The 72,089-nt window shown below is 42.8% G+C and overlaps 1 long non-coding RNA gene across 1 annotated transcript; it reads right to left on the bottom strand.

Moving 5' to 3' along the window:
* Positions 1–39,109: 39,109 nt before the first annotated feature.
* On the bottom strand, positions 39,110–47,882 carry LOC128825044 (uncharacterized). The gene is made up of 3 exons (XR_008442583.1): positions 47,797–47,882; positions 42,877–43,018; positions 39,110–39,386 (listed from the first exon to the last, which is right to left on the bottom strand). It is a non-coding gene; the product is annotated as an uncharacterized LOC128825044 (long non-coding RNA).
* Positions 47,883–72,089: the final 24,207 nt, after the last annotated feature.

The raw sequence follows: 72,089 nt of genomic DNA, 5'->3' as shown, positions 1-72,089 counted from the left end.
TCTGCCACTCTCCATACCATACCCATTGTTCAGAATACAGTTGTTAAGGTTCACAATTTTCTCCATTGTCCCTGATCTGGTAGGTCCCTGCTGCAGCCCATGTTAGCAAACGAGTGGATTCTACATCTACCCAAAGGAATTCCAAGCTACAATAGTTGTATAATTATACAAATTCCCCAGATCATCACAGCATCTATCTTAATCTCTGTAGGGTTCTGTCTTGTTTTACAGTGTAAGTACTATAGCTACAAAATATTTAAATCTTACTTCTCTGCTATTGCTAAAATGAATATTTGTAAGAGAAACAAATAGCACGGGTGTGTTGCGCAATCAATATTCAACAAGCAGTTAGGTTTCTCTCCATCTAAATGACTAATGAAAATACACAAACTGCTTAATGTTCCCATATAAAGCATATAACACGTAAACTCAGTTGTGTTTTGAAAAGCTAGCTGCACGTCTGGGAATGGTCATGATGACAGCACAACTCTAAGTGACAAAAGCACTGGATCCTTATTGATTACCAGGATCACAAACAGGAAGAGTAAATAAGCCTTGAACTGAACCAGTATCCAAACTGTCTTTGTGCTTGTAAGGAGAGGGCCAAGCAGTTCCCTGCTTGAAAAGAAGCCACCACAAAAGGCAATGCAGAATTGGATTAATAATGCATAAATATGAGCTAGTGGCATTGTGGGAGCACGTCATATAAAATATACACAACTTTGCACGAGGGAGGCAGAAAGTACCAGGTAGATCAGAACCATATAGAATGTTACTGCAAATAGATAAACCGTTTTAGACAAATATTGATCCACTGTTTTAATGAAGCTCTAGGAAAACAACAGTAATGACAAGACTAACCCTTGGGTAATGCTTTAAGCTGTCACCAGTAACTTCTCATGCACACAACGGAATTCTAAAACAAACTTTCACATTACATCTTGACCAAAGGAAACTGTTAGGAAGATCCACAGAGGGAAATGATTTGTTTCCTTTGCCAGTGAAGAAGACAGCAAAGTCTGGAGCACATGACTTATGAGGAGAGGCTGAGGGAACTGGGATTGTTTAGTCTCCAGAAGAGAAGAATAAGGGGGGATTTGATAGCTGCTTTCAACTACCTGAAGAGGGGTTCCAAAGAGGATGGAGCTCGGCTGTTCTCAGTGGTGGCAGATGACAGAACAAGGAGCAATGGTCTCAAGTTGCAGTGGGGGAGGTCTAGGCTGGATATTAGGAAACACTATTTCACCAGGAGGGTGGTGAAGCACTGGAACGTGTTACCTAGGGAGGTGGTGGAATCTCCTTCCTTGGTGGTTTTTAAGGTCCGTCTTGACAAAGCCCTGGCTGGGATGATTTAGTTGGGAATTAGTCCTGCTTTGAGCAGGGGGTTGGACTAGATGACCTCCTGAGGTCCCTTCCAACCCTGATATTCTATGATTCTACCAGAGTAGTCAGTGACTGAACTTCATAAGAGGCAGTCAAAGGAGTGCTATATCTCATTTTTAAGAATTCGGTGTAATTGTGTTGGCTTTTGGCTCTTTAAGGTTGAGGTGTGTCTCCCACATTCCTGGATTACTCTTGTGATCCACAACAAATGCTGCACTGAGAGGGGTTTTGGGTGCACTGCTGTCTGTGTGTTCATCAGATACCAGTGGTGTCACACAATCAAGTTGCATCATCATCAAATTGATCATTACGAGAAGTAACGTCTAAAAACAGTTATTGTCGTTAATCATGTTTATTACAGCAGTGCTTAACGGGCAATCAGGAATGGGGGCCCCATTGTGCTAGGCACTGTACAAACAGAGTAGTAGACAGTCCCTGCCCCAAAGAACGTACAGTCTAAATAGACAAGAAGGGGGAAGCGGTAGAACACACAAGCAGAGTGAACAATGGGATGGCAGCAAATATCCTGTTAGTGCCATGATTATGTTTTGTTTTACTGGGGAGATTTACTTTAGAGGGGATAAGCTAAATGGAAAGAAAATGGAAGAGGAGGGGGACTGGGTATAGTAATTTACCAGACAATGTAATGTGGTGATCATGCACACCTGAGCAATGTAAAGCAAAAAGACTTGTTCCAAATATTTAGCAGGAGGAGTGAAATGGACAAGATCCATTCTATTAATCAGTGAGAGGGGTGTATAGTTTCAAGCATCTTCCTTGATAGCAGGTCTTGCCTGCTTCCCCCTATAATGACTTGCACTGGGGTACAGAGGTACAGATGGGACCAGCTCTAGTAAGTTGGCTGCATCATCCACTCCCATGGTGCAACTTGCTCCCCACACTATGCTTCACCAATCCATAGGCTATTATGGGGGAGAGAGCAGGGCCATGCCCTTTGTGTGGTAGGGAGGGTGGGATGATAGGACTAGGGAGCTGACAAAGAGTAACAATAGAGTGTCAGGAGATGGGAGGCTGACTGGAGAGAGGGAAATGAAGAGGGAAAAAATGAAGGTTAAAAAAAAAAAGAGAAAGAAAAATGTAATCAGCAAAGGTGTCTCCCTGATCTGCCATAGCTGTCATTCAAAGAGCTGCATCAGACTCTCTATCTAGCTCTCCTGGCACTGCAGTACTAGCAAGTGGCCTTTGTGTACAGTACTTAGTTTTACAGCAAGAAATATTTAAACAACTTGGCAGGGTGCCATTTCAGATTTTGGTGTGTGTGTGGGCGGGGGGGAGGGAGGAAGGGAGTGGTTCAACTTTAACTGTGATTCCAAGGCTACTTGGGCACCTGAAAACTTTTTTGCAGATAAAAGCTTAGATCAGAGGTTCTCACACTATGGTCTGTGGACCACCAGTGGTCCACAAGCTCCATTCAGGTGCTCTGCAGATAGTTCCCTCTAAGGTGCGCGCCTGGGCAGCCGCACATGAAAGAATGAAGGGCCGCCCACCTAATTAGTGGAGCCGCACAGACTTGGCTCTACTAATTAGGTGCCTGGACCCTGGAGAAGACGCACATGTAAGGTGAGGTGGTAGCCTTAGGGGGAATAGGGAATAGGTGGGAGGGGGCAATGGGGTGAGGTGGGGGAAATAAGAGATAGGTGGGGGGCAGTGGGGTGAGAATAGGGGGTGGGGGGAATTTGGGATATGCAGGGCTGTGGCAGCCAGAGAAAGAGGCGACTTTCCCCAGCTGCGGCTGCCAGGAAGAGATGGCCCTCCTTCCCAGCCTCAGCACTGTGGCTGCTGTGGCAAGGAAAAGAGAGAGAGAGACACCCCCTTTTCTCAGCCCCAGCTTGGTAGCTGCTGTGGAGGGGGAGAGACAGCTCTCCCCAAACTACTGCTAAAACTTAACGGAAATCACTTGTCCAGACAAGTTTCAGGGGGGTAGCCGTGTTAGTCTGTTTCAGCAAAAACAACGAGGAGTCTTGTGGCACCTTAAAGACTAACAAATTTATTAGAGCATAAGCTTTCGTGAGCTATGACCCACTTCATCAGATGTATGGAGTGGAAATTACAGTAGGCAGGCATAAATATACAGCACAAGAAAAGATGGGAGTTGCCTTACCAAGTGGGGAGTCAATGATTCAATTAGGGTGGATGTGTCCCATTCCCAACAGTTGACAAGAAGGTGTGAATGTCAACAGAGTAAAAATGACTTTTTGTAGTGCTAACGATGCCAATTCCATCAGGGTGGCTGGCCCATACTCAACAGTTGATGGAAGATTAGTTCTTGTAGTGACCCAGCCATTCCCAGTCTTTATTCAGGCCTAATTTGATGGTGTCAAGTTTGCAAATGAATTCCAGTGCTGCAGTTTCTCCTTGAAGTCTGTTTTTGAAGTTTTTTTGTTGAAGACTGGCCACTTTTATGTCTGAAACTGAGTGTCCAGGAAGGTTAAAATGCTCTCCTGCTGGTTTTTGAATGTTATAATTCTCGACGTCTGCTTTGTGTCCATTTATTCTTTTGCATAGAGACTGTCGGGTTTGACCAATATACATGCAGAGGGGCATTGCTGGCAAATGATAGCATATATCACATTAGTGGATGTGCAAGTGAAAAAGCCCTTTATAGTGTGGCTGATGTGGTTAGGTCCTGTGATGGTGACACTTGAGTAGATATGTGGACAGAGTTGGCTACGGGGTTTGTTGCATGGGGATGGTTCCTGGGTTGGTGTTTCTGTTGTGTGGTGTGTGGTTGTTGGTGAGTATTTGCCTCAGGTGGGGGCTGTCTGTAAGTGAGGACTGGCCTGTTTCCCAAGGTTTGTGAGAGTGAGGGATCATCTTCCAGGATAGGTTGTAGATTCTTGATGATGTGCTGGAGAGGCTTTAGGTGGGGGCTGTACGTGATGGCCAGTGGCGTTCTGTTACTTTCTTTGTTGGACCTGTTCTGTAGTAGGTGACTTCTGGGTACCCGTCTGGCTCTGTCAATCTGTTTCTTCACTTCCCCAGGTGGGTATTGTAGTTTTAAGAATGCTTGAAAGAGATCCTGACATTGTCTGTCCCTGTCTGAGGAATTGGAGCAAATGCGATTGTATCTTAGGGCTTGGCTGTAGACAATGGATCGTGTGGTGTAGTGTGGATGAAAGCTGGAGGCATGTCGGTAAGTATAGCAGTCAGTAGGTTTCCAGTATAGAGTGGTGTTTATGTGACCATCGCTTATTTGCACTGTAGTGTCTAGGAAGTGGATCTCTTGTGTGGACTGGTCCAGGCTGAGGTTGATGGTGGGGTGGAAATTGTTGAAGTCCTGGTGGAATTCTTCAAGGGCCTCCTTCCCGTGAGTCCAGATGATGAAAATGTCGTCAATGTAGCATAAGGAGAGGAGGGGCACTTGGGTACGAGAGATGAGGAAATGTTGTTCTAAGTCTGACATAAAAAATTTGGCATACTGTGGGGCCATGCGGGTACCCATAGCAGTGCCGCTGACTTGAAGGTATAAATCGTCCCCAAATCTGAAATGGTTGTGGCTGAGGACAAAGTCACAAAGTTCTGTCACCAGGTTTGCCATGACATCATTGGGGATACTGTTCCTGACAGCCTGTAGTCCATCTTTGTGTGGAATGTTGCTGTAGAGAGCTTCTATATCCAGAGTGGCCAGGACGGTGTTTTCTGGAAGATCACCAATGGATTGTAGTTTCCTGAGGAAGTCAATGGTAGTTATCATGAACAGATTGGATTATGAACAGAAGGACGCTAGATTATGTTAAAATAATAGATTTGGTGTTCTTTTTATTTACATTCTGCTTTTTGAGCATTTAAGGTGCACTGGGGTCACATTTTGAAGCTTTCTCCATAGCCACAAGAGCTAGAAACTTCATTTTTCTTTAAGAATGGAGGCTGAAATCATCAGATATCATATATGGGGCTTTAAGGAAAACAATAATTATCAAGAGAGTTCGCAACACTGCACTTCTGTTTAAAAGCTAGTTACATTCCAGAAGGCTCTTAAACACAACACTACAGTGATTGAATTGCAGTTGTCACAGGAGAATATTTTAAATCAAACACCAAGAAAATTCAAAGTTTTAAGGTTGGGGAAAAAATTGAGACTTGTGAGGCATTTCAGGGCCACTGCAGGCAGGAAAGGAAAATAAACAGGCACAGGAGCTCTGGGCAGCTCTTCCTCTTGAAAGAAAGTTGGAGGGTCAAATTTTCTAGTCCTTAATCAAGTAAAACTTCTATTGCCATCAGTGCCTCCACTCATAGATATTAACATGTGCTCAATAACTATACCTTTCAGACTTAAATATCTGAGCCATCTTATCCAGAGTTACGTATCTTATATGCATTGGCTCAGGGGCTACATTGTCTGGCATATTCTGAACAGTGCTGAGCACACAGATCCTGCCCAGTGAATAACACAAATCATGACAATAATGGTTGACTTTGTGGACTCTGTGGATGTAATTTCTGATCTCTGTTCTGGAATTGGCCTGGATACAGCTGAAACCCTAAGAATTTTATGTATAATCACATCTGATACTCATACAACACTTTCTCATTCCTTCCTTTTCTCTAAGTCAGAACAAAAAATGACAAAACAAAATGGTTTTCAGTTAAAATTGCACAGCAGGCATTGCTATACAACCCAGCCTGGGGCAGAACCTGCCACCCATTGGCAATAAAGTGCTTGCCTCTCATCTGACTCTCATTCACTTTCTTTCTTCAGCCTTCCTGAGCTCTGTGCTGCTTTTGATACTGTCAACCATGACATCATTCCCAATCATCTGGGCCCATGTGCTGGAGTCTCAGAGAACTGGCCTTCTTGGTTTTGCTCCCATCCATCAGAGGCCTCTTTTTTGCAGTATGAAGCAGAGAGAAAGGCTGGTCCAGTGGATAGGGAGCTAGCCCTCAGAAACCTGGGTTCTCAACCCCCATGGACTTTCTTTATGACCTCAGGTCAGTGCCATGGGGACAGAGTTTCAAAGGTTTTAGGCACCCAAAGATGTAGCGAGGCATCTAGTGGGGTTTACAAAGCACCTAATCTTGTAGATGCTTTTGAAAATCCCACTAGGTGCCTAAAGACCTTTGAAAATCTGGCTGTTAGTCTCTCTGTGCCTCAGTGCCCCATCTGTACAGTAGGGGTAACAGCACTGCTCTACCTCGCCAAGGGGCTGTGATGTGAGGTGCTCAGATACTACAGTGATGGGGCCATATAAGTACCAGAGGTAAAGTGGGAACTTCTCTATACCACTGCTATCCCTTCCCTGGGTTTTGGACCCTTCTTTTCACTTATGCCCCTCACATCTTCCTCTTTTCTGAATGTAACGTTGGCTCAGAAGGCTTGGCAGTATTTCTTCTGAGTCCCCTGTGTTCTCTTTTCAACCCTCCTCCCCCAAGGGATTCCTGTTTTACAGGTTCATGGAAGGCAGTGGCAGGCAACCTGCAGCCCATGGGCCGCATGCAGCCCATCAGGGTAATATCAGGGTAATCTGATTGCGAGACATTTTGTTGACATTGACCATCCACAGGCACAGCCCCCCTCAGCTCCCAGTGGCTGTGGTTCGCCGTTCCTGGCCAATGGGAGCTGCGGGAAGCAGCACAGGTTGCCCACCACTGATCTAAGGACTTCCAGATCCTTCATTTAATTACCAGCCTTTTCTTATCTTAATCACCCTTCCTCTGTTTGTAAACAAAACTGCCCCAGGGAGAAGCACCTCTCTGCAGAACTCACATTCCACACTAATGCTGAGCAATTAAGAGCTCTGCCTGGGAGCCCACCTCCTGTACGAAACTCAGGGGCAGGCGGCAGTGCCCCTCTACCCTACCTAACTGATGCCCTTGCAGCTTGGCTCTGATTGCACACTGGGGCTGGGTACAGCTTTAAGTAAAAAGGTGCCATTCCTGCATAGTCTAAGGAGCCAGTTGTTTACAAAGGCACCTGATCAGTTGTAGCCGCAGCTTTAGCTTCATTGCTATCGAAGCAGGTGACTCTTTCCTCCCATCTAAAACCCCACCAAGGGATAAATGTGAACAAGGAACTCTGAGGTGGCCTGAGAATGCTGCCAAGGCATCTGGAGGCAGACATGTGTAACTGGCAAAGATAATATTTCAGCTTGAGTTGTTTGCTCAGACTCTCCAATGAGCTCTCTTGTGTATGGTTTATTTGAAATGAATCATCTTAACTTGCTTTTATTTTATAAGTATTGCTCCCAGCTGGCTTCCTTTCATGGATAGTGGGTTATTTTTTTCCTTCCAGGACTGTCAAAATTGAAGTGTGAGTAGAAACCACACTGCAGGTGATTGATTGAAAAAGATGAAAGAGCAAGAAAATGGAGTCGATAAGGGGCAGGTAAGAGGTAGGGCCATGGGCTCTTTCCTTTCTCCATTAGTCTGTAGAGTGGAACTGCCTGTTCGGGGGGATGTCTGTGCCATCCTAATGCTAATGCTTACTAGCAACATTTGTGAAATTTTTTTTTGGATAAAAATGCAATGTTCTCTCAAGTGACTTTCCTCATAAGTGACTGATAAGTCTTCAAACTACTGCTTCGTGAAGTATTTTCTCATGGGGAATTTTTTAGTTTAATAGTATTGCTGCTAGCATGGCCAGAACTTGCAGGCTGTGTGGAAATAATAAGAGAGACTACAAAATGCATAAGGTTGAATTGTTCTTTTTGCTGTGTGGCTTCTCCCTCCCACTCTCCACATCAGCCTCCCCTGTTTCTTTCTCCTTCCCATTCTACTGAGGCCTTTCCATGTGCTTCCTTTGCCTATTACTGCCTGCACTGGGGCCATGATGACTTTGCAAACTCCATAGAGGCCCATGCAGAGTTACAAAATCTTTGGGGTTCATAATGTATGGGTGAGTGAAATTCTAAATATTGCCCTTTCCCACTTCCCCAAAAACTACCCAAGGACACCAGTTCTCTCCAGGATTAAAACAAATTTGGAGCATCTAGGCCAATCTGTCTCACAAAAGTGATACATTTTAAAAAATTAGGAAAATGTTAAAGCAGTAAGATCATTTCACATCTGAGCCATTGTATCACCCAAATGCCTCATGCGATTTGCCTGTACAGAAACATTCTACTCAAGCACGAAATCATTGCTGTGAAACCTCAGACAGATTGTCTAGATTTGTCAAAGTGAGCAGTTTAAAGCTGGCAAGTTGACTGAAGTGAGGCCAAAATCAGGATTCAAATAAGTCTTTTGAGTCTACCATGGGGAATGTAATGTTTCTCCATAATCTTTCAAGATAATATGTCAAGTAGTATTAACTTCCCAAGGCGTATCCATTTAGTAAGAAAAGGCAGCTGTGCAGAAAAAGCTTTTTTCTCTCTCCTGATTTCTTCTCAAAGTCTATAACAGTGTTTAAAATGTGTCCAACATCTCATTAAAAAAAACATGAAATGAAAAGGTTTACGTACAGATGTGGCCAAATGGGATTCTTTAACTATTCCAGTTTATAGTGGGGCCAGCATAGGTTAGCATTTGTGGCAGGGGACTGGGTATCAGGAGACCTGGGTTCTATTCCTAGCTGTGCCATTGACCTGCTGTATGGATTCAGGCAAATCCTCTTGGCTCCAGCTAATTAAGTAATAGCACTAATTTCTAACTAAAGCAACCTAAAGTTGGCTTCTTGCAGGAGGAAAGAGACATCTTTCTTTATTCCAGCTATTCCCTGAGTAAATAGTTTCTCTTTTCTCCCCCCGCCACCCCCCCCCCCGATAATGCTGACATGTGATAACACTAGAAGGTGTGAATGATTTCCCAAGTGCTTACAACAGTATTATTTGATCATACTTTAGGCACAGGATATCTTATCAGCTACTTGAAATTATTCTCCTGTGATAGCCATTGGGTAGCTGTTAGCAACTGAGAGCTTGGGCCTGTTCTACTACCATTTGTCACCTGCAATGTTCAGTACAGGGAACAAATAAGTCACAACAATCATTGCCCTGAGTAGGGGTGGACAGGGTCTTGTGGGGCCCTTGGACCAGAGCAAGTGGGGGCCCCTCCCCACCCCTTCCGCCTGCAGTCATCCCCTCCGGAGCTCCTGCCGGGGAAATGGGGTCAGGGGGCAGGGGCTTGACCTGCTCCCATCCACCTGGTGCTCCTGCAGGGGAGCAGCAGGTCTCAGAGCCTGGGTCTACAGACTCAGGCTCACGTGGCTCACACTGTGGTGCTAAAAATAGCTGAGCCAGTGTTCAGGGTTGGGTGAGGGATGGGCTTCAGAGCCCAAGCTCAGCTCAAGCCCAAATGTCTACACTGCTATATTTAGCCTGATCCCTGGTCTGTAGACCCAGGCTCTGAAACTCCCTGTCATGGGCTGCTATATGCTTCGTAGGCACACCCTCCGAGGCACCCAAAGAGTAAGACACTGGGACTAACTAATTACTTGGAAATTCTGGGCCATCATCCAAGTTTATTTTTACAAAGAGAAATATTATTTATGTAAAATCACCAGCTCTCACCCAGAGAACTTGCTACCAGCCCGCTGAGTGACGAGGCACAGCAGTATTCTCTCAACATCGCACGAGGATATGAAACTGAAGAATACTGAATAGGCTACACTTTTGTCACCCAAATGTTCCTTTCATAATGATGATGGCTTTGTCAGTAGAAGGGCTAGGATCCTGAGTGACAGAACTGCAGCCTGTTGCATGCTCTAAAATGGAATCAAAATTAGAGATGGGTTGAGAAGGTTGTATTCAGGTTATGTTTAGGGTAGAGTTTGGGGATCCCTCAAAAACAAATCAAGGCCAGAGTTCATAGAATCATAGAAGATTAGGGTTGGAAGAAATCTCAGGAGGTCATCTAGTCCAACCCCCTGCTCAAAGCAGGACCAACCCCAATTAAATCCAGTTCAACTTCTGTAATCCTGCAAGCTACTTGGGCGCTCTCAGCTCAGTAACAGGAATTTCTCATAAAACTTCATCTCGCTCAAGAGGGGCAAGCCCAGATGGCCAGGGCTAAGACTTTGAATACCTCAGGGTTGGAGTAGGTTACTAGCAAGGGTGGAGGAAGGGTTAAAGAGGAAGAGGGAGGCATCCACCTATGTCTAGCTAACAATACCATGCTGTGCATAGTCACCTGTGAGGAGTTGTACTCTAGGGGATTCATGTGCTTAAAGTCTATCATGTACATAAGTCTTTGCCAGATCGGAGTCTTATGCCCTGATTTAGAAAACACTTTGATGCACAAATAAAGCTGGAAGCATTAGTGTACTTCCATTGAAGTAAAGGAGATTACTCTCATGCTTAAAGTTAAGTGTTGGCAGATTGGAAGCTCACTGAGGTAGGGATCCTAACTTTGCTGTTTTCTGTGAAGAGCCTATCACACCTCTAGATGCTAACATTTAATAAATAATAGTAAAATATGTAATTATTTGTGTTATAACACAGCAATAGTTTTATACTTTGTGTTACATTTACTTTATTAAAACTCTATTTGTATTTGATTCACAACCTGATAGTATCCTTCAGTAATGTTTGTATTGAAGGATTTATTTTTTCTAAATTAAATGCCATAATAGAAGAAGAAGAAAAAATAAACTGTCTAGTAACTAGTAACAAATAAATAGAAAATTGTTTGTAGGAATTGGGTTGGACTCTTTATTTCCTGTTTATAGAACTTCTACTTTCATCAAACAATTTTCAGATGAATGTTTACGGTTCAGAAAAACTTAATATAATCTACTTGGACACTGGAAAACATAATCCCAACTATACACAAAATGATGGGGTCTAAATTAGCTGTTACAAGAAAGAGATCTTGGGGTCATTGTGGATTGTTCTCTGAAAACATCTTTTCAATGTGCAGCAGCAGTCAAAAAAGCTAACAACGCTACCTATTAGGAAAGGGATAGATAATAAAACAGAAAAGACATTAAGGCCATTATATAAATCCATGCTTTTCCCACACCACAAAGCATGAGTACTGCATGAAGTTCTGGTCACCCTATCACAAAAAGACACATTAGAATTTGGAAAAGTACAGATAAGGGCAAAAAAATAATTAGGGGGATAGATCAGCTTGTATATGAGGAACAATTTAAAAGACTGGGGCTGTTCATCTTAGAAAAGAGATGACTAATGGAGGATATGATAGAGGTCTATAAAATCATGACTGGTGTGGAGAAAGTGAATAGGGAAGTGTTATTTACCACTTCACATAACACAAGAACCACAGAGATTAATGAGATTAATAGGCAGCAGGTTTAAAACAAACATAAGGAAGTAACAAGGAGTCCAGTGGCACCTTAAAGACGAACAGATTTATTTGGGCATAAGCTTTCGTGGGTAAAAAACCTCACTTCTTCAGATGAAAGATGCATCTGAAGAAGTGAGGTTTTTTTTACCCATGAAATATGCCCAAATAAATCTGTTAGTCTTTAAGGTGCCACCGGACTCCTTGTTGTTTTTGTGGATACAGACTAACACGGCTATCCCCTGATAAGGAAGTACTTCTGCATACAACACCCAGTCAACCTGTGGAACTCATTGCCAGGGGATGTTGTGAAGTATAACAGAATTAGGTAAGTTCATGGATAGGGCCATGAATGGCTAATAGCCAAGCTGGTCAGGGACACAACCGCGTGCTCTGGGTGCCCCTAACCTCTGACTGCCAGAAGCTGGGACTAGACGACAGGGGATGGAACACTCAACAAACTGCCCTATTCTGTTCCTTCCCTCCGAAGCATCTGGTCCTGGAGTCCTGTAATTACATGCAAATCTATGCTTTCATCTTTAAAAAAATAGTGAGGCCCAGATCCATAAAGGTATTCAGGTTCCTAACTTCCATTGAAATCAAGTAAGTTTAAAACTAAGAAGTTCATCATTTTCACGGTGTTAAAGCAGTCACTTATCTAGAGAGCAGAGAAAATGCTTCTGTTAATATTCATTTTCTTATAGTGTAAGTTTAGACTTCAAATGCCCAGTTATTCTGTCTGCAACAAATACATTACTCAAAAGCTGGTCTTTAATTCCTTACCTTCAAAGGGTCCAGTCCTGTATTGCTTGCACACTCCGAACTGCCATTGACTTAAATGGGAGTTTTGGGCACATCAAGAATGTGGTAGCAAGACCAAAGTAAATGGTTAAATATTAAATGACACAAACCTGAAATGACTTCAGAAACTAAAGGTTAGCTTTATATTATATCTGTGTGACTGATTACTGGGCTTATGATAAAAATGTAAAGCACCATCAGAACACTCTTTTTCCTCATTCTGTTTTGTAAATCCACCTGCATGTGAACATGTATCTTCTGTCTCTCTTGAAGAAATGTCTGATACAAGCTTCATACCTCCTTGGGTCGGCTGACGTAGATCAGAGTTACAATGAGGGTATGTAATATTGTGGCTCTTCACAATCAAGCATCTCACAAAATCACTATGTTTCCAGGATGAAAAATGCATAACGTCAACCGCAATCATTTCTGCCCCTTCATGTTTTTTTTCCTCTATTATGTTATGCAGTGTGAATGTGTTAGCAGAAGATGGAAAGGAAAAATATCTGAACACCTAATATATATCCCATCAGCACTCATCTGTAGAGAGACTGATGTGTGTAAATTACAGTACAGGAGAGATTGTGTTCTCTTTCTGAACATTTCACATTTTGCAGTTGACAAGATTTCTGTTTTATGCATGTTGCCTCAGGTATTATAGTAGGAGCAGAAGCAGCAGCAACTATTTTGATTCTAACTCTCAGTTGCCAATAATTTGCCCAAAAGGTGAAAGTTTTGAAAGATTTTTCAGCCAGTCTCTTCCCAAAGGTGTAATATGAAAAATAAAGTGCTCAGCCTTTCTTGAAGATGAAGAGAGTGAAAAGAAAGGAGAGCTTTCCCAAACAAAAAATGCAGTGAAACATGAAAAATGAAATTTGGAGTAGAAATAGTGCTCATTGAGAAATGCTTTTCAATACTCTAGTTCAGGGATCAGCAACCTTTGGCATGCGGCCCGTCAGGGAAATCCACTGGCAGGCCGGGATGGTTTGTTTACCTGCTGTGTCTGCAGGTTCGGCTGATCGCAGCTCCCACTGGCCACGGTTTGCTATTCCAGCCAACAGGGGCTGCGGGAAGCGGCACGGGCTGAGGGATGTGCTGGCCGCCCGCATGCCAAAGCTTGCCAATCCCTGCTCTAGTTATAAAATTGGTCAAATTATGAGGATTTAAACATCTCCCTGATGTGCAAGCACAGCAGACTTTTTTCACTCAGCTTGTAAAGAATGCAGCTAGGAAAGGTGATGCTGCAAATGCATGCATGGCTAACTTAGCTGCACAATGAATAGTTGAGCACACATGTTCAAGAGCTCCTTAGGAGCAAGCAGGAACCCTGCTCTAAAGCATCTTAGGAGCACCACGAGTGGGGATGGTGCATTGAATAATTAATTCAAGAACTATCTTCCAACAGTTAGATATTTCCAAAATGTCCTTCAAATGAAATTATTTGATTTAGACTTTATATGAAGAATTAGCAGCTCAGGCATTGCTTGCAAACTAGTTTGCCATGACTTCTGCTGGGTGTATTCACGCTACATAATTTGCTATTTATACAATTCATGGCCCTACACACTTGTATGACAGGGGCCCTCACTGTTGATTTTCCAGTTCCAAAAGGATTTCTCACTAAGCAGCAGCAATTCAGCATTGCAAGTTGCCAGAGAGTGATTGCCACCTGCTTCTCTGTTGTCAGGGCAGCTCTTGTTCTGGTGTCCCTGTGCTGGAGGGCTGGCACAGATCCAGGAACAGGACCTTTTGCAGCCGCTGCTTGTTTTCCCATCAGTCAGTGCAGGTCTCTCAGGCCCATAAGCAACTTTCCACCATCTGCAGCTACTCCATTAATGCCACCCACAACCTTGAATTGTTTTTCACAGTGCCTCTCAGCAAACTGTCTGTGAAGGAATCATCATTTACCCCATTGTTGAGGGTCTGCAAATACAGAAGAATCGCGTGTCTTGCATTTGCAACATTCATGAGAATAGTGCAGAGCTCTACTGGCTCTAGGCTTCTGCCGGAGATGGCAGAGATCAAAAAGTGCCATACAGGTTTGTGGGAGTGGGGGTTTAAAAAAAAGACATGAAAATTATGGGCTGGAGATCCCTGGCAAGTCATTTCTATCTCACAAAATTGCAAAAATTTCTCCAAAGGCCTTGTGCTGGACAGTGGTGCATAGAACCTTGGGATACCTACTTATGTTGCACAGAACGTGGTGGTGTGCTGTAATTTACACACATCAGTCTCTCTACAGATGAGTGCTGATGGGATATATATTAGGTGACACAAGTACATGCAGTGCCAATGCAAGCAGTCATGTATGCATGCGCCCATGTGACATACAAACTTCAGTGGCTGTACGCCAACATAACTTGTGTCAACCACAGTCTGTCATGTAGACATGGATTGCTCTTCCTCCTTATGAGTGCCAGACAGTGTGACAGAGCCCCACACAGGCTCCAGTAAGAGTTCACGTGGGCCGGAGAGGCCAGATAACCCTCTGGGCTGCATCTGAAGGGAGAGCCAGGCTTCACTGAGGATGAAGCCCAGCTGGGAAAGGGCTGGGAGAGGACTACAAAGACAGACTTTGGAGCTGAAGGGGACTGCAGGGAGTTTGCAGTCACTCTCTAGGATTAGAGAGTCATGAGGCCAGTGAGGAGCAAGCCTTGGGATCCTCACCTGAGTAGAGGAGGCTGGCATGTGGCCAGGAGTGACATGGAGCAGACTTTGGTGGGAAGTCCTGACAAAAGGGCAGGAACAGGACTTCCAAGTTTTAGAGTGCCCTAAGAGACATTTAACTGGGAGGGATGTAAGGTCAGGCCGATGGAGGGCGGAAGTGGGTTTTTATTTATACCAGGGAGAACCCTGGCAGTCCTGGCCCTCAAAGGAAGGTGCACCCAGAGAGGGTGTGGAGAAGAAGACCTAATAAAGTCTGAGTAGGAAGAAGTGAAGGGAGGCAGCAGCAAGGAGTTAGATGAAGCAGTCCTTGGCTGCTGGTTATAGGGTCTTTGGACTGGAACCCAGTCCAATGGGAGGGCTGTGTACCCCTACCAGCCACTGATATAGTAGTGTGAGGTGGGAGAATGGGACAAGGATGATCGAGAATTCTGGGAAAAGAGTGTGAGGACCATGAGGTCCAGCGTTGGGGCCGAAGACCTGATACAAGATCTTGGACTTCAGATTGTTAGTTACCCCAGAAGGGGTGGACTTAAATCATGACCTGGCCAGTGGGCTGAGTCATGGGACGAGGCGGACCAATCAGCACTAGGCCCCAATGTTCCAGGTGATGAACAAACACAGCGAGAGTTCCAGCTCCCAAAGAGCATATCACCTAAGGTCCTGATGCAAAGCCCATTGAAGTCTGTTGACTTGATTTCTATTGACTTTAATGGACTTTGGATCAAGCAAAAAATAGACAAAGATGAAAGTGCCCTTTTCTCACTTAAAATGAACTTGTACTTCAACACACAACTCCAACCTCTCCCCCCATTGAGCACTGTATAGTACAGCACTCTGCACTACTGCTGTTGTGTCAATCTGAAAAACCCCACCACCTATAACAAAAACGACAACAGTCATGTGATTATCTGTGATGGGCACTTTAGCTATTGATACCAGATGGGATATCTTTTGATTTGTTAATGATGGTTTATTGTGGAAATTAGAACTGGTCAAAACATTTTCCACTGAAACTCTTTTTGATGAAAAACTTGGGTTTTCACTAAACAGTTTTTTTTGTTTTGTTTTGTTTTTTTGGTGGAGAGTGTCTGCTTTCCTCAAACATTAAACTTTATATTGGGGAGACAAAGTGGCTGAAGGCTGAAAAGTTTTAATGAAAAGTTGAAATGTTTCCACTGAAAACTGTGGCAAAAACTAATTGTTCTCATTACAGAGGTAGTTGCACCTCTGCCCATGGCTGGTCTGTCTGAGTGCATCCCCTCCGTTGTTGGGCCTTGTACCTTTACCTCTGAGTAAAATTCCCTAGTTCTCCCACTCTTATACCAAGTCCTGGCCTCGAATACCTGATGGATCAACTGAGTTCAGGGCACCTGCGGTTCTTCCCTTTAGGCATCTGACCAGTGGTGCTCAATGACCAGCCAACCTCCATAAACCAAAATATTGCTTGTTTTAACAGTAGGAACCAAGCATTTAAAGAGAGAGGATTTTTAAAACAACACAGTCTTTATGCGTGTCTACCTTACTGTTAGCCAATACATATGTTGGGCATAATATACACCACATTAATAGTAAGGTGATCAGATAGCAGTGTGAAAAAATCAGGACACTTTATAGTTGCGTATACAAGACAAAGCCCCTGATATCGGGATGTCTGGTCACTCTATTAATAGGTATTATGCATACAGTATTGATATGATATACATTATACATATAGGTGGTAGGAATATATATTATGTTCTTTCCACAATTCTGTTCACCAATGTCAGGTATCCCATAACACTTTGCAAAGCTGAAGACAGATTTGGCATTAGAAAATAGGAAACGTGGCAAAGACATGATACATGAAAGTTTGCACTGGCACAGGTTGGGATGTACCTCTGCACCCAACTGGTTTGCAATGTGGTAAACAAGAGAAAAGGAAAGGTACAGAACAAGTAGTTAAGGAATTGATACAAACCAATGAGTTGGATCTTGGGTGATTTATAACGTGTTTTTAGTTTGTAAATAACAGTATTATAAATAGAGGCAACTCTGAGGGTGAAACTTCGAAGCACAGCCACATGTAAGGTGAACATGCTGATAGATAAGAATTGCTTCCTCAAAGGAAGAGTATGTATGTCTCCTTTTCATGTTGTGCTATTCTGTCTTTAAGTGATACATTGGCTAAGCTTGGTTATTTTGTCTTTTAAACATTTTTCATATAGAACCACCAGTATTTAGTCAAATCGCTGACTACACTTTTTTGGCAATATTACCCAAAGTTGTACCGTCTCCTGATGAAAGCCCAGGCTGGCCAAATTCCTTCAGACATCTCTATTGTGGTCCTGGGTCTCAGTCTGGCGCCTCCAGACTGCTACTCCCCTGCTCATTCTTGAGAGTGTGTTCCTTTTTTTAATCTTGTCAGTTTTTTTGATCTCCTGCTTTTGCAGGCCTTTTCTTATTCTGGCATTGTCTCTTAACAACGCTCAAGTGTTGCAGAGAAGTGATTTACCTTGAGCCATTCTTTCCCTTGCTGCTTGTTCTTCGCCCAACAGTCCATTATTAAACTAAACCAATATATTCATATAGTAACATCCCAATAACCAATTCAATGTGCAGTAACTCCTCACTTAATGTTGTAGTTATGTTCCTGAAAAATGCGACTTTAAGTGAAACGATGTTAAGCGAATCCAATTTCCCCATAAGAATTAATGTAAATGGGGGAGTTAGGTTCCAGGGCAGCTTCCCCTGCTCTGCAAGCACCAGGGGCGGGGGACTCAAGCCTCAGCCCACCCACTCCACCCCTTCCCCCAAGCCCCCACCCTTGACCCGCCTCTTCTCCCCCCCCCTCCTCATCCCCCTTTACTTTGCACGCTGTGTCCTGGCTCCTCCCCCCTAACTCCCCTCCCTTCTAAACGCCGCAAGCCAGCTGATTGCCCCATTCGGGAGGCAGGGAAGGAAGGGGGAAGGCGTGCCTAGTCCTCGCTCCTCCCCCCTCCCTCCTGCCTGGGGAAATCAGCTGGCTTGCCATATTCGGGAGGCAGGGGGAGCCTGCGCACCGAGTCCTCGCTCCTCCCCCCTCCCTCCAAAACGCCGCAAGCCAGCTGATTGCCATGGACAGGAGGCAGGGGGAGGGGGGAAGGCGCTGATTCGCGGGGTCCGCCAGCAGACGGGAGGCACGGGAGGGGGAACGTAGGGAGGCTGCCAGCTGAGGAGAAAGCAGGCAGCCAAACAATGTAAGAGTGGAGCATTGCACTGATTTAAATGAGTATGTTCCCTAATTGATCAGCAAAGTTGTCAAGGCTGCTTCCCCACTTTGAACTTTAGGGTACAAATGTGGGGGCCTGCATGAAAACTTCTCAGCTTAACTACCAGCTTAGATCTGGTCCGCTGCCACCACTCCCAAAGTGCTAATTCCCTTCCCTGGGTAGCCTTGAGAGACCTTCACCAATTCCCTGGTGAATACAGATCCAAACTCCTTGGATCTTAAAACAAGGAGAAATTAACCATCCCCCTCCTTCCTCCCACCAACTCCAGGTGGATCAGGATCCAACCCCCTTGGATCTAAAAACAAGGAAAAATCAATCAGGTTCTTAAAAAGAAGGCTTTTAATTAAAGAAAAAGGTAAAAATCCTCTCTGTAAAATCAGGATGGAAAAATAAATTTACAGGGTAATCAAACTTAAAGAGCTCAGAGGACCCCCCTCTAGCCTTAGGTTCAAAGTTACAGCAAACAGGGGTAAACACCCTAGTAAAAGGTACATTTACAAGTTGAGAAAACAAAGATAAAAACTAACACGCCTTGCCTGGCTGTTTACTTACAAGTTTGAAATATGAGAGACTTGTTCAGAAAGATTTGGAGAACTTGGATTGACGTCTGGTCCCTCTCAGTCCCAAGAGTGAACAACTTCCCAAAACAAAGAGCACAAACAAAAGCCTTCCCTCCCCGCCCCAAGATTTGAAAGTATCTTGTCCCCTTATTGGTCCTTTGGGTCAGGTGTCAGCCAGGTTACCTGAGCTTCTTAACCCTTTACAGGTAAAAGGATTTTGGAGTCTCTGGCCAGGAGGGATTTTCTAGTACTGTACACAGGACAGCTGTTACCCTTCCCTTTATAGTTATGACAAATGTAACAACCTAACAACGAAACAATGTTAAGCGGGACGACTTTAAGTGAGGAGTTACTGTACTGTATTTTCATAAATTGCAGAACCACTCCAAATCTGTTATACCAATGTGTCTTTTTGTCAACATTTTCCATGGGGGGGAGAACCATTTCCCAACCTGCTCTAACTCCAATATTTCTTCCAGAGTGTCCCCTCCAATAGTTTTTCTCAAGATGATTTTTGATTTTGATCTTTGTCAATCCTTCCACTGGCTCATACTTCTCTCAACAACAAGAACAACACAGGGGCCTTTCTTTTTCATATGTGTTAAAATTTGATCTCTTCTCATTATTTCTTTCCTCTTCCTTTGACTCAGTGTTTAGGACAGAAAACTAAATTAGTCAGAACTAGGTAAGTTTCAGTATCTCTATATGCATTCTTAAACACATTGTATTACGATCAGGGAGTTTCTTTTTCCAAAGGAAAGTAACCAGAAGTGAGTCAGCCCTTCTTTCAGAATGAAAGCCTAAAAAGAAATAAGAATAACTTGACCAATCCCTACTAACATAATGCTGTGCTCTGTTGGCATTGTTTCAGAGCAGCAAGTGTGATTTTATGGCATGCACACCCAAATTACGCCTGATGCCAGTTCTGCCTGTGCGCTCCTTAAATCCAGCTAGAGATGGTGAAAGTAGAGCCAGCAGAGAGGGAGACTGACCTAGATTAATATATGGTGGGTTTCATGTCTGTTGTAAGTGGGACGGGCTGGCAGTGGGACATACCCTCAGGAGAGCTCCCACACTGAAGATGAGGGATTAGAAGGGTGTGAATTCATGTGTGTAGAGCTAGGAGAGGGTAGGAATCCAAACTGCACAACTGAGCATATGCAGAAGGGAGAAGCAGAAAGGGGAATCCAGGGAGGGGAAGAATAGGGAAGAAAGGAAATAGGAGGACAGAATGAAGGGTAAAGGGAGGAGTGTCAAGTAGAACACAGCCTAAAAGCAAGAGGGTGCTAGGAAGGGGACAAGAAAGGGAGAGGGGCACAGCTGAAGAAAGAAGTGAGGGGACTTAGAGGGGGTGGATCAGATGTGGGTGTGTTTTTAAGTCTGGAACTCAAATCTAAATTAGATTGTTGTATTGGATTCTCAAAGGCAGAAAGGGTCCCCCATCACTGCATTAGTCAGCAACAGAGATCAGCAATACAATCAAAGCACAGCAGTGTCGCATGGCACTGGGAGACCAAACATTAGTATGAACTGTCACTTTCAGACCTATTGCTACTTGTGGCTACTGCAGTCCAGGATGATATAGTATAAAGTGCACCACGGCCAGCTGTTTGTAGCCCAGCTATCCATGACAAGCGACTGAGATTACCTCTAAACGGGAATTTAATTGTGTTGCCACCAAACTCATTTTTATCTCCTCCTTCCTCTGTATTAGATGTAACAGAATAGGGTGTTAGGCTAACCCCTCCCATTTTTAATCTCTTAACACAGAATAATTAGTCACATGGCAAGAGAATACACAGATTTATTCAAATGGCAATATGGACACCATTTATACTTATAAAGAAAATATATTTACAGAAATGATGAAAAATACTATTATTGAACACCAAATTATATTATTGATATTGCAATAACACTTAGGGACCCCAATCAGGAGTTCATGACCCCATTGTTATAGAGTGACTCTGACCCTGGTATCCTTCTCCAATATGTTTACATGGATGGGGAGGACATTTGAACTATCAACTTTCTGATAGATGTGCACCTTTGGCACAAGGCGGTATCAGTGGAATTTGTGCAACCTAGGACTCCAGGGTCACTAGGAAGTCCAAATCCTTACTACACAGATCCTTCCACCAACCCCTCTGCACTCCAGGCCCATCTCCAACTGAAGCCTGTCATTTATGGCATGGCTATGGAGCATTGTGTGGTTGCAGCTTTGATCTAACTAGCCTGGGTACCAGACATCATGGGCTGCAGCTCAGCTGTACAAGCCTGCCTGGAATCCTAGATAATTCCTCGGATGGCTAGCGCATGCTAAACCCATGCTGTTGCTGCTTCACTGCTCCAGTACCCACACTAGCTAGATTAAAGCAAGTTCAGGTATGTCTCCATGAGCTGCAGTCACACCTGTGATTGCAGTATAGACATACCCTTAGGTAAACCTGTCTAAAAAACATGCCTTTGAAACCTGCATTCCTGGTTTGTGGTGGTGCTGCAGTGTTGCTAGTCTGAGCTCCCCCGGAGACAGCTAAAACTGAATATTCCCCTCACAAGATGACATAAAGCTCCAGTTTGCTGAAAGAAAGTGTCACTCATCACTGCCCAGGACTGTCTTTCAAAAAGGACAGAGCCATTCTTTCTGATTGACACTGTACTTCAGTCCCCTTGCAGTCACCATCATAGGTGCAGATTTGAGAGCAAAACTTCCAGTGTTTAGGTTGAAAATATGCATGAGAGGACTGCTAGGGTTCTGAAATTCTTTAGAAATCAAATATTGACAGCATGGTCATAGTATGGGAAGAGCTTCCACACTGGTTACACTGTGTTTCTTACATTTCTGATGAACTTCTCTGCTTCATTTTTTTATACTCCCCTTCCTTCTATTTTCCTCTTGAGATCTTATAATTCATTCTTCTTGAAATATTGTATTCCTTTGGCTTTCATGACTCAGTTCTCTCCAATTGTTCCTTCAGGGTGTCCTTTGGAGGGTCTTAATCTTTCCTCCAACTATCTATGGGGAGTCGCAGAGGGTTCGGTCCTTACCCCCCCACACCTTCTGCTTTTCCCTTTACACCTTGCCTCTGGGTGACATTCACAAATACAAGTTCAAATATCATCTTGATGATGATGATTCACAGATCTTCCTCTCCACTCCAAACCTGTTTCTTTCTATCTTTTTGTAACATCTCCTTGTGAATGTCCAATGTCATGAATATCTAGTTTGGAAGTAACCTCAAAAGCAGAGCTCTTAACATTTCCCTCTGCAAGACCTCTCCCTTTCCTCTTTTCTCAGTTGCCGTAGACCAACCTCCCTGTCACTCAGGCTCATAACCTGGGCATCATCATCAAGTCTGCCCTCTGTCTAGATCCTCACATCCTGACCATATATAAATCCTTTCACTTCTTACTATGTAACATCTCTAAGATCCAGCCTTTCTTCTCTCCTTTCTCCTTCATTCACACAGCTAAATCTGTCTAGACCTTCATCTTGCATCTCAATTATTGTGACATTCTCCTTTCTGGCCTTGACAAATCGCATCTTCTCACACCTATATCCATTTAAAATGATGTTGCATTTGATCATTTTCCTGGCTTGCTGCTTCAACCACATCACCTGTCTTTGCATCCCTCCATGACTACCCCTTCTCCTCCACATCAAATACATACTACTTGTCTTGCTCTTTAAGGCCCTTTGTGGCTTATCTCCTCCCTACTTCACATCTCTTAAGGTGGGCTATCAAGACATCAAGCCCACCTTGTTCCACCGGTGATGCCAGTTTTGATCACCTACTTAAAAATTTTCCTACTAGCACATTGGTGCTTTCTACCCTGCCTCCCCTGGCAGAAGATCCCCATAAATATCCACATAAATAGCCACTTCATTGTTCTCCTTCAAATCCCTCCTTTAAAATTCTTCTCTGCCGTGATGCATACAAAAAAATTGACTGAATTGGCAGCCAGTTTGCTGTGGCCACTGTTTTTCATGATGACTAGTATTATGTCCTGGTGCTCCTGTCTCAGTCTGTCTGTATCCACCTGTTGTCTAGCCTCGTATATCTTATCCCTCTCCTCAAGAGCTTGCAATCCATTTCTTTGTTAGCACAATGGGGCTCTGGCCTGTAGGCATTACTCTAATACTAATAATAAGTAATAACATTACCTAGCGTGACACTTTTAAATGTCAGGTTTCAGTACAGTAGCAAAGAATATATTCATTTACGGTAACAAAATAATGTACCTCTTTCATATTTCATGAATAGCTGGTGATAATCTTTGTACTACAAGAGAATGTAATGCAGGAAAGGGTCAAAATGTTACCTTTCCTTTGAAAAGGTGAAATGAGAAGATTATGTATAAAAATGGTCATGGATCTCATTTCTTTTAATACTTCCCAAAAATTAGACTCATGAAGCACATACTATTGCTTCCAGAAGTGCCATCAAAGCAACTGTGTCTACCAGATGAATATTGAAATCTGTCACTTGGGACTATGCAGCTATTTTTCCACCTACAAAATGTGTAATTTTTCTTTGATGTTCATGAATAAAAGAACATGTAATTTTTCCTTTTGACATGCTCTGAGTGCTCCATGTCATTGAAAAGACTCTGATAATCATAGTCCTGGCCCAGGAAAACATTAATCTACAATGTTTTTACGTACAGTTTGACACAATAATTGTCACTCTTTGGACTGTAAAAGTCTCGTGCTTAGGTAGCATGACACAAAATCAACTTAACAGTTGAGAAGTAAAGGTAAGATTGAGTTAATTGATAGGATGCTATGAGGCTTGCAATATTCGCCATCTATTCAAATATAAGGCCTGTGCCAAAGTAACTCCTCACTTAAAGTCATCCTGCTTAACGTTGTTTCGTTGTTCCATTGAAATCAATGAGAGTTCGGTGCCTAAATTTTTTGAGGATCTGGGCCATTTTGACCTGAGTGGGCTTTGAATAAGGTTTTTAATTGAAAACAGAAGCTTGGGAACATGAATATTTTAATAAGTCTATTGCAGTGAGAAAGATACACATAGCTGTTATTTTTCATTTAGATTTTTGTTGCTGAATTTATCTTTGACCTGTAATACGTGTAACTTTTCTGCCAGGGGGTGGCAGCAGCAACAAGGACTGAGTTCAACATCTAAAGGGTCCTCTTAACATTACAAAACAGAACTAGTTCGAGCCCCCATCCAGCCATCTGGGAAAATTAAACACCAACCATGGGTGCCTCTCAGAGGCAATACTTCCCCACTCGCAAGCATTGCATCTGTGTATAACAGAAGAAAACGTTTATTAAAAGGGAGAGGGAATTCAGAATTAATTTGGGAAAACACTGCAACAATAATTCAAAAGCATGAAAACCACTAGTAAACACACAGCACATTGGGTAGTGTCCTTTGCCTAGATTTTCCAGTGCAAAAGTCCTGTGTACAAATGTCCCTTTAACAGACTACTCCACTTTCCCTCTGCCGCTCACAGTTGGGTTGTCCAAAGTCAGTGAAGTCCCAACATTCAGGAGTGTGTTCACGTGCATTCACTTCCAATCCCTAAAAGAGAAGGGGTCAAGCAATGCCTCTGCTAGTGCTGCAGTTATCTCTGCTGCCTTTGGCACTGCTTTCCGTGTGCTGCCACTGCAACCCTGTGTGCTGATATTCCACAACTTAGGCCAGAGCCTGGGCCAGCTCCAGGCACCAGCTTAACAAGCAGGTGCTTGGGGCGGCCAAGGGAGAGGGGCGGCACGTGCGGCAATTCGGGGGCGGCAGATCCCTCACTCCCTCTAGGAGCGAAGGACCTGCCGCCGAACTGCAGCCGCCGATTGCGGCTTTTTTTTTTTTTTTTGCTTGGGGTGGCAGAAATGCTGGAGCCGGCCCTGGCCAGATCTTACTGGTTTCACCAGGCAGTAGAGAACCTCACTACTACCTCTGCACTGCCTTTCATTGCATCACTGTCCCCACACCAGGATTAGGCTCAGCCCCTAGACCTGGTCATCAGTGACTTCAGCTCTAGGGCAGAAATGAGGACTCTCAACTTAGTCGGATCAGCTCTGTCTTTAAACACTGGCAGTACCTAGGACTCTAAACAAAACCCCAACCTCTATTTGAATTTGGCATCCCAACCCCTTGTTTAGCAAGTGAGGTTAAATTTAGGGTGGCCCCCTCAATCAGAGAATTCTAAGTACAGTTCTGCTGCCTTTGACTCATACAGTAAGGGTAAAATCATTTCATTACCCCTGCATTGAAAGTGAATTTTAACCCAAAACAGCCAAAATTGATCACTTTAGCAAAGCATGTCTGTCTGCTGGTCACCTGGGCACAGTAAGTATGTCTATGCAAAATACGTCTGCTCCTGAGGTATTTTCCCCCAGCTCATCACTAGATGTCAGTGGAGAGCTCATTCAGACCCTGCGTACATAGGTTATGTTCTTAGTTTTCTGTCCTCTTTACTGGAATGTGCAAACAGTGAAATGTTCAGATTCAGGGAACCTACTATTTAGGTAGGTTTATGCAGGTAAATTTTAAAATGGAGCGATTAAGGACAAACAGCGAGTAATGCTCAGCAGAGGAATGAGGACAGCCAGTAACATCACAAGATGAAGCAGAGCAACGGTGACAACTGAGCATTTTCATAGTTATGTACTAGGAGAATTCATGTTCCTCAAGTAGTGATGGCAGAGGAAAATAGGAACCTCTCCCAGGGTAGATAGGGGCTGGGCACAATAAACAAGAGTGGCTGAAAGATAAGGAGGCCTGTGTTGGCCGGTGTGCAGTTTGACTTCAATGTATACTGTGGCAGTAGAAAGAGAACACGGCTAGCATTGACAGGTGACCTGGAGCAGGTATGCATTCAGCAGCGGTTCACTACATATGCAAGTGCCCTGCCCCACCACCACCAATCACAGTCCACAGTGTGTGTATAACAGAGTAACTTTACCTAATAGCAACAGAGAGTCCTGTGGCACCTTTAAGACTAACAGATGTATTGGAGCATAAGCTTTCATGGGTGAATGCCCACTTTGTCGGATGCATCCGAAGAAGTGGGTATTCACCCACGAAAGCTTATGCTCCAATACATCTGTTAGTCTTAAAGGTGCCACAGGACTCTCTGTTGCTTTTTACAGATCCAGACTAACACGGCTACCCCTCTGATACTTGTACTTAATAGAAGTTTTTTCTTTTCTGCCCTCATAGATGAGGCCACGGGGATGACAGGGCTGCCTGTAACTGAGGTAAGTTTTGTTGAGGTAAAGTGGAATATACTTTCCTCAGACATCCTGAAGTACTTCTGGTGTTGACCTACACTTTCTGTAGAAGTAAGGATGATATGGACCAATACCCTTTTTTGGGTGTAGGGGGAATTTTTAGGTGGACTCAGACCCATGAAAATTTAACAGATGTTTCTGAGGTGGCTCTCCCAAAAAGCACAGACTTCAAGCCCTAAGCACAGGTACAGTGTGTCCTCTGTTTGGTTCTTTATAGTCCATCTAACTTGAATTTATTGCCAAACTCCTGATCACAGGAGCACTCACAGACATTCGGTATTGTGTTCAGTTTATCACTATTGGGATTATTGTCAAATGTGCTGATCAAATGAAGTAAATTATACACCTATATAACTAGTTAAGGAAGGTCAACCAATTTAAAAGATGTTTTTTATATACTACATGATGCAGCTTCACAGTTCTGATGTTAAATCCACAGTAGTCACAGTTCTGGCATTAAACCTAAATTTACTGATTTGTTTTTTTTCCTCTAGTCGTTGCATTTCAATGCAGTCCACAACAGACTTGATTCCTTTTTATCCACCAACTTTGTATGTAGCTAAATTAAACCACTGGTCACTTGTGATGTTGACTAACACTTACCTCTATGGGGAGGAATCTGATAAAAGAAAACAAAAACAACCAATAATTTAGACATTTGCTACCTGATGTCTAAGCCTAAAATTACACTTTCTGCAGTAATGTCTCATAAATGGAGCTCAGATAAAAATCTGGAAGTTTATATTAAGTCCCCAAGGGTTGTAATTTCAAAGCATGAACGGTTTTATTGCTAACCTCAAAAAGCTAGACTGGCTCCTGTGTTAAGCCTAAATAATGATCTTCACTTCCACAAGCAGAGGGGAGTATAAACTAGTGGATATGGCCATGGCTGCAAAAGAAGGGAGAGCCTGGTACTAGATGCTTCAGGGGATGGTGCAAGAAACAATATAACGGACAATTGCAGAATAAATGACTTAATGCCAGTTTCTTAATCCTGCTAATTAGTGGTTTATCATATGCCCTGAAACAAGAGGATTTAGGCTTTAGCTGCTTTTTTAAGCTATCTAATGTTACTAAAGATATTCTTATTATTCATACTGTCCAACTCTACATATTAACCTTTCTTGGCACCATTGGAAGGAATATTAATGTTGACACCATTTAATAAAGGCTTGTCTACAAGGGAAATCATTCCTAATTCACTGTTTCTGATTTATTTTGGAATAAATACGTCTATACATGGAGTTAGCGTGCCAATGACAGCATCTTATGCTGAATTATCTTAATCCTTTTTGTGGTTTAAGCTAATTGAGATAAGGAATTCTGGAATAAGAGAATCTACACCTGAAATGAGTTAGGAATAGTTAATCTACTTTATATTCACACCCTACTTTATTCCAGATTGTCTTTCATGTAAAGACAAGCCCTAAAATAACTCTTTTGTAAGAACTGTATCCAATGTGGTGCTTAATCAAATGCTGCTCTCAGACCAACCTCTGCAAATACAAATGATTTCAAAACAGAGAGCCAAATTTTGCCTTCAAGTACCCAATATAATCCCCAGTGATGGTCCCTGATATTCACTGTTAATGCCAAAGTTCCTGTTTTCCTTTTACCTGAATCTAATTCCCCCCTCCCCCTATTTTGTCTTAAAAGCATAGTAAAAAGTCTAAGCCCATAAGAGCTGACATGGCAAATCACATCTGTGTGCTTAAAAGCTTTGTCCAGAAACGATACAGAACAACTTTTACATTAGCTGCCTTGCCAAACAAAATCATTACTTTTCCCCCATGATACCCAGAGACACTTAATCACATCATGACTAGAGATTTTCATTTTCACAGAAGAGATTGTTTTAGTATTGCTATAAATCTTCCTGCTAGTGAAATGAATGTTGCCATTATAATCATAGCAAGAGAGAGAATCCTACTATCTTCCCATTTGAAGAAACATTAACTTCTCTGTTGTGACTACCAGTGCTTCTATTTAATGAGAAATCACTTTGATTGACAACTGTGTACAGGATATTGAGCTGAAGTGTTTGTTCATTGAACTCAATGCAATGGGAAAAATACTTATTGCCCTGCTTATCCTGTTAAATAATGATTATGTCATATTTGATAATACATTATTGCAACTGTCTTTTTTTTTAATCTGTGATGTTTCTTAGTACTAAAAATTAAAGGGGCCTCCTCCCAGATTGTAGTTATTATTTCACTTGTGTCAGAGATCTAGAGAGATGAAGGATGATCATGTGGTTAGGGTGTTAACCTGGGACTTGGGAGACTCAAGGTCAATTCACTGCCATGCCACAGATTTCCTCTGTAACCTTGAACAAGTCACAGAGACCTTGTCTACACTACCCACTTAAGTCAATGTAACTTATGTCACTCAGGGGTGTGAAAAAGCCACCGACCTAAGTGCTGTCCACACTAATGCTAAGTCCCGCCGACACAGCTTCCACCTATCGCTGAGGTGGAGTAATTATGCCGACGGGAGAGCTCTCCTGTTGGCATAGCGCGTGTTCACCAGATGTGGTGCAGCTGCACCAATGTAGCACGATAATGTAGACTAACCCTTAGTCTCACTGTACGTCAGTTCCCCCGCTGTAAAAATGGAGGAAAGCAAAGTTCAATAACTTTTAATGCATATTAAGAGTAAATATCCAGTAGTGGAAACAGACACACTGAATTTCTTGAGATATATGAGGGTTGGCTGGATCTTGCAGGCCAAATCCTGCTTGACTCATTCACAGTAGTAGTCTCATTGAAGACAATGAAACAGACAAGTTGTTTGTTTGGCCCTACTCCTGTATAATGGTAGAGAATAAAAACCTCAAGGAAGAAAATAAAAAGAATAGCAGGGACAAAAAGTGTCTGAACAGTGATATAGACTTTTCCTTTCCAATGGATTCTCCTCTCCCAACCCAACTTAAATCAAACAATGGACATACAGCATTCTGTAAACAGATCGACAATTGTGCGACACAGGGGCCCATTTTTGATGGACAATTTTATGCTTATATTTAGTTCCAAACAATCAGCAACCAGACTTTATGTTACTGGGTGAGTCTGGTGAATTGGGAAGCAGGACCAGATTATGCAGAAAAGCTTGTTAGAAAGAGTAATATCTGAGTTCAAAGAAACTAATTATATTCTAATTTTCACCATAACAGTCACAGTGCATGCACCAAAGCTACTACTCCCACCTTCTGCCTAAACCTGAGAGACAACTTTTTACTGGGGCTTCCTTGCAGTCCCCACAGGTACCCCTGCAAACTGTGTGCACACACCGATACAGCAGTCTGACATTAGCCACAGTACAATCTAGACTGTTGAACAGCTGTCTCCTCTCAATTCTCCATCCTGGGGTGCCTTTTACACTGCCTCACTGTGAGAATAACTACTCCTGATCTGCTCACAGTCACTAGCCTGTAAATTACTCCCAGTTGCATTATATGTGTGTTATAACCAGCCACTCATGAATTACGTTACAGGGCGATATCAGAAAACTCTCAATCCCAGCTCTTTCCTTCTGGACAATACAAGCTCTTAGAAAGTCTGTCATTATCTTAATAGAAAATGATATGTACAAACCCTGTTATCTCAAATGGAGGTTCCCAAACACTTCAACCAAACACACTGGTTTAGATAAAACAATAAACAAGTTTATTAACCACAGAAAAAAGATTTTAAGTGATGACAAATAATGAGGCATAAAAGTCAGGATTTGGTTACAAGAAAATAAAAAGTAAAAATGCAACTGATATCTAACATAACAAGCTAGGTGAATTCCAAGTAAAATGTCTCTCTCAATCTCACCACATGCTTTTGCAGTCCCACTGGCTGGAATCTTTTCAGCCAGAAACCCCCACCCCTTCCCCGCACTTCAAAGCGGTCTCTTTTCTTCAGGTGTTGTGGCTGCCATGGATAGAGAGAAAGGGAGGAATAATTTGGGGCATATGTTCCCATTTTTTATACTTTTCTTCCTCTTTGAGAATGATCTGCAGCTGGGATTTGAAAGTGTGTTGGGACAGGAACTTCCAGTTGTTCCTTTGCCAAGATGTAAATTTCTCACTCACACCCTCCTTCCTGCCAAAGAATGATACCTCACAAGGCATACTTTGTACTAAATTTATCGTAGTCTTGTAAAAAAGGGACCATAGGGATACAGACTATCACAAGCAGCATTTTGCAGGTGTAAATACCTGATCCCACTCTTCAAAAAGTCACACTCTCAATTTGGAACCATTGAGACCAGTGTGTTTTGAGGGTGCAAATGCTAACACATACATGTGCATATGTGCAAAGTATGCAAGATGGCTTATATAGTTTTGTATAAACAAATATGGAGCCAAAGGAATTAAAACTTACATTTGTGACTGAATGCACCCCTGTATTCACACCCTACACACCACTGTAATAATCTTTGTATAAAATATGCCTTGTGAGGTATCATTTGAAAACTAATAACTCACTGGCCAATAATATCACGGTGAAATATATGTAGCAACATTTTAGGTAAAGTTATTAACATAAGCTGAAATGTGATTGCCAGACAAGTCTGGGGAGTGGATAAACCAGTTTCTCAAATACAAAGGATGAGCTGATGCCTCTAGCCAGATGTCAAAGCTGATGGGCAATCACCTATCGAGTCGCCATTCTTTGGCAAGGAAGAGGGTCAGGAACAAACTGATCTGCATTTTAGCAAACAACAGCATGGAACCTCTTTCAGCATGAGACTCCTTGTCTCCATCCTCACAGTGGGAATGAACTTTATCTAGGGGTAACCCTGAGAACAATTATTTCAAAGGGGGACTGAACTATAAAGTAAGGGGCAAAACACCTCAAGTATCTCTCCCTATCTGTCTCTCTTTCTTTTTCACCTAAGACACCAAAGGAAGCAGACATTTGATTTTGGGAGAGATCCTGACCTGAAATTTGGTCCACCCTGTTGCTGGGGACATGTGGTAAGAATTTTATCTTGAACCAAGTCTAGTTAGTTAAGCTTTAGCACTGGAAAGTGTTTCATCTTTATTTCTCTTGTAACCAATTCTGACATTAATAACTTGTACGTGTACTCACTTAAAATCTCTCTCTGTAGCTAAATAAACTTGTTTTATTCTTTAATCAAAACAAATCCAGTGTTGTGGTTAAACTGGGCTGTGTGGTTACGCTATTTAAAGTAGCAAACTGGTGGACCTTGACCCCTTACAGGGGCAACGGACCTAAAATATCTGAACTGTCCGGAAAAGGGCTGTCCAATGCAGAACACATTTGGGGGGGAAATCTGGGACTGGGAGTGTATTGGGGTCATTCTGCAAGTGGTAACCAAGGCTGGTGGAAGCCAACGAGTGTGACTGGAGCGTGCTGGCAGGCTGCAGCTACACATAGACACTCTGGATCAGTGCTTAATTTGTAATGAAAGAGGTGCCGGGGCTCAAGCAATTTTTTTTACTTTCATAACTAACATGGCAAGACCAGAGGTGTGGGGGCTATGAACTGCCAAGCCTGGAAGTGCTGGGGCTCAGCTTTGGCAAGCCCTTGCACAAATTAAGCACTGCTCAGGGTGTGACCTGCATGCTGTTTGGCTGTTTGTGCAAAGCCTCCATTGGGAGCTGCAGCAGCAAAGAATTGTGAGGCACTCCAGTTTGCAGGGCAGGTGGTGACACAGTCCCTCACTGATCTGGATTACGCCTTGGAAGATCATACCACCCTAAAGCACTCAAAAGATTCCTGAACCTTCCCTCATCTAACTGGCAGACAACCTGGGGTGAAATTTGACACAGAGAATAGCATAGATTTTCTGCCAATCAGAACTTCACTGCCAGGTGTTGGTATCAGTCTTTTAAAATGTACCTTTGCTCAGAAAGGGAGCTGTAAATATAGCAATTTGTTGCTGCACAAATTGATTTTCTTGTTTTGTCAATCAGACATTTTATGGACTTGATTCATCGTTGCTCTGTTACACCAATTTTATGCCAGAGAGGGGAATCAGGTCCTAAATATTTAATAACAAAATGATTTTGTTAGTATTCACATTGCAGAGCTAGTTAAATTTTGGAACAGTGAAGCTGTGCTTGATGCTGTCTCATGCATCAGCAAGTAGCCCAATCCAGTAAGCCTGGCACAGAAAAACCTTTGAGACTTGCTAGCCAAGGAGAATACTGATTTGGGCCCACAGTTGCCAGTGAATTCTGATTGCATGATATTTATGTTGATGAAGCTGTGCAATGCAGAATATGCAGAGCTTTATGTTCAGACTCTACGTTCATGAGAGCCCTACCAAGCCTTTCCTGTAAAAAATGAGCAAATGTGATACGACAGCTATTAATGGGTAATAAAACTTGCAAAGATTCTCAAGTTCCATGTTTAAGACCAGCAACCAGCACTCGCAGTGCCCTTAATCCACCAAAGCACTTAAGCATATAAGCAGTGCCAGTGAATGTCTTTTAATTGACTTCTGTAGGTATTGGATCCGAGTTACACCAGTTCAAACACTGATAGCAGAAGAGATCCCTCAAACTCCTATTTGGTTTATGAACAAGGAAGGGTCTGATTCTCCTCTCATTTACACTGGAGTAAATCCACTAAAGTCAATAGATTTCTACCTGATGTGACAGAAGAATCAGGCCTCGAACCTCCTGAGTCTGAGAAATCTGCTCTGTGTCCAAAGCTCTGCCTTACAACTTAACTTGCTTTTTATTTGTGTTTGACGTTTCTGAGGCTAAGTTTTGTTACTGATGATTAATCTTGGATAGTGCGCTGATGAGATGAGAAGATACTGTATAGAATGCCTGTAATTGTGTGAAAAATTGAGATGGAAAACTCCACTGATAGCTAGTTGTTGGGACAGGTGAAGTAGCTTGCTGCGAGGGGATACATTAGTGCATCAGTAAGACTAGATTTTACACAGTGATTAAACCCCAAATAATTCATCACTACTGTTTGTCTTTATCAAGTCTAAAACAGATAACTGCTCTAAGGGCAAATGACTTCTCTCCGTGCAATGAAAACAAAAATAAATAGCTGAATCCAATATTCCCAACACATCTGAAATTTCCAAAACATCCCCAAGCATTTTCCTTCTCATTAACTCTGTTAAGCCTATTGACTATATAGTGTCACTGTCGCAAATTTTAAATGATGCAAGAAATGAAAAATACCTGCTAGGTTTTTTGTGGATTGGTTTAGCTAAATTAAGAATCAATGTAACTCTTCCCTGAATATTAAATGAAAATCTGTCAAACTCTTTTTGTCAGTAACATTCACTGGGTTTTAACACAAGATAAAACTTCCTTATGCTCAGCTAGGACTGGAACTAGGAGTACCAAAATCATACAGGCAAAGCCAGGAGACAGACCCCATGTACTCATCCTGGGAATAAACAACAGCAAATAAAAGTTCTGAGCCTTTTCACCTTGCAAGCCAATCTGTGTGAATGCTTACTTGCTCAGGGCATTGTCACTAGCTGCCTGAGCACTGAAAACCAAGATCTGGCAATTGTTACATTTGTCATACCATTGCCTGTGCAGGTTCCTAATAGAACTACATGTGACCGGGACAAAGTAAGAGATTCAGTCAATTGGAGGGAAAGGAGAGAAAATTTTCTGTCTACACTTCTTTACATTGGCAAGGTGTTCAAACACTGTGATGTATATAGACCTGGACATACAGAAAGCCCTCCATGTACTTGTCAAACCCAATGTGTGATAGTGAATGGGTAGTAAGACATGTTTCTATATACGTATTTGTGGTTTAAAACATATATTCTAGTTTACTTTTCATTTTTTCTTTCCTAACTGGAGTCAGAGGCTTTGATTCTCATCTCACCTCCACTACTGTAAATCAGAAGTAACTCCACTGAAGTCAAGAGTTACAGTGGTATAAGAATTGGATGTGGTCACTACAATATCTTCAATCCCCTCTTTCACAGACACAGTGAGGGGAGACTATCCTACCCCCTGGCAAGTCCGTCCTGGTGTCTAGTGGCAGAGGTAAGGGTACGTAGGACACAACAGAATAAAGGTGGCTAATGAGGCTCTCTACTCATGTCAAAAGTATAGGATTGCATTTTCCCCTTATTATTTTGTCACATATGTCACATATGTACAACAAAGAGCACAGATAACTGCAATTACTACATAGCTCTTCCAAAGGGTTGTGATTAGTTTCACAAAGAAGCAGGGGTCCTGATTCTCTATTGAAGTCAAAATGTAAAACTCTAACACAGTAGAGTATCAAACTCCAGGCTCTCAAAAAATGCTATTTTCATATGGCTACTATTAAAAGTGGGAGTGTATCATGCTTACAAGCCTTGCAACTGAAGTTAGAGCCATGACAAACAACGTATCTTCTGTGGCTATGTCTTCACTGACAAAAAAGGGGTGTGGTTTTTGTTCAGTATTTTGTTGTTTTATTATGGGATAATTAATGGAGGTTAGCTCTCTTGCTGTAAAAGTCTAGTGGAGTCAAAGCACTGTAGTTTTACCATGAGGTAAATGAGGTGAGGTGAACCACAGGATGGGACTATAGCACTGACCCCACCTAAGCCATTTCATGGTAAACACTGCAAGTGTGTTGGCTCCACTTAGGTTGTTACGGACTGAGAGCTAGCCAGCATTAGTATCTCACTGTGTTTATTTAAAAAATAATTAAAACCACCAGCTTTGTGTCAGTGAAGGCAAAGCCTGTATTGACCCAAGAGTTAATAACATCCTATTGGAGTGCCTGGGAAGATAAGGCATGTCATGCAAGACTGGAATCCTAATAAAAGCTTGTGAGGATGAGTCCATTGGGGTGACAATGATTAGGCAGCAGTATCTTGGAATCAATTCTCCCATGAAAACTCATAGGGCTGCATCACTGATTGTAATCTGATCATCTAGCAAGGGATGTTAAGACTAACAAGGGTTTCTTCAGGTATGTTACCAATAAGAAGAAGGTCAAGGAAAGTGTGGGCCCCTTATTGCATGAGGGATGCAACCTAGTGACAGAGGATGTGGAAAAAGCTAATGTATTCAATGCTTTTTTATTTTGCCTCTGTCTTCACGAACCAGGTCAGCTCCAAGCACATCGTGGGGAGAAGGAGACCAGCCCTCTGTGGAGAAAGAAGTGGTTCAGGACTATTTAGAAAAGCTGGATGAGCACAAGTCCATGGGGCCGGATGCGCTGCATCCAAGGGTGCTAAAGGAGTTGGCGGATGTGATTACAAAGCCATTGGCCATTATCTTTGAAAACTCATGGCGATCGGGGGAGGTCCTGGATGACTTGAAAAAAGGCTAATGTAGTTCCCATCTTTAAAAAAGGGAAGGAGGAGGATCCGGGGAACTACAGGCCAGTCAACTTCATCTCAGTCCCTGGAAAAATCATGGAGCAGGTCCTCAAGGAATCAATTCTGAAGCACTGAGAGGAGAGGAAAGTGATCAGGAACAATCAGCATGGATTCACCAAGGGCAAGTCATGCCTGACTAACCTAATTGCCTTCTAAGACGAGATAACTGGCTCTGTGGATGAGGGAAAAGCAGTGGACGTGTTATTCCTTGACTTTAGCAAAGCTTTTGATACGGTCTCCCACAGTATTCTTGCCGGCAAGTTAAAGAAGTATGGGATGGATGAATGGACTATAAGGTGGACAAAAAGCTGGCTAGATCGTCAGGCACAAGGGGTAGTGATCAATGGCTCCATGTCTAGTTGACAGCCGGAATCAAGCGGAGTGCCCCAAAGGTCGGTCCTGGGGCTGGTTTTGTTCAAAATCTTCATTAATGATCTGGAGGACTGCGTGGACTGCACCCTCAGCAAGTTTGCAGATGACATTAAACTGGGAGGTGCAGTAGATACGCTGGAGGGTAGGGATAGGATACAGAGGGACCTAGACAAATTAAAGAATTGGTCCAAAAGAAATCTGATGAGGTTCAACAAGACAAGTGCAGAGTCCTGCACTTAGGATGGAAGAATCCCATGCACTACTACAAACTAGGGACCGAATGGCTAGGCAGCAATTCTGCAGAGAAGGACCTAGGGGTTACAGTGGATGAGAAGCTGGATATGAGTTGACAGTGTGCCCTTGTTGCCAAGAAGGCTAACGGCATTTTAGGCTGTATAAGTAGGGGCATTGCCAGCAGATCGAGGGATGTGTTCATTCCCCTCTATTCAACATTGGTGAGGTCTCATCTGGTTTTGGGCCCCACACTACAAGAAGGATGTGGAAAAATTGGAAAGAGTCCAACGGAGGGCAACAAGAATGATTAGGGGGCTGGAGCACATGACTTATGAGGAGAGGTTGAGGGAACTGGGGTTATTTAGTCTGCAGAAGAGAAGAATGAGGGGGATTTGACAGCTGCTTTCAACCACCTGAAAGGGGGTTCCAAAGAGGATGGATCTAGACTGTTCTCAGTGGTACCAGATGACAGAACAAGGAGTACTGGTCTCAAGTTGCAGTGGGGGAGGTTAAGGTTGGATATTAGGAAAAACTTTTTCACTAGGAGGGTGGTGAAGCACTGGAATGGGTTACCTAAGGAAGTGGTGGAATCTCCTTCCTTAGAGGTTTTTAAGGTCAGACTTGGCAAAGCCCTGGCTGGGATAATTTAGTTGGGGATTGGTCCTGCTTTGAGCAGGGGGTTGGACTAGATGACCTCCTGAGGTCCCTTCCAACCCTGATATTCTATGATTTTATGATCTAGCTTCTCAGTCAGAGGAAGTCTCCAGAGCTGCGAATAATGTCACTCTGGGGGCAGATTCTGACACGCTACTCATGCTGAGTAGTCAACTACTCTGCAAGTTGCCACATTGATTTCTGCGAGTCAGATACTGCTCAATGTGAGCTAACTCTGACCCCTGAGAAGGAGGATTGGATGAAATTTGTTCAGTTTTCTCTGTTAATTTTTTTTTTAAATATTCAGTACTATTTGGGAACGTATCACTAAGCAATTTTCAGCTTGGTCAAATCTCCCTCTCCCATGAAACAGAACATAAAAAATCATTCTGGTCTGCAAAAATAAACCCCATTCACAAAAACAACCTGGTCTGCTCCCTTCAGAAAGGGAGGGGAATAGGGATGCGTGAAATGTTCACAGCACACTCACACTCCCCTCAAATCAACAGCCAGGGAGAGGATGCCCCAGGCTTTCTTCAACAAAGACCATATCCACACTGAGATGGCGACACAAACAATCAGACTGTGGCAAGCTGGGGTGTGAATCTACGCTGCAGTAGCCTGCATCAGTCTAACTGTCTGTGTGGACCGTGCTGACATGCTTGAACAGTTTGTGAGGGCTCTGAGCTTTGAAACAGGTCTAGCTCAGTGCTCCAATGAAGTGTTAATTGTCAGCAAGTGCTACAAGGACAGTTAGTCTGCAGCAGGTTATGGCCGGGCAGATTCACACCTCAGCTTGCCATGGGCTTGCAGATGAGCACTCTGCTACTGTATACTAGTAAAGCACTCCTAGTGTGGACACAGCTCATACCAGGAAAGCTTTGCTTTTACTGCTATAGTTTATTCCACACACACCCAGCCCACGTGAAACAAGCTTTACTGGTAAAACTGCAGTTTGGCCAGTATTGCTGCATCTACCCTAGGGGTTTCTGCTGGCATAGTTGGGTAGTTCAGAGATCACGCCTCGTCACACCCCGGACCAATGTAAGTATTCCAGCAGAAGTCTGGAGCGTAGGCATATCCTATATCTATGCAAGAAAGTGTTAGCTAATATAGAATCGAAAGAATTGGAATACTTGAGTTGGAAGAGTTATTGCAGGGGATGTGCTGTGTTGCTACAACCACTAATTCTTTACTTGAATCTGTTGCTTCTCAAGGAAGTCTCCATTTCCAAACTAAGCATGGGGGGGGGGGAAATTGAGTGTATGAAGCTCAAGTGAAGTGATGTGGGTCAAATACTTGGCAGATTTTTTTTAAAAGATATGTCTAGTATTATTAAGGGTGGAGGGAGGACTCTTTTCCTTTCCACTCTCTTGTGCAATCATGGGGGTATGTTCGGGTAATAGTTTTGAAACTATAAGAGAAATTAGAGAAAATGTATGTTCTGAAAATGTTTCCGATCTCAACTGAGGTCTGTAGATATTACTGTAATACCAATTAATAATAATGTCAATGGAAGTGATGCTCAAATAAGGACTGAGTAAAAATTGAGTAAAGACTTCAGGAATCAGCCCCATACACGTATGGCTATTTCATTTGCAGTTTAAACAGATATAGCAAAGATAACAGATGTGCAAAACATTTCCTAGGATCAATAACTGACTTGAATGAGTTGATGCTCCAAAGCACCGTTTATTAACACCCCTCAGTCTTTAGATTCTAGAAAATGTGCTGCTCTTCCAACATTAACTCCTCTTAATTAAATGCAGATGCAGATGAAGGAAAGCAGCCTTTTCAAGTATATTTGCTAAAATATGGTAGATTTCAAAAAAGACTATGTCACACTTCCTGGTATGGGACACAGCTAAGAGCACCAATCTCAAGTCAGACTGCCTGGAAGCAGGGCATGTACCCCAAAGAAATGGTATGGTCTATCAGAAGATTTCACCAAGCCAGTAACAAATGTGTGCTTCCAAAATACCATACTAGTTATTCTGAAGCTACAAATAGTCTCCTTCAGGCCTTCTAGCTCCTCATGCACCACCCAGACAAACCAGACTTCTGTGATAAATGATTATTAAAACCAGAAATCACATATATTAAGTTCTTCCAGTTCCAAAGAACCAGACATCGCCCCTTTCCCACTTCCACTGCCTCCCCCCATCAAAATATACTTCAGATCTTACCCAAAACCCATGCTGGTAAGCCAATCCTTTAGTAAACAAAAACTAAAGGTTTATTAATATTAAAAAATAAGAGACTTATTAAATGGTTAAAGTGAATAATACACATTACAGTTGATTTCAGAGTTTGTAGATCAGGATAATAGCAGTGATCTGTTAACTTGCAATAAGTCTCTCTGGATCTCCCAAAAGACTGGGGGGTCCTTCGTCCATTGTTCAAAGCTCTTCTTGTTAGAAATCACAATCCAGAGATGTGGAGCAGGAAAGAGGCAAAGTGATTCACAGTCCCCACTTTTATATACCCAGCCCACGTGCACGGAAAGTTACTGGCACAAACATGGAGTCTTGGATCACATGTCCTTACATGCCATTGCTGAGTCATGGGGCAGCCATTATCTCTGTGCCCTCTGAGGCATCTTCAGGAGGGGCTCACTGAAGAGTTGATTCATCTTAATGGGCCATCAACACATGTTATTCAGGAACCCAACACCTTTGAGACACAAACCATAGGAAATATTCATAACTTCAGATACAATGATAATACATGCATATGAACAGGATAACATTGGAAATGTTGTAATCTATTGAACTATGATATCTTAGGAGGCACACTTTGCATAAGATTTACCACAACTGTGTAACAATGTTGATACAACAGTGGTGATTAGTGTAAATATTTTCATATTTATTTTTATACAGACTACAGATGGACTGTCTTTTTAAATAGTGTAAAATAACGGATGATGGCTGAAGTGGAAAGCATGGAAACACTTTTTTCCATTATAAAAATCTGTCCATCCTTTCTGGGAACAGCTCTAATACATGACTGGGGACAGAAGGTTAACATGGCATATGAAAATACGTATTGTTCAAAAGAAGTGACTTGAAGTGCTCTGGCGGAACACAGAAGTATGAAGTGACTTACCCAAAGGCACACTGTAGGTCAGTGGTACAGCTGGGAACAGACCTCTAATGAGGGCACTTCACTGGCAACGTTAAAGCACTGCTGCGGCAGCACTTTAATGTGACTTGTGTAGTCATGGTATAGTGCTGGGAGAACTCTCTCACAGAGCTCTAAAAAACCCACCCCCATGAGGGGAATCGCTACCAGCGCTGGGAGAGCGGCTCTCAGTGCTGGTGCACTGTCTACACTGGCACTTTACAGCGCTGAAACTTGCTACGTTCAGGGGGATGTTTTTTCACACCCCTGAGTGAGAAAGTTGCCAGTGTAGACAAGCCCTGACTCTCTGTCCAGTACCTTATATCTATATCACACAGCCTTCCCTTCAGTGAGTTTTCCTTGAGTGAGTACTTCATGGTTGGGCCCATAGATAACTGGGAATGTTGAGAAAAATAAATAAGTTTCAATTAATTTGTAGGGGACACATCTTGCCTTGTGCATTAGCCAATCCAGTTGCTTGAACCATTTCTTATTAATTAATACTGATAAATAATTTCCATCAGTGGTTTCAATCTGGCAGTCAGCCCATTCTGGCACTGACCGTGTCCTTGTTAGGGAATATTTAACAATTGATGTACCATATGGTACGACACTATGCTGCTTCAAACATCTTGACTGAAGTGCCACTTCTCATACAGGAGACCACCAGGTCTTAATGATCTAAAACAGGGGTCGGCAACCTTTCAGAAGTGGTGTGCCGAGTTTTCAGTTATTCACTCTAATATAAGGTTTCGCATGCCAGTAATATATTTTAACATTGTTAGAAGGTCTCTTTCTATAGATCTATAATATATAACTAAACTATTGTTGTATGTAAAGTAAATAAGGTTTATAAAATGTTTAAGAAGCTTCATTTAAAATTAAAATAAATGCAGAGCCTCCCAGACCGGTGGCCAGGACCCGGGCAGTGTGAGTGCCACTGAAAATCAGTCTTCGGCATGCATGCCATAGGTTGCCTACCCCGATCTAAAATAATGTTTTCGCTGTTTAACACACAATGTTCTAAACTTCTTCCATTCAGACATGTTTCTTGGGCAGATTCGTTTGTTTCAATGAGTAGCTGTGTTTCGGGTCTGGCTTTTCCCCCCTCATTTTCATTGTGCATTGCTGCAAACCTCATTATATTTATGTCACTGGGAAAGTTAACCATAGTCGGGGTGAAAGCCTTCTGCTATTTTGATGCAATCCAAATGCAAGGTGTCTGTCTCTGAAGACAACTGTTGATTCTTCTTTTACTACTTGGATCTTTCTCAGACATTAAAAACTATTAATTGAATTCTAAAATCCTTATTCAGTCCTTCTTGAGGCAATTCTAACTGAAACAAAAGAAGTTTCTGAAAATAAAAACGTATGGCTTGATTGTACCTTTTAGACATGGCCCCTAGAAAGGGGTAGAGGATAATTGCCCCATCTCCAGCGGAGAAAAGGTAAGTGCACTGAGGCTGAACACCCACTGCCCCATTCTTTCATGGGGTGCAGCTCACACCCCATGCACAGATGGCTGGCCAGTTCTGTAGTCCTGCTGCAGAAGTGGGAGGCAGAGCGCTGGTTTCCCTTCTTTTGGGGCCCTGTGAAGCCTCAAAAGACAGTAGAGAAGGAGCAGTCCCATCTGCTCCCCAATTCTGTCTGGCCCTTCCACAGACCACAAAGGGAAAGAGGTTCCTCATGCTGTTGACGCAAAAGGGGTGAGGCAGAATCTGGCCTGAGAAAGCATTTCAGGATTCAGCCCTGGATGTACAACACTGGACAAGAAGCACCTGTGAAGCATCTGGCACTGGCCACTGTAAGAGGACAGGATACTGGGCTAGATGGACCATTGGTCTGACCTACTATGGCTGTTCTTATGTTCTTAAAATTCAAAGGATGTTTGGATCTGGGGGGTTGGTTCAAAGCTATCTCAAATTGAGTCTACTTCATTAACATTTTGACTCCTGACAGGAAAAAATGAATGTGCAATATTCTGAGATCAGCTGCTGACATTTTCAGCAAGAGTGCAGAGCTGGAGTTTTGCCAGCCCTAAACTGGATGTGAACCTCAACATTCTGCTTCTATTATTAAACTCTGTATGCCTGAATGGGTTCAGAATTTGGCAAATCACATTCATCTGTCTGTTTATAATTGTGCTTATGGTGCAATGATAATTGCAGTACAGCCATGGTTGTGTTATAGAGCTCAATTTTAACATGCAATTTAAAGCTTTATTTTGTAAAAATCTCATTGAAATGGCAAAAATCAAAACAGAATATAAACCTTGAACACTATTTGAATTTTTCATTGTGCTTTGATAAAGAAAAGAATGACACAGAGTAAATCAGAGTTTAAAAATCACTGCTTTTGTGCCATCCCCCCCACCTCACATTAGATTGTCTCACTTCCTTTTGCAAGAAATCTAAAACACCCTGGGATCTGTCCTTTGGCCACACAGTTGCTCCTCATGTGCCAAATTCCAAGAATACCAATTATACATCGGGAGTATTTTCTAAAGAATATTTTATAACTTTTTAGCCATCACAGAAAATGTGTGCCAAGGCAAACCCACTGAACTGTAATTTCACTACAGATCTGACATGGCCCAAACATCAGCACTCCCTTCCAGGGGGAAGCTTAAAAAAAAAAAAAAAGAAAGACCCATCAGCAATATGTACCCCAGCTTCATCAAACCTGCACTCTAGCTCACAAGATTAATACTGCTGAGGTCATTAAGGCAAAATAACTGTCTGAATGCATGGAATGTAGAGCTGGGTTTTTTTGATTCGCTGGCAATGAAAAACAAAAGTTTTGTTTCAAGTCAAACTGAAAATGAAATTTTGGGGTGAATCAAAAAGTTAAAAAAAACTTTCTGACTAGGGTCAAAATGAAACATTTTGTTTTAATCTAACCTAAATTTTTTTTTGTTATGATTTTGGACCTTTTTACAAAAACAAAGCACCACATTCACAAAACACCAGGGAGGGGAGGAGGGGAAGGTTATTAGCATGATTTCCTTTATATCCTTTAGCCCAGTGGTTAGAGCACTCACCTGGAAGAAGAATGTTTAATCCCACCACGCCCTTCTGCCTGATGTGGAGAAGCGACTTATGCCTGGGTCTCCTGTAACGCAGCCTGGGGAGTGTCCCAACCCAAGAGCTATTCAGGTGGGGGGTCTCTCGGAGTGTCTCCTACTGAAGAAGTTCCACTGTGAATAAATAGTCATTGGAGCAGGGATTTGAAGCTGGGTTTTCTGCAGCCTAAGTGAATGCCCTAAGCACCAGGCTACAGAGACATTCTTATGAATGCCTATGACTTGCCATTATGAATTACAATGGCTAGTAACTGAGTCAGGGAAAGAGACCTTGTCTGCTGGATTCTCTGCCAGATGAACTGCATAAACGCTGATGAGGCCTAAGAAGTGGTGTGGGACTTAGGCCCCTCATGCAAAGCACATAGGGAATGATTGTGTATTTGGGGAGAAGATAATTTGGGGTCACATTTAGGAAGAACCACTAGTTTATCTATCTTAAACATTTTGCTTCTGCTGCAGAGAAATTATAGACTTCACATAAGTTACCAAAGTTTACAAGCAATCTAAAGGCTACAACCTCTGAGGGAGAACTCAATGAGAGAGCTGCTTATAATGTTAAAGAGGCAAATAGGAGGCTTAGTGCCAGAGGAATATGTATGGTGTTTGGTGGTTTCCCTCACTCAACTGGTTTGAAGAATGTTCAGTAATGTCATTGTAGGAAGAAAGCATTACATAAGCCAGTGGGTCTGTGAAGATTCTGTTGAGGGATAAAGTTAGAGGTAAAATAAATTTGAAGATTGACATGGTTAACCAATAATTGATGTTCAAAATAAAGAGCATAGGCATGGAAGAAGAGTTACAATTACTGGAGAAACATAATGTATTTCTTAAACAGTCACCTTTGGAAAATGAAACTTGGTCTTCTAAGACACCTGGTTGCTTTTGAAAATTTTATCCAATGTTGTCTTTTACTTCTGACCTACTTCCAGTGAGACATCATGTACTGAAGGGGAAAGCTGAGGCACAGAGAGATTGAGTGACCTTTCTCAAGGTCATTTAGCGAGTCTATGGCAGACCTGGGAATAAAAATCACCAATGCTCCTGCACCAGTCAGCTTAGGACCAAAACTAGAAAGAAAGAAAGAAAGAAAGAAAGAAAGAAAGAAAGAAAGAAAGAAAGAAAGAAAGAAAGAAAAGCGAGGTTCAGAGAAGAAATGCTTTGATTTCTGTTCGCTTACCAAGACACTTGAGTGTATCTTTATGCTGCTAAACTCCTGCAGAAATCTTTGAAAGCTGTAACAAATCCCCCCCACACACACAAATTCAAAAATCTCACAAAATTCAAAGGTGTTTCTATAGAGATAGATACTTAACTTTATATATATATAATGTTATATATATATATATATATATATATATATATATATATAAAGAGTCCTCATCCATTTAAGTATGTCCTAAATCACTCATTTTATTTTTGACAATGACAATTTGGCAGCAACTGGACGAAAATCCCCTTACTGGCAGAAATTTAAAGGAACAAACAAACTACAGGTCCAATTCAAAAGTGCTTGATCATTCTTTACTCATACAAAACTCTCATTGCATTGACTTTGGGAGTAGAAAAAGGATTTCAGAACTGAATTCAATTTTTAAAGTTTTTCTCTTACCCTTTACTGTGTGCTATGCTCAAACTTGAAAAAATTATTTATTTTCCTACCAATTTTGATTTTTCTCTTCTTTGTTTCTAATGAGGAAGAATTAATATGGCCATTTAAAAAAATTCTGCAAGAAGGATGCTGATGTCAGCAGAAATGTGCACGTCTGGGAGACGTGTTCACTATTTCATTGTTATTATAAATATTTTGATGTATCGCACAAAAAACTTATTTTTAATTTCTTGACAAGTAACTGGTGGCAGTTATTGTTTTTTTCATAGGCTGGAGGTCACTTTCTGAACACAGACAAAATTCTCACTATAAAACTTTAATTTTATTATGCTCTGGACAATACTTTTTGGCTCGAAATATGCTGTAAATTTGGTTGTCATTGGCTAGGCTTCTGGATTCAAAAATCACAGGTTAATGTGTTTCTTAGCCAGTAGGTGAACTGTGTCAGAAATTATGATCACGTGAATAAATGAAAAACAATCCATTTTTACAGTCACTTATGTTCCCTGTAACTGCGTCATTCTTGCACAGAACATTGTGGAATACTAGCTGGGGTCCCTGGGAGCGTTTAAAAGTAATTCTTATTTTCATGTCTGAATCACCTTGATGAAATTGGTCTGTGGCTTTTTCATATTTTAAATTAATGTTTTTATGATCACAGTGTCACAGCTGGGCTGGGGTATCATATACGTCACTGAAGGGAATTGTTTTGTTTTTTATCCAAGAATTGTAATCTCAATCTTGTTCTCTTCTTTGATCTACTAACGACTGTTTTAATTGTACAGAGATGTTATAACCCTTCTGTGTGCTAATATATTTTCAGTTGGTTTAAAGATGAGGTAGAGGCTGACACACATGATATTAAGTATGATTTTACTGTAGCATGGTATTATTAGAAAGAGATTTCCAAATGTAAAAATCAAACCTTTTTTTTACCAATGTCCTTTGATCTGACCAAGTCTGCATTTCTGATTATAATATTTAGTCTGTGCATGTTGTATTTCTTATGGTGAATATCACTGATATTCCAAAAAAAATTATAAGCCCAATTATTTTAATATGCTTATTATTTTCATGTAATATGTCTTCATTTTCACATAATTTTTGTTTCCAAAGGCCTGTACCCTGTGTGTGCACCCCACCACACATATATGGAGATATACCTATCTCATAGAACTGGAAGGGACCCTGAAAGGTCATTGAGTCCAGCCCCCTGCCTTCACTAGCAGGACCAAGTACTGATTTTGCCCCAGATCCCTAAGTGGCACCCTCAAGGATTTAACTCACAACCCTTGGTTTAGAAGGCCAATGCTCAAACTACTGAGCTATCCCTCCCTCGCTGACCATACCAGCCCTGAATGCTAATGTTTTACACCTGCTTCATGGTGTTCAAGTGACTACACAAAGTTCAAAGACTCAGGTCAAGAGAATCATCCATAATTCCTTGTCTGCAATCCCATTAGACTGCAGAAGTATGAAGTCATGGTAGAGACTGAATTGCAAAGGTAACTTCTGGCCCCAAACCACTCTTAAGCCACTCAATACATAGGGTGGATAGGGAGAAAACTTCCATGACAAGAAAACAAGACACTAGAAATGTGGTTTAAACTAGGCCGCAAGTCTGTTAAGTAACATCTGGAAACTATCCATCAATAATTCATGCAGTGCAGATCATCTTTCCTATTGTAATCCATTCCACCTAGTGGAGGGCTGGCATCAGCCCAGCACCCCATTAACCTGGTACCTACATGGTCAGTGAGATCCCACTCCCCTTCTAGAAGGTTAAAGGGTTGGGGTGTGGGGGTTGTCTCTTCACTGTATCAGACATTAGGAGCCCCAACTCCATTCCCCTCCTTTAGGAGCTGCCTTCTCCTAATCCACTTCCAATTCTACTTTATGAGGGAACTGGATGCTTACTGAACAAAGCACCTGCACTGAGCACCTGCCAACTTGCAACAACATGATTTTTACAGCTTAGCGTACTCACTGGGTCCCTGGGCTGCTGAGAGGAAGGCAAATAACCCCACTCTGCCCAGGTCAATCGGGTAGTGAAGGAAAAATTCTTTCCCAACCTCCCAAAAGGTGACTAGTGTGATGTCCACAGCACGGTCCCCAGACCTGGTCCTACTTTAGTCCCAAACAGGGAGGGGAAGAGGGGAAACTTTTCTTCCTGAGGCTGACTGAAGCCCCCAAGCATGGGGAAGAGTTCATCAGCGCTCCCCTTGGAGGCACAGGAGCCAAAAGACTTATGCTGCACTTTCTCTCCAAATAATCAACCAGAGAGCCGCCCTCGTCAAGCCCACTAGGAGGTGGAGTGCTCTTGAAGAGGGGAGCGGGTGCGTTTCTTAAAGGGACCAAGGGTTTTCTTTCCCCTGCTGACTAAGACAAAGGCCCCCTCCCCACCAACACCACTGCCTGTGAGGTTGTAGGGAGGTGACATTTCTTTGTTTTCCCAGGTGCTTACATTTTGCCAATAACCATGATTTTTGGAAATGACCTTTTTGTATCCTAGGCTCATTGCCCCCAAAAAAGCAGATTTTGTGGATGGTCACGTTTCTGTCTTAACTTATTTAAAGGGGACCTGCAAAGGGAGCAAAACGTAGTGTGTGGGGGGTCAGATTCTTTTTGTTATTGTTTTTAAGAGGTGATGGGGTGGAGGATTGATTTGTTTAGTTTTTACATTAAAAATGTGGTCCTATCTAATCTGGAAGATTGTGATAACTCAGGGCTCAGCAACCGATGGCACACAAGCCAATTTTTACTGGCATGCTGCTGCCAGCCGGGGTTCCATCCACCGGCCCCGCTCAGCCCACTGCCGGCCTGAGTGAAAGGAACCCCCAGCCAGCAGCAGGCTGAACGGGGCCGGCGGCCAGTACCCTGGCTGGGAAGGGGCCGGCGGCTGGAACTCCAAACCATCAGCGGGTGGAGTGGGGCCGGAGGACAGAACCCCAGCCCGGCAGCGGGCTGAGCGGCTCAGCCCACTGCTGGTCTGGGGTTCCATCCGCTGGCTCCTGCCAGCCAGGGTCCTGGCCGCCGGCCTCGTTCAGCCTGCTGCCGGACGGGGGTTCCTTTCACTCAGGCCAGCAGTGGGCTGAGCAGGACCGGTGGACAGAACCCCGGCTGGCAGCAGCATGCCAGTAAAAATCAGCTTGCGTGCCACCTGACGGTCTGGCGTTCCAGTTGCCGGCCCCTTGCCAGCCGGGGTCCTTGGCCATTGGCCCCACTCAGCCTGCTGCCCGCCTGGGATAGCAGCCGTCGGCCCTGCTTACCTCGCTGACGGTCTGGGGTTCCAGCCGCCCGGCCCCTTGCCAGCCGGGGTCCGGGCCTCCGGCCCAGCCTCCTGGCGGCCTGGGATACCGGCAACCAGCCCAGGGCTCTGCTTCTGGCCTGGTCCCAGCGCTCTGCAGTCCTTATCAAAAATTACACTACAATTAGCTTAAAAACTTGAAAACTTAAAAACTTTGTCTATTACAGTAATCGTTAAAACATGTATAATGTTAATAAATACATAGGTTTGATGAAACAAAGTAGTTGTACTTACGTGCCTGTGCTTAATTTGTGTTTGATGATTTACCTTCTAAAAAAATCTTGCATATCTCGCACCCCCAGAAAGGGCATCTTGCACCCTCAGGGGGTGCGTGCACCCCAGGTTAAGAACCACTGCACTAAACTGATAAGATCTGCATTTTAATTTAATTTTAAATGAAGCTTCTTAAACATTTTAAAAACCTTGTTTACTTTACATACAACAATAGTTTAGTTATATATTATAGACTTATAGAAAGAGACCTTCTAAAAACGTTAAAATGTATTACTGGCATGCAAAACCTTAAATTAGAGTGAATAAATGAAGACTCGGCACACCACTTCTGAAAGGTTGCCAACTCTGTGATAACTGAACAATTAGCACAGTGACATCATAAGAACCAAGAGAGTAAGTTCAGAGGGGAAGGGACCAGTAGTGTTGGAACAGTTTTTATAGTGGGGGTGCTGAGAGCCACTGAACCAAATTGTAAACCCTGTATATAATGGATACCACTTCAAGACAGGGGATGTGGCAGAACCCTTAGCACCACTGGAAGGGATTTTATAGTCAGATTGCAAAAACAGTTGGTCTTGTATTTAGCAGCACCTGCTTAATTTCAGTGACCCAGTAACATTTTGGATAAAGGAAGACTTATTAAAGATGCAACACTTTCACTCCTTCAATAAAAAGGTTTGCATTCACCATAAACATCCCTCACACTTCAAGGTCCACCAGAAAAAACAAACAAACTTGACATTCCAGATACTTCTAAGCAAATAATCCCCTTTCAGGTCTTCAGATCATGATTTATTTATGTCATATAGTACTAAAAGGGGCATGACTTTAAAAAAATATAAGTCCTTTGCAAGTTACATTAAAGATGTTTTCAGCCCTTTTGAATGTCTCAGTGTACTGGTTAGCTGTTGTAGAAAGAATAGTGTGTAAAGAGACTCCCCTCCTCTTCTCCCCCCACCCCGCCCACTCCCCCAACCGTCTTTGGCTGACAACCTCTTTTAAAAAAACAAAAAACAAAAAAAAACCTAAAACACCAGTCTGATAAATGATTACTGGCAATGTCACTGAGAGTTAGAGTACATCACATCGTCTCATGTCTGCCCCTGCTTTGATGAATGTGTGTTCTGGGAAGGCAATTAGATAGCAGACAGTAACTTTTCATAGTGTCATACAAAAGTGTAAACTTGCTAGATAAACATTGGCTGATATAAGAAAATAGTTTTAGGGTATGTTTTGTAGTATCAGCCTTTCATTGTTTATCAGAGAAACTTGGCAGAAAACTGTCCTCAGAAGCTCAAATCACAGTTATAAATATAATAAATAAAACCTTTATTTATTGTTTCTTTCACACCATGTTACAATACAATAGTTACTCAACTGGAAAAATAATCAAGCTCATCTACAAACGCAACAAAGGGACACTTTGTCGAAGCTTTCAGACAATAAGCCAGTCTGGGCTGAGTTCTGTATTCATTCAATACACAATATAAATATGAGATGAAGTTTAAATCCCTTTAGCTATACAGTTTCTGGAGCAGTAAAATGTATGTAGCATAAAGAAAATTATAACTGGTCAGGAATTTTTTGACTAGAGATTTTCTGTCAAAAATGCCGATTCATCAAAACTGAAACTTTCAAGGGGAAAGGATCAGCTTCAACAAATCTTGAATTTCCCCAGGCCAGAAAAACCCTTTCCTGCCCATCTCTAGTTAATAAAAACACAATTGGAACACTGACTCAAGAACTGAAGAGTGTATTTCCACCCAGAACCTAAGACGCATAGGCACCAATTCAGGAAAGCCATTGGGACTAGTGTTTTAAAGGTATGTAGGCATCTATGAGGATTTTCATGAGTGCCTAGACACCTAACTCCCATTGACATTGATTGGAGTTCAATGCCTAGGGGCTTTTGAAAACCTATCATGTGCCTATCTGCCTCTTTCTGGCCCTTAGTCCTTGTTTCGGGAAGATATCCCTATTCAGGACAACATGTTTCCATGCTTTCAACCCTGATTCCAAAAGTGCTTAAGTCCCATAAAAGTCAATGGGATTTAAGCACATGCTTAACAAATTGTGGCCAAAATACAGACTCGATGCATGGTTTTGAAATTGTACATATAAAGCAGCTGTGCAAGTGGTGTATTTGTAGAGCAAGAGCACAGGCAAATTTGGAACACTGATATTTGGACATGAATATTGTAATATGTTTATGGAAACAGTTCACCTAAGGATTAATTCACAGGTTATAACTAGTGATGAGTGAACTGGGTAGACTAAAACAAGGACTGACCTAACTTTTTACTGCAAAGGAAAAGCAAAGTGAAGCCAAACTTCCTGAGACACAATGGAAAAAAAAAAAAAAGTGATTTGTTTTTTAAAACTTCTTTTAAAATTAGCTTGGCACTCAGACTAGACGTCATTTAGCACTAGTGACTAAATGAGACAAATGCACCATTTGCCCTCTTGTGAATGAAAAACATATTCAATATGTGTATAAAAAAGGAGCAGGAAGCTGGCAGGGAGCAACTTGCTTCCCCCCTATCTGAAATAACCTGCATTTGGTAAGCTTCTGTGCATGCCGCAAAAGACATGTTTGAGCAGGGTTTGGGAGAGAGATGAGGGTGTGCTTCCTAGTTGATAAAGGGCTGGAAAGGAGACTGGGTGGGTGCCTGTCTGGCTACATTCCTGCTGGAAAAATTATTCCAGTGATGTTGGGATTTCATAATATCATGATAAAGATGTTAGGGACCCTAGACCTGTAGATAAGCAGTTTTTTTAAATAGCTTTAAATAGAGATTAAAATATTATTTTCTTTGGCTCTCAAACTCACCTGAACAGTGCTCATATTACATTAGTCCTATATAAATCTAGCTTTTGGTACAATGTGCAGCTTGGATACGGGAGGGTTATTTTCAGCTACTAACATTTGGTATCATCTCAGCATCTGCAATATTTAATAGAAATATGGAATATATGCAGGAGGGCCTAAGCCTATGTATGTCCCCAAACTGCAAATTACAAAGCCAGAGTTTGTAGTGTATTGATAGGCTTGGAAGGATTAGATTTGTGTCAGGAAATGGTCATTTCACTGAACACAAACAAATTGATGAAAAAGATTTCCAAGGATGATTACTGAAATTTACAGATAGGCAAAGTAAGAAAAATGCTGCTTAAGATCTTATTTGAGTTTGATTTAAGGCTATTTTGTATATTTTTACATGTGATGTTGACAATGTGTGTTTTAATGGTTATAAAGCTTTAGTTTTTTGAAGCTCAGCATCTACTGTCATTAAATAACTATTGTCTGACACAGCACCATAATTTCCCACAACTGTGAAAATGTAAATAGATAAAAATAAAATGATAAATAAACATTGATTCTGTCAAAATTATAAAAAAATAATAATAAAAAAATTAATTCTGCCAAACCTATGTATTGAGAACTGTGTTGGAATTGCAAGCTATCACTTTAAGGGGGGGAGGGGAAGAGGGGTTCCTGGTCCTGCTTGCAGGCTAGGGAGCTCTATAGTGAAGCATCTAGGAGCAGAGGTCAGTCTGCAGCCAGCCAACCTGTAGTAAAATGGAGTGAGTTGTGCCTCTTTTTAGGGAGCAGCCTGCTTTGTCTCTCTGGTTTTGGGGTTTTGTGAGTTATTGTTCTGCATTCTAAGAAATAACGTGTGATGTTGCAACCTTTCAGCAAGAGATTTGGTTTTTATCTTACTTCTCTGTGTATATACTGTGAACAGAAACAGAGCTAAACCCCTAAGATATAGGAGGACAGGGCTTTGGGTTCAGTCCATACTTGAGCTAGGGGTGAAATCTGGATTCAAACACCCCCCTCCCCTCAAGATTTGAGGATATTCAGGTAAGGAGTTTTGGTCAGCCAGCTACAGCAATAGGGATCATATATGGTTCCAAATGTTCTCAAGGTTTGAGAGTACTCAGATCTAGAGTTTCCAGGCATACTGTGACAGGGGAAACACCCCTCTTGCGAGTGCCTCCTGTTAGCTGGATGTAATGCTGCAATCTCTTCCCACCCACCCCCTTTGGCACACCCTGTAGGTTGTTGGCCTCACAATGTGGATCTTCAGTGGCTCAGCCCTCCAGCTAACTCACACTGTTAATAGATGGATGGAAGAACCTCTTCCAGGGTAACAAAGTTCAACAAACGATAGGTTCTCTCCAGGTTCTTCAGCCCCATCTCTGGGCCCGGTCAGCCCTCACCACGGTTGTGAGCTCTGTCTCTGGGCCTGTTTAAATTCCAGACCCTTTCTCTTGCTTTTAGTAAAGAATCTTGTCCCCTTTTTAAGACTCAGGCCACTTCCGCAGTGGTCAGTGAGGGGCACCGGCCCACCCACTACTCTGAGTCCCAACCCCGGGAAACGGTAAACAGGAGCTACAGCCTGCTTCTCTTAATAGTTGCTGCTACTGCTGCATTCCCTGGACTGCTTCCCACTCAGTCCCATTGTCTTCACCCATTAGCTCAGGGTTACAGTCACTGGTTCTCCCTGCCTTCTCCCTGCTTGGGCAGGGTCTCTCCCAGGCCTCTTTGCCTGGAGAGTTTCACAATATTCCAGCCCTTCCCTCACCCTTCTGGTCCCAGCCAGGAACTGACCTGCTCAGCCCCTTCAGCAATTTTTATCTGAGCCTGCTTCTCTCTGATAGGCTGCAGGAAAGCAATCATTCTAGGCAGGCCTGGAGGACCCACCTTCACTGCTCTTTTCTGGGGCAGGGTGTGGTAAGACCACAAGACCTCCGGCAGAAGGCCTTAAAGGACCTGATATACCCTGTCACACACAGAGACTATAACCAGGTATTCATAATGTTGCTTTGTTCTGCCTTAAGCAAGAACATGATATGTTAAAGTATATATAAAATTCATGTGAATGGATTTATAATAAACAGTGCAGAATGTCAGTTCCCAGCAAGTGAAATAACATTGCATGACATAAATTATATACTGTTGGGGTTCAGCCAGCCAAAAGTAAATTGCAGGCTGTCTAGGCCTAATAACAGAAAAGATATACAATTCACACCAGGTATGATAAACTTCCTGGGTACATTTCTGCCAAATTTGGCAGCAGAGTATAGCACTGAGGACAATAAAAAGCTAACATGGCATGACCAGGAGCAGGAGTCGATGGAGCTGAGGCCTATTTTAACCAGTGAGTCAGTACTAATGTTCTCTGAGCTAAAAAAAAAAAAAGAACCAGCTGAGGCTGCTGAGGGTGGTCTTGGAGGCTACAGTGGCAGGAGAACAAAGATGTTTGGCTTGCTGAGCCATATGCTCTGAAAAGGACTGACTGGAAACTTGGAATAAGCTCAGGCTGAAAAAAAAAAGAATGAGCAGCAGCATACAAGAAAATCATGGGCTTGATTCTGCAATGCCTTCCACTCTGTGTGGTGATTTACAAAGTAGGTGTAAAAACCTACCAGATAAGAACATGAAACCCTTGGTGGTACCTCTACATAGCCCAAATACCCACTGGACTGTTATCCAACCTTTACTGTGTTCCTTGGAGTCAGCTTCATTACAATCTCTTTAGTTCAGTCACAACTACTCATTCCTCACTTATTTCCTGTTCCTCATCAACGGAAACTTTCTTTCTGGCCTTGCTCACAATCCTAAAGAAGCCATTACTTCTTTCCTTCCACAGAGTGTCCTACATTCCCCAATCAATCAAACCCAGATGTTTCCTCCTCATCCTGCTTATCAGATTATTGACATTCTTTTTCAGGTACCTACCTAACATCAGAACAGCTGCTGGTTATCTGAAACTTAGGAGTCTGGCTTCCCTTGAAAATGACAAACTAGAAGGTTTTGTTCCCAGACAAACACGAGTGGTGCCAGCTGGAATATCATTGACTTAAAGGAATATTCCTCCCCTTCACTGTGACTGGAAGATGCAGAACCTGTTTGGGAGTATCCACAATGAAGGGAAGAAACAGAAGAACTTCTCTGTGGTCCTCATTTCAACATGTTGGAGACCCTGAGTGGAGGGCAGTGGTAGGCTGGATGATGAGGCAGGGAAACTGGGGAGGTTTGGAAAGGAGAATAGTGAAGAAGCAAAGGGGATACAAATAGGAAGCTGGATTTCAGTTGCCTAAATGGAACTCATTTGATGGCCTAACTGCAAACTCTAACTCATTTTACTGAGTTCTTAGCAATATAATAAACGTGACTCCCATGCTGAGCGGACATGGAATTCTAGCAGCAGGCAATGATGCCACATATTCCAGGCATGAATTTGAAGAATTTGAGTAAACTTAGCCTGTCAGAATCAGACAGATATATTTTACATGCACTAGACAGGATCTGTTGAATATGGGACCTAATCTAAGGGATAAAGCATATGTCTATACTGAAGTCGGAGGTGTGTTTGCAGCACATGTAGACAGATCCAAGCAAGCTTAAATCTAGTTAGGTCAGGTACCGGAGCAGTAAAGCTGGGGCACCACAGGCTTCAGCATGGACTAGCTGCCCAAGTACAATGGAGGGTCCTGGGAAAGCTTGTACCGCCAGCATGCTACTGCATTGTCACTGCTCTTGTTCTCGTGCTAGCTAGATCAAAGCGAGTTTGCGTATGTCTACATGTGCTGCAGTCATACCTCTGACTGCAGCGTAGACATATCCAAAGAGTCAGTAGGGAATTTTGGGAACTCTTAGACTGAGAAGAACAATAAAAGGAATAGTGACCCAGGCAAAGCAGCTGATAACAAATCTTCAGTTTTACTTATTTGAAAAACTAAGTATGTCCTGGGGCCATCTCAGCACTTCATCTGATAAATATTAATAGGTGAATGCATTAGATTAACAACTAAAATCTAAAATTGAAAGTGCTATAGGCTTATACATAACTGAATGAATATCTGACTTGATTGTCTTTCTTTGCACATTGTGGGAGGTAAGGAAACTTATGCTGCAATATATGCTCCAAAGAGCTGCTTCAATGGAATGCTTCTGTAACATGATCTGTTTCCTGTTAAATAAGGATTAAATACATGCCCTTCCCCAGAGGGGATATGGTTATTCCCAATTATTATTTAGTTTCTAATTTCCAGTGGTAAAATTACATTTGCACAACCACTGAGCAATAAATTTCTAGAACATATCTTCTATGAACAGATGAAACATTTGAAATTGAATTATCTGAGGTATAACTGAAGGGTTAATTAGAACACTCCTGAAAAATTGAGCTCCATAATTCTTCTAAGTCAGATATTAAAAGTATTTGCAGAGTAATGCATTAGAAAAGTTTCCAGAGGCTTCTGGTCACATCAAGAATAGCATGATAGCTGCCTAATGTTTCAGAACACAAGTCTCTTTACCATTTGGAAATGACCAGGGATGAAAGTGGGCCAGTATGGGGGTGGGGGAGGCAAAGGCAAAAGGGCCAGTATGGGGGCGGGGAGGCAAAGGCAAAAGGGGCAGCAATATTAAAGTGCTGTCTGGGCAAAAATCACATTGGGGAAGAAAGCAACTAGAGCCTCCCCTGGGATAATGCTTAGGGTGTGCTATAGACCGCCGGGATCCGATTTGGATATGCATAGAGACCTCTTTAATGTCTTTAATGAAGTAAATACTAATGGAAATTGTGTGATCATGGGAGACTTTAACTTCCCAGATATAGATTGGAGGAAAAGTGCTAATAATAATAGGGTTCAGATTTTCCTGGATGCAATAGCTGATGGATTCCTTCACCAAGTAGTTGCTGAACCAACAAGAGAGGATGCCATTTTATATTTGGTTTTGGTGAGTAGTGAGAACCTCATAGAAGAAATGGTTGCAGGGAACAACCTTGGTTCGAGTGATCATGAGCTAATTCAATTTAAACTAAATGGAAGGATAAACAAAAATAGATCTGTGACTAGGATTTTTTATTTCAAAAGGGTTAACTTTAAAAAATTAAAGGAAATTAGTTAGGGAAATGGATTGGACTGAAGAACTTGTGGATCTAAAGGCGGAGGAAGCCTGGATTTACTTCAAGTCAAGGTTGCAGAAACTATCAGAAGCCTGCATCCCAAGAAAGGAGAAAAAACTCATAGGTAGGAGTTGTAGACCAAGCTGGATGAGCAAGCATCTCAGAGAGGTGATTAAGAAAAAGCAGAAAGCCTACAAGGAGTGGAAGATGGGAGGGATCAGCAAGGAAAGCTACCTTATTGAGGTCAGAACATGATAAAGTGAGAAAGGCCAAAAGCCATGTAGAGTTGGACCTTGCAAAGGGAATTAAAACCAATAGTAAAAGGTTCTATAGCCATATAAATAAGAAAACAAAGAAAGAAGAAGTGGGACCGCTAAACACTAAAGATGGAGTGGAGGTTAAGGATAATTTAGCCATGGCCCAATATCTAAACAAATACTTTGCCTCAGTCTTTAATGAGGCTAATGAGGAGCTTAGGGATAATGGTAGGATGACAAATGGGAATGAGGATATGGAGGTAGATATTACCACATCCGAGGTAGAAGCCAAACTCAAACAGCTTAAAGAGACTAAATTGGGGGACCCAGATAATCTTCATCCAAGAATATTAAAGGAACTGGCACATGAAATTGCAAGTCCATTAGCAAGAATTTGTAATGAATCTGTAAACTCAGGGGTTGTACCGTATGACTGGAGAATTGCTAACATAGTTCCTATTTTTAAAAAAAGGGAAAAAATGTGATCTAGGTAACTACAGGCCTGTTAGTTTGACATCTGTAGTATGCAAGGTCTTGGAAAAAATTTTGAAGGAGAAAGTGGTTAAGGACATTGAGGTCAATGGTAACTGGGACAAAATACAACATGGTTTTACAAAAGGTAGCTTGTGCCAAACCAACCTGATCTCTTTCTTTGAGAAGGTAACAGATTTTTTAAGACAAAGGAAATGCAGTGGATCTAATTTACCTCAATTTCAGTAAGGCATTTGATATGGTTCCACATGAGGAATTATTAGCTAAATTGGAAAAGATGGGGGATCAATATGAAAATTGAAAGGTGGATAAGGAACTGGTTAAAGGGGAAACTACAGCAGGTCATACTGAAAGGTGAACTGTCAGGCTGGAAGGAGGTTACTAGTGGAGTTCCTCAGGAATCGGTTTTGGGACCAATCTTTTTATTACTGACCTTGGCACAAAAAGTAGGAATGTGCTAATAAAGTCTGCGGATGACACGAAGCTGGGAGGTATTGCCAATATAGAGAGGGGCCGGGATATCCTACAGGAAGATCTGGATGACCTTGTAAACTGGAGTAATAGTAATAGGGTGAAATTTAATACTGAAAAGTGCAAGGGATTTAGAGATTAATAACAAGAATTTTTGTTATAAGCTGGGAATGCACCAGTTGGAAGTAACAGAGGAGGAGAAGGACCTCGGAGTATTGGTTGATCACAGAATGACTATGAGCCGCCAATGTGATATGACTATGAAAAAAAGCTAATGAGGTCTTGAGATGCATCAGGCAAGGTATTTCCAGTAGAGATAAGGAGGTGTTAGTACCGTTATACAAGGCACTGCTGAGACCTCATCTGGAATATTGTGTGCAGTTCTGATCTCCCATGTTAAGAAGGATGAATTCAAACTGGAACAGGTACAGAGAAGGGCTACTAGGATGATCCAAGGAATGGAAAACTTGTCTTATGAAAGGAGACTCAAAGAGCTTGGCTTGTTTAGCCTAACCAAAAGAAGGCTGGGGGGGAGATGTGATTGCTCTCTATAAATATATCAGAGGGATAAATACCAGGGAGGGAGAGGAATTATTTAAGCTCAGTACCAATGTGGACACAAGAACAAATGGATATAAACTGGCCATCAGGAAGTTTAGACTTGAAATTAGATGAAAGTTTCTAACCATCAGAGGAGTGAAGTTCTGGAACAGCCTTCCAAGGGGAGTAGTGGGGGCAAAAGACATATCTGGCTTCAAGACTAAGCTTGATAAATTTATGGAGGGGACGGTATGATAGTCAAAGATCAATTAATTGTCAAAATTAGGCTGTTAGCGATAAATACGCCCAATGGCCTGTGATGGGATGTTAGACGGAGTGGGATCTGAGTTACTACAGAGAATTCTTTCTTGGGTGTCTGGCTGGTGAGTCTTGCCCACATGCTCAGGGTTTAGCTGATCACTATATTTGGGGTCGGGAAGGAATTTTCATCCAGGGCAGATTGGCAGAAGCCTTGGGGTGGTTTCGCCTTCCTCTGCAGCGTGGGGCACAGGTAACTTGCTGGAGGTTTCTCTGCACCTTGAAGTCTTTAAACCACAAGTTGAGGACTTCAGTAGCTCAGACATAGATCAGAGGTTTGTTACAGGAGTGGGTGGGTGAGATTCTGTGGCCTGCGTTGTGCAGGAGGTCAGACTAGAAGATCATAATGGTCCCTTCTGACCTTAAAGTCTATGAGTCCATCCTTAAGAGGTTTTTAAGTCCCGGCTTGTCAAAGCCCTGGCTGGGATGATTTAGTTGGGGTGGGTCCTGCTTTGAGCAGTGGGTTGGACTAGATGACCTTTTGAGGTCTCTTCCAACCCTAAGCTTCTATGAGCTATGATAACATGAAACATTTCAATACAATTCAAAATGACACTGCTTGTTACATTTAATATTCAAATGACAAACCGATGAAAACACGCAATTCCCCCTCCTGCCCTCTCAACCCCTCAGTCCCAGCCCGGAGCACCCTCCTACCCCCCAAAACCCCTCATCCCCAGTGCCACCCAGAGCCCTCCCACACCCCAACCCCCTGCCCCAGCCCAGCGTCCCACCTGCACCCTAAATCCCTCATCCCTGGCCTCACATCAGAGCCCACACCCCCAGACAGAGCCCACACACCCCCACACTCCAACCAGATCCCCCCGCACAGACTCCCCTCCCACACCCTGAACCCCTCATTTCTAGCCCCACCCCAGAGCCCGCACCCCCAGTCAGAGCCCTCACCCCCTCCTGCAGCCCAACCCCCTGAGCCAACCCGGTGAAAATGAGCGAGTGAGTGAGGGTGGGGAAAGCGAGCAACGGGCGGGGGGGGTGTGTGTGGAGTGAGTGGGGGCGGGGCCTCTGAGGAGGGGGAGGGTGGGACAAGGGTGTTCAGTTTTGTGCAAGTAGAAAGTTGGCAACCCTAATCTGCTGAAGGGTCTGATCCATACCCCATTGATGACAACAGGAGTCTTTTGGTCAACTTCAATGAGCTGTAGATGAGGCCCATAATTTCATAGGCAAAAAGCAGTATTATCAGCATTGTCTAAAACTAAAGCTGTTATTGGAGCTCATATAATATTTGGCTAATGAGACTGAGCAGAAGTGGTGCAGCAACTACAAAAACTATAGGTGGTATAAATAAAAAGGAGGAATCATATTGGAGAATGAGCTAAATGCACTCCAGGATCTGTGCCAACTGATTTAAAATGAAATAAAGTTACATGAGTTAACTACAGCATCTTTTCCAGCATCCTATAATCAAAGTACAAACAAATCTTAATCTTATCTGCATTTTTTAATTAAAATTAGAAGATATTTATGAAAAAGAAGTGCAAATTAGGTGCTGTCATCAGGCTTTTGGTATGTAGACACTTTTTGGCCCTTATTGCCATTAAGATTGGGCACCTATATTGCTCAGTGTGAACATAAGTAGTTATCAGACTAGTCATCTTGTACAGTCAGCCAATGATGATCAATCTCATTTCTGCTCATGTATTTTTGAGGTGCCTCCTTACTGCATAGTTTTAAATAGCTGCCACCAGCAAAAAATAGAATCTTTTATAGTTCTTCACTTCTAAACAGATGTATGTTTAAGCAAATAGTGTGGCAAGGAGCATAAGGTCTGAGCATAAAGTTAGAATTAAAATAAGATAATGCACTAATACATATAGAAGTCTTACTTCAATGTTTACATTACATGCTAATATACAACAAAAAAATTCTAGGTGAAGGACATTAATACATACATATATTTTCAGAAAGATTGAGAAAGGTGAGAGCACTGAAACATTTTGTTGTTCCAATGAGGTCTTATCTTCCCATAGTCTATACTGCTGTTTCTATACATATATTCTCATTTTTAATGTATGTTGCAATCTGAAGATTCATTGATTCATCTGGAGATTACCATCATCCTATAACACAAATGTTTGTGCAGCAGGTTAAAGTAGGGATCAGAGTGTCACACTGACAAGTGATAGTCCAGTCCTCTGGGTACAAGTCTTCCAAAGATGGTGATTTTACTGCCTTTTGTCAAGGAGCGGTGTATTCCAGCAGCCCACCTTTCTATATGGTATATTCGGAGTATAATGTGTAAAGGATAGGCTTGACAATATAGAGTGCTCTCTTCTCCAACATCAGTGTTGCAAACGGGGAGTTGGTTATCCACCAATTTAAGCCATTTCAAGATCCAGAGTACTAATGCTCTTAGGGAACGTCTATACTTATCTCCGGGTCCGGCGGTAAGCAATCGATCTTCTGGGTTCGATTTATCGGGTCTTGTCTAGACGCGATAAATCGATCCCGGAAGTGCTCGCCGTCGACGCCGGTACTCCTGCTCCATGAGAGGAGTACGCAGAGTCAACGGGGGAGCCTGCCTGCCTGACACGTCTGGACCCGCGGTAAGTTCGAACTAAGGTACTTCAACTTCAGCTACGTTATTCACGTAGCTGAAGTTGCGTCTCTTAGTTCGAAGTGGGGGGTTAGTGTGGACCAGGCCTAAGAACCATCTCAATAATCACTCTCAATCTAGCCAAGAGTGTTAGAATTACAGGAATTTTCAAAATCATCATCATAGAACATAACTGTTCCTATTTTGTGTTGAAGGTCATGATGTTCTGCATACCATTGGTGTTCTGATTCCTGACAGGTTTAGAGGCTGGAAAAGTCTGAATGAAACTAAAGAAAAAAAAATGTCAAAATTTGACTGCCTGCCATTTGGGGTTATAGTTTTGATCACAGTGTGAACAGGTATTTCCAGCAAAGAAAGCATTTTCATTGGGGCTGGCCAGAAAACAGTAATTCCATTTTGCAGTTTAATGGTTCTGACATTTGTTTTCATTGCACATCAGAATGAAAACTTGACATTTTGAATTTTTATTTAAACCCACAAGAGTGAGCAAGACATCAGAGCCTTGAACTTAAGTGCCCTAGCTCCCAGGCTATTAGCTATTCTGGGGTGAGGGTCTGTTTCTGTTGGTCGATCTTCACTGGCCCAGTTAACCTTGGCTCTTACCTGAGTTTTAGCCCAAACCCCTACTATCCACACAGGAAAAACCTTGGACCTGGGGTTTGGAGGTAAGCCTCTGCTAGCTGGCCCAGATGCAGGAGTAGGTTAGAGTGCAGGTTCCACTTTAGAAGTGGATGGAATCCACCTACTAGGCATTGAGACACAAGCTTACTCACTTGAGTGCCAATCCCTTTCCCATAATCCCACTTGAAGCACAGACAAGGTTTCCTGCAATTGACTGGGAAAAAATCTTAGAGCATCTGGCAAAAAGAAGAAGATTTAATACATCCCCAGATGCACACGGACAAGTGCAGAATCATTGAGGACAGAGTTCACAGGTGGTGCTTTGCTATGGGAATGCTCACACCTGGGATAGGCTAGCCCAGGTGCCACTCAGCCAGGTTAACTGTGCAGTGTAGACAGCCTCTGGTTTTGATCCAAAATTCCATCCTCAACCAAAATTTTGTTGGGAAGGTCTTCTGGTGAAAACTGATACACTTCCGTGAAAAGTTCTGGGTTTTGACAAATCAACATTTTCTGATTAAAAGATGTTTTGTCATAAAAAAAAATCTCCCTACCAGCTCTAATTTCCATCACACCAGTCATGCTATTTTCTCCAGCTCACAAACACAAGTATGGAGCTTTAATCTTCAGTCTGTCACTCATAGACTCATAGACTTTAAGGTCAGAAGGGACCATTATGATCATCTAGTCTGACCTCCCACATGATGCAGGCCACAAAAGCTGACCCACACCCTTTCCCTTAACTCAGCTGTTGAAGTCCCAAAATCCTGTGATTTAAGGACTTCAAGTTGCAGAGAATCCACCCACAAATACTCCTCAGGGACCTTGTCTACTTTTCCTTGCCATAACAGATTTTACATCTCCATCTTCTCTCTTTGATTTTGAAGCACTTTCTCCTTCCTGTTTGGGGAACACACACACATTTGCCCTGATCCCTGCTGAGGCTCCATGCTGATTTTTCCTGCTTTTGTATAGACCATAAAACCTTTGATAATTGTCGTCATTTTATTTCTGTGGGTAACCTGAGACTTGTGCTCAGCTGTAACTGCCAAATCCAGACTGTGATCATGAAACAGAGGACTTAACATCTCATCAGCAAGCAACTAAGGCCATGCTCCTGCAAGCAGTTACTTACACGCTTAACTTTACTTGCAAGAGCAGTCCTATTGGCTTCAATGGAACTAGCTAGTCATATGTTTAAAGTTAAACGTATGCATGATTGCAGGTTAGGGGCTAGACTGGTTACTGAATTCAAACAGCCATTGCCTAGTCAGGAAAATTGAATGGTGGGATCTCATAGTAACCAAGTTAAGCATCTGCAGTTGGAGAGCTTCAGGTTCCTTCAGCACATTAGGGCGCTGGCCTGCTCCGATCTGTTTCCTAGATGATATGTGCCTGTCCCTGACTGGTGGTTAAAACAATTCCTATGTGAGCCAGAACCTATTTTCAGACATAACCTATTCTCAGTCTGTGTCCAGGACTCCCACTGACCTCAACGAACACTCTCTACGTGAAAAGGACCTACTGATGAGAAGCTACCAGGCTCAGTCCTGCACTCAGGGAACAATCCAAACTCAACATCTTCCCATTGACTTCAGTGCTCATTGGATCAAGCCCTCATTACCAACGATGTAACTACACTGACTAAAATAAAGTTGCATGGATGTAGTTCAGAGCAAAATTTGGCCCATTTTAAAAAAGGGACTTCTTCCCCCCCCCCTTCTCCATAGCGGGTAAAACAGGGTTAATACACAGCAGAGACACTCCTAGGTTAAATCACAACTGCTAAGTTATGGTCATTGCCAGGCTTTGTATTCCAAACATAGGGCAAGAATATGAGTGGAAACTAGAGGGGGCAGGTCAGAAAGATAAAACGAGAGCTTCCTTCTGTTTAGTGGAAGGGAAGAAAATCATGTTATAGAATTTTTGGTTGTGAGGAGCCTGGAGGGGATAAGAATAATAACAACTGATTTGTCTTCAAAGTAACAGTGCTTTTGAGAGAAATTAAGGAAGTTGCTGTAAAATTTTATCTTAAAATGACACACAGGGCACAACCCAGGGTGTTAAAAACACTTGGATAAAATTATTTGATCATGACGTTGTCTGGAAAAAAAAAGGCACAGACATACCTGAAAATGTTGCTTTATTTATATTTAAATAATGCTCTTTATTCTCCAACATGCGCATAAATAATCTGCCAAGGATTCACTGTGTGACCCTAGACAAATTATAGATCCTGTTCAACTGTTTTCCCATCTGTAAAACTGGGGGCATGTCTACACTAAAAACTTAAGTCAACCTATATTGGTCAACTTACTATTATTGCAGTAATTACTGCAATGGTGCATGTCCACACTACCCTACTTGGGTCAGTGGTGCACGTCCTCACCGGGAGTGCTTCCACTGACCTAAGAGGGGCGGTGGAGGGAGCTCAGATCCCAGCTTCTCTCCCCAGCCTCCCATCAAGAGTGGGGACCAGCTGCCTGGGGCAGGGACCATTCTCACCCCAGCTCCCAGTCCAGAGTGGGATCCAGCCACCCAGCTCTCCAGGGGAGAGTGGGCGGCGGGGGGGCAGCTGGGCTCTAGCTGCCCGGCTTTCTTGTCAATTTCACAGCTCTGATGAAGTAATAGTGTTTACACAGACTCTGCGTCACCCTAACTAGCCCGATATAAGCCCTATGCCTCTTGTGAAGAAGCTGCCTTACGTCGACCAGGCCAGGGATAATAATGCTTGGCCAACTTTTTCATAGATTCCAAAGCCAGAAGGGACCATTGTGATCATCTAGTCTGACCTCCTGTGTAACACAGGCCATAGAACTTCCCCAGAATAATTCACAGAGTATATCTTTTAGATATTGTTAAGGGCTTTGAGATCTGCAGACAAAAAGCACTATATAAGTGCTAAGTACTCTTAATTATAAATCAATATTGTCACAATGTGACAGCTGTATATAAGTGCTTCCTGCTGGCCAAATCTCAGAACTAAATTACTCTTGGAGGAATTCTGCGTCACTGTGTGTACACAGAATTTGTGTCCCCTGCAGATTTCTTTGCTTCCCCTCAGAAAAGTGACTTTGCCGGGGAAGCAAAGGGAAGCCACAAGAGCAGTCATGAGCCTCTCCCCAACAGTATAGGCATGTCGTTTCAGGCACCCAGAGCAGCTGGCAGAGAGGTAAATCACTGTGGGGGTGAGGCTGGAGATGCCCTAGCTGGTGGCTCCTACCCAGCCCAGTGCCCGCTGAGACCCCACACTTGAACCTCCACCCCAACAAGTCCCACTCCCTTGCACCACCTTGATGAGCCCCCCGCACCTAGAACCCCACTGAGCCCCACTCACCCAGTAACCAGACCCCCATGCTGAGTCCCCCACAACCAATCCCCCCCCCCCCCACCAAGCCCTATCCCTCCACAGCCAGATCCCCCTGGCTGAGCTCCAATCACCTTTACCTGGATCCCCATGCAGAGTCCCATTCCCTCTGCACTCAGAACCCCCCACCAATGAGCCCAGATCCCACACACAGCTAGACCCTCACCCACTCAGCCACCCAAACCCAGATTGCCCCAAAGAGAACCCTCTCAACTCACACTTGAATCCCCCCACACTAAGCCCCTCCACATGTGGATCCTGCTGGGCTGAGCCTGCCTGTCCACACCTGGTGTAGATAGGCAGGGCCCTGGGGTGTTTCTGGGGCAGGCCTGACCCTTATGCTGTGTCAGGGTTGGGTGCAGCCTCACTGCTGAATCCATGTCCTGGGGCAGGAGGCTGCAGGGTGATCTCCCACCTCTGTGCAGCCAGTGTCCTGTGCTCCCAATGCCATGCTGAAACTGCCACATTAATTTGAAAAATAAAATTTGCAGAATTTTAAAATATTGTGTGCAAATTTTTCAGGGGGGGGGGGTGGGGGAGACAGAATTCCCTCAGGACTACCATATGTGCTACCCTGAAAGAAGGCCCTCTATCTGCCTTCTGGACAGATTTGTTTAGATTCCAACCCTTCCAAAAGAGAAATTTTGAGGACTCCTGATGGGGAGTGGAGTAGAATGGCATTCTTAGGCATGAGACATTCTTGGAGCTCAGTTGGAACAGAGTTTGTGGGCATTATGTGGTGCAAGAAACAACCCAGGCTTAAAACCCATAGGGCCGAATTCAGCACTTGTTTAACTCCACTGACCTTAATGAAGTTTCTCTAGGGATGGATATGGTTCATATGTCCTCTCTCTCTCTTTTTTTTTTTTTAAACCATGAGTAATGATTTTATGCCTAGCAGAGAACTAGAGAAATTGACACAGACAGATAGGGAGATAGAAAGAAAACCAAAGAGAGCCTAAAATGGTTGGGTTCTGTTGCAAATCTACAGAAGACAGCAGACACAAAAGAATGTAGACTCCAGAAGGCAGAATGCCAAATTTTCTACTCCAGCCTGTTTCTGAAGCCATAAGATTTTCTTTATAGGGCTAGACGTTATCTGCAATATTTTGAGCTAAGGTGTAGATCGAAATTTTGTAACTAGGGTCTCTTGCTATAAAGGTCCAAGTCAGAAGTCCAAATTCCAGCAACCCTCAGTTTAGTGGGAAGTTTAAAATCTGGACCCAAACCATATTTCTTGTGTACAACTGTTTTATTGCTGTGTTCCTCCTCTCCCTTGCTTCTACTCCTATGTTTGTATCTTCCTCCTGCACTCAGGGCTTGTCTTCGCTGCAACAGTTAGTTGGAGTTAGTACTCTGCTTGATCTCACCTAACTCAAGTGAGAGGGATATTTACTGCGACATAACACTCAAGCTACACCCAGACATAGGCGCCAACTTTCCCTGTTCCCGGTGGGTGCTCGACCCTCCACCCCACCCCTGGCCCCACTCCCGCACCGCCATCACCCTGCCCCCATTCCACCCCTTCCCCAAAGTCCCCACCCCTGCCCCACCTCTTCTCCTCCTCCCCTGGGCGTGCTGCAACCCCACTCCTCCCCCTCCCTCCCAGAAAGTCGTAAGTGCCACCAAACAGCTGTTAGGCGATGGGGCAGCGGGAAGCGTTGGGAGGGTGAGGAGCAGGGACACGGCACACTGGAGGGAGAGAAGAAGGTGAGGAGGGTGGCTACCGGTGGGTGTGGAGCACCCACTAATTGTTCCCTGTGGGTGCTCCAGCCCCAGAGCACCCACGGAGTCAGCGCCTATGCACCCAGAGATTGTATTAGCCACTGAGGAGTAGTTGTAACTCAAGATGCCGCACCCCCACTGCATTAATAGTAGAACTGGGCAGAGACATGTCATTCTGTTTCATGGCGGGTTTCAGAACTTCGAAATTTGGTTTCACTCCAATTAGGAACAAAAACCCAAACCTTCAAAATTCTCCAGAAATGGAAAACCCTAGGATCCACAACTCCTGAGCAGTCTGGCTGGGTGGCTACCCTGGACCCAGACGCTGGAAACCACCGGGGTCCCAGGCTCAGATACAATCAGGCTGCTAAGGAACTAGGTGGGCGAACCAGGCAGGTTTCCATTAGAAGTTTCGAAAGCTGCCTGGGTCTCAGAGAAACTTCATCATCAGCTAATAGTCTCCACAGAACATTATGATTTCAACAATTCAGTAAATTCTGATGAAAAACTGTTTCATGGGAATTTTTCCGACCAATTCTAATGACTAGCAGGAGCATCAGCAGAGCTTGTGCTCTAACACCACCCCCTACCCCCCAACAGGTGATGTAGCTCAAACTTAAATCTCCACTTACCCTGAGCTAGAGATTTGTGTGCATGGATGGGAGCCAGGTTAGGGGTCAAACTTGAGCTATCCCCTGAGCTAACAAGTCACTGAAGACAAGCTCTTAGAGGGGTTTCCTCCTCTTTGTTTCCCCTCTCTTAGCCTCAGATTTGATGGCCACCCTCCTGCCAATCTAAATTCAGATTGCTGTGTCTTCTCTTGATGATCTTAATGCTGCTGGAGGCAATGCAAGAAAGGCAGGGGGCAGCACAGAGGCAGAGCCTCTCCACGAGTGGGACTGTACTGGGCCTCCTTTAGTCATTTTCTCTGGCCTGCAGGCTTAGGAGGAAGGAGAAGGGAAAGTTTTCGGGGAAGGTGGGGGAAGAAGAGTAGCCTATGTATTCCTCTTCCTCCTAGAGAAATATATTGTTAATGTTAGTACTTTTGTGAGGAGTCAGGGTCATGTTTCTCCAGCCCTCACCGACCTGTTCTCAATGACTGGACTCCTGCAGGCAACCCACAGAGAGCAGGCACTGCTTGTTTCCCCTACTCAGGAGCAACTGCCTCTGTAGCCCCAGTTTCAGTGTCCGTCCAGGGTAGATAAGAGGAAGCCACAACTACTTTAACAACAAAAAGAGCTATGGGAGATGGCGTGGGTGCTCTAAGCAACTGGAAAAGAAAATAGCTTGGAGTCACGTGCCAACTCAGGGGCTGAATGCTTACTCTGTTAAATCTCTTTTGCAAGACTGACGACATTGATTAGACATTTTATGGAACAGATTGCCAGAAGAGGAGAAAGAGCATTCTTCAGCACTGGTAGCAGGGTAAATAATATTAAGCCAAACAAAATCAGAAATCCCAAGCGGCAGATCTTCAGCGGCTGTAAATAGCAAAGCTCCACTGACTTCAGTGAAATGACACCATTTTACATCAGTTGAGGATCTGGCCTTAACTGGAATGTTAATCTTTGTATCTCCGAGGGTTCCCATAGCACCCATCACCATAGCATTTAATTCCCTAGATAGTACGCATTAAAACAGTAATTACAAACAAGCTGGCCCTGTGGTTATTAAGTGGCTACATGTCTGCCAGCTCCTTTCAGATGCTATTATGAGGCCTAGAGTCCTTGACATTTAATTCACTGTCATATAGCAACTGAAATAATCAAAATGTGGAATTTTAAAATCAAAGGTCCTTGATTATGTAAAAGAGATGATCAGCTTGGCATGACATTTTATGACTTCTGTAAAGGGCAGGTGAGATCATACCTAGGGGGTTGCTCAGAGGACAAATACTCAAGAATTCAATATAGAAAGTAGAAATTAGCCATAGTACTCCTACAAAGCCTCTACTCCTTCTCCGCATCCACAATTCAGGTTACTTACATATCGCTGTGGCTGTGTTATAGATATCCGAGAGGTAAGAAAACTGTCCAGTTGTTTGCAGCAACAGCATTGCTGTGGAAAAGGGAAGTGCCTATGCTAGAATTCAGGCGGTACGATGTTTAAGGTTCTGCATGGAGATTAAGTGGGGACATGGCTAGATGATACTTCAGATACCTTAAAACTGTTCTAGAGAACAAGCTCAAACACAGCAAAGTATGAATGGAATCCAGGGATTGTTTATAGCTTCCCCAAGCCAGTCGACATAGGTAAGGAGACTACTCACCATTCCAGATATGTACTTCTCTCTCCATAGTAGTGATGCAAAGCAGCATTAAGTGGTCAGCAAAAAGTGCCCCTTCCCAGAGGGAGAGCCAGCAGATATAAAATGCATTATTCCCATTAGCTAAGAGGAAGAAGTGAGCATGCTCAGTGTGCTCTCCACTCAGTATCCTCCTGACATAGCAAGCAAGATTTTTTTTGGTTGACTGTAGGTTAGTGAGCCAGGAAAGAATTTTAAATGAGACAGGATGCTCATTGGTGAAATCTTCCCATCAAGAGGGGTTTACTATTTATATCACATCCACTTGGACCTAATCCAATGGCCATTGAATTCAGTGGAAGTCTCCTTTGATTTTGGTGGGCACTGGATCAAGCCCTTGGTTTATGCTGTTGCCCTACTACGGCACTGGGATTTATTACTGCAGACCCCCTGTGGGGACTGATCCCTGCTCCCATGTGATTTCTAAGGCAGAAAGGCACCACTCACCCCACCTTGCTCTAGGCTGGCTTTTTGCAGATTGACTGCTGCTAGACCAGATCATGCGCGTCTCTGCAGAGCCCCCTAGCTTGCAGTAAGACCAGGAAAATCCCATGAGAATTTAAAGTGATAGCCTACAATTTTAGCAGTTTTCAATACACCAGTCACTTCCCTCCAGGTCCCCAGCAGCCATGTAATGGGTAGATCAGGAGTAAGGGATGCCATAAGAGGCCATATTGCCAGCCTTTTAGACCTGCAGTAGGGTGAGAGAGTTGGAGCATGAACAAGCTCGAGCAAATTGGCAGAAGATTAAATCATTATAAATTTCAGCTAATGGTTTTTCTGTTTTGCATGAGGGGGGCGGGGGAGTGAACTGCAGATTAGGAAGGGAGATTTTGAAAAAAGGCTAATGATATCTGCCACACACTTTTCAGCACATACTTCACATTAGAGCTGCGCAAATAACCTCACAGCAAATAATGTGTCGGTTTCACCTCTTTCTCTGATCACAAATTATTTTCAATTAGATCATGCTTTTCTCTTATGTATGTTAGTTATCAAATCATTTCTGCAAATAACCCTTGGCCTGTAGCTCATATGTGAGCAGTTTGTTGTAAGTCTTACAAGATGCTGATTCTGCCTTAGGAGATAAATAGCAATACACTGTTTTGTAATAAGTGAAAGTATTAAACTTGGCTTCTAATATTTGGCATATTAAAATATGTCACCTCCCATTGGTCAGGTAAGTAAGTACCTGAAGTGATAGCCACACCGAGTTTGTGTGAGTGAGTGAGGCCAATTTCTGTATTTACTACATTTTAGATGCAACCTTGGAAAAAGATTACAATAAATCCAGTATATGTCATTGGTTTAAATGTTATGTGAATACTTATCTGCCTCTAAAATACTCTGGCTGATATGTCTTGTAATGAACAACTGAATATTTTCTTTTCAGCGAGACAAGAAATAGGATTTAATCTATCCATCCCTAGAACTTTCCTTGTTAAAGGTGGAGAAGTGGTCTATCTAGTATTTAGAAAACAAAGAATAGTAAATAAGAAAATGGTTAATTGGAGAATACATGGAGGTGAGAACTAAAATGCACATATTTTGTACTTTCAAGAAAATGATGAATGGTACCTCAGCCAAGATACTGCTCAGAAAGCAATCTTAATGCCACTTGCACAGCACATGTTTCTAGACTTATGACAGGTATTTATCAACTCGAACAAAGTTAAATATACATCATTGCTCACAGCTAGTTGCAGGAAGTAGCAACAGTAAAAAAAAACCAATAATCTTCCAAAACTTTTCTTCTGTGAAATCTAAAGCAGAATAGAAGGATTGCTGCCTTACAGGAAAATTCAAACAAACACAGGCTACCTCTAAAAATAATCTACTGATTAACCACTGAATTGCTAAGTCTCTTCTTCTTGCGTGATACAGGTCTGAGAGGAGAATTAGGCCCATAGACTTTAGGACTACATAGTATTACATACATCTCATTTTCTACATGTTTCTGCATATATATACGAACATGAAAAATAGCCTTTAAACAGTAATTCTTCCATTGCTCTGCCTCCTCCTACTATTTATTATTCATTCGCTTTTTCTATGATGGCCCTTTTAAGGACAGTCTCTAGGGCCAGCATGCAGGTGTTACTGTTTTAGCCCAGCATAGAGGCATTTAGAGGGGTGTAGCTCAGAAAAATCATGGGAGTTATAGGCTATAACAGACTATTTTTCCTCATTTGCTTTTCTTGACTCTCTAATCACTGAGCTCTAGAACTCCCTTTGTCTGATTTATCAACATTACCAGTGTAACTTTAATTCCACAAGTTGACTTTCAAAGGATTTTCTTTAGAGACCTGAACAGGATTTCAACAGCAAGGGTATCTCAGAACTGCTGTATACTTTGAGTCAATAATGCGATATCTTACCCATCAGTAAGAGCTGTTAATGGCTGAGGACTGAAAAGAATCTCATTTAATGATCAATTCAAAAGAAAGACGTGCCAACTCCAATTTCATTTCAACCTGTGTGGTTAAGAAGGATTTAAAAGGGACCTGAAAATGTTCTCCCAGCATTATGAAAGAGTGTATTCTGAGAAAATAGACTATTGAGGCTTAAGCTAAATCAGATTCGGTCCTTCAGGGAGGATATACCCACATGAAGATACTGTGCTCCTTCCCACACTCATAATTGATTGTACATTATGTACAATGGTTTGTCTGTCTTTTAAATAAGTGGCTTAACTTCCCAGTAATTATTGGAAGCTCTTTACATTACACAGCATAGAAACGAGAATGCTTTATATGTGGCTCTTGACTCATACCAGTGGGAAGACTGTTAGCAAAAGAAAAATCTTGTAAAAACATCTTAAGGTAAATTTAGAGCTAAGGAAAAGTTCTGGCCTGACAGCTTTAGAGCATGAAATCCTCTATTTAGTCACAGAACTAGTACCACACAGTAATCGTGCAAGTTTCCGCACACTGCCCTCCAACATTGTTTCCTCCTCCCACCCCCCCAGCCCCAATCTCAGGTGACCACATCTGAGGGGAGCAGGTAGACCCAAGTCCATGCCTAATCAAATTTTGGTCTCCCTACTGTCAAAAAGAGTGTTATTTGTAGTGATGGTTTTGTGAGGTGGAGTCCTGTCCCACAAAGAACTAGACTGGAGCACCAACAGCCTGCTCCTATTCATGTTAATAGCAAAACTCCCATGGACTTAATTCAACAAAGACCACTGAAAAGCCACATGATGATGGCAACAACAGGTTATCATTCCAACAATAACAATGTGGGCCAGATTTAAGCTGCAGCCCTTGAGGTGAAAAGCTCTATCTCCCATTATCAAAAAAACAACCAGGCCCCCAGATGGTGTTTGTAATGCTGATCGTATTGTGTTTCTTAAAACATCCACAAAAGGGAAAATGCACAATTAGAAGTTGATCAGCAAGAGAACTTTCAATGGTAACCCAGGTGCTAAC

Source organism: Malaclemys terrapin, chromosome 1 (genome assembly GCF_027887155.1).
Source record: "Malaclemys terrapin pileata isolate rMalTer1 chromosome 1, rMalTer1.hap1, whole genome shotgun sequence".
Classification (NCBI taxonomy): Eukaryota; Metazoa; Chordata; order Testudines; family Emydidae; genus Malaclemys; species Malaclemys terrapin.
Note: the sequence above shows the minus strand (reverse complement) of the source record. Positions and strands in the feature narration are given on the sequence as shown.